This window comes from Vitis vinifera, chromosome 11, assembly GCF_030704535.1.
Source record: "Vitis vinifera cultivar Pinot Noir 40024 chromosome 11, ASM3070453v1".
NCBI lineage: Eukaryota > Viridiplantae > Streptophyta > Magnoliopsida > Vitales > Vitaceae > Vitis > Vitis vinifera.
The window spans coordinates 8,174,538-8,235,443 of NC_081815.1; the positions used below are offsets into that span (position 1 = coordinate 8,174,538).

The following is a 60,906-nucleotide window of genomic DNA, read 5'->3' on the forward strand; positions in this document are numbered from 1 at the left end:
AATCAAACATATTAAGCCTCGTATACTTTGAACTTTGTTTTCTAAGCTTAAAAATAAATAAAAAACCATTATATGGGGAAAAAATTAACATAATAATTTGAGTGACTGGACTAAGAAAATTTGATATTAATCGATCTAATTTTTGAGTTTTAAAATATTTTAAAAAAATTATTAACTCGTTAATAAATTCAACATATTAAGTTTCATTTTGCCTAATGAGAAAATTTAAAAACTTCAAGAAACTTATTAAATGGTACATATATAGAAATAAGGGATAGTATATACATAAACAAATAATAGTATATTTTTATGTATGTTTACTTATACTCAATTTCTAATTGAAAAATTAATTATGAATCAAGCAAGACCTAATACGTTGAATTTATTAATAAATATAGTAATTTATAAAAATATCTTAAACTAAAAGATTAAACAAATTAACATTCATAAGCCAAAATTGATCTCGATGAGAAACTAATATAATCATTCTTGAGGATTTTTATCCTTGGAAACTCTAGTATTAATTGACTTAATCCTTTAAGTTCCAAACTATTTTAAAATATTAATAGACTCGTTCATATATGATATATCCCACATATCAAATCTTAGCTTGATTTGGAGTCCATTACTATATTGAAATATATAACAATTATTTCTATTGTCTGTCCTCCTCTTTGTCCCTGCTGATTTACAACGGAAGCGACCATGTCATGTATCCCATAAAATTTGCATTCTCAGACGTGGTAGTTGGCTTTTTTCAAAGTTTTTGTCGGTGGGCGGATCCTGTGAGGTGTGTCCAAAACCCTTTCAATTTATAATTAATAATCAATTTCTTACTAGGCATTGGGCAATGGGCTCCAATACTTTGGGGGCAACACACAAGTACTTAAACATCATTTGTTTGGATAAGAGAATGGAATCAATGATGGATGGTGAGCTGTCGAATGTCAATTGAGGTGAGGGTGGTGGTACAGTGGTTTCTTAGCTCGGATCCAATAAATAGTGGGAGCCGCCCTTTGTTGCGAAGGACATGAATGAGTGAGGCTAAGGATGGATGTTTCGGTAGTATTATTATTAGTAGGGAATCTTAAGTTTTTGGCACGCCATTTGTAAATAAATGGCTTTTCAAAAATCAAGGTTTGGAATTCCAAGATTCCCCGGACAAAATATATTAGAGTTTTATGCGCTCGGTGTCTTGACTCTCTTTTTTGTGCCCAAATTGCATAGTAGGAAAGGTTAAAAAGACCAGAAAAAAAAAATAGTGAAAACTTGGGAGCATTTCTCTCTCTCTCTTTTGACTTCCTCACCACTCACCACCCGAACCTAGGTTTCTCTCATCTGATTAGGATGGCAATGGCGGGCCTTTTTGGATACCTGTTCCGTCCCGTCCCTAATGGGATGAGGTTTAATTTTAATAAATAGGTTTGGGACGGGTTTGATGATTTTTTTTAAAACCCAGGACAGGTTTGGATATTGTCCTGCCCCACCCCCATTATATATAAAATTAAAATTTTATTTTATTATTTTTAATATATAAGTAATCATAAAATATTTTTAATAAAATAAGTTATTAAAAAATATAATAATTTAATTATTTATAAAATATATTTATTTTAATATAATTAAAAATTTTAAAAGTAATTTTTTTAAAAAAAAATTAAAATTAAAAAAAAAAAAGTTAAACGGGGGTATGAGAATTTATCATACCCACCCGTCTCATTCCGCCCCGTTTAATTTTTTAAATGGGACAGAAATGAGAATTGTTTCAAATGAATGAGACAGAATTGGGATGGGAGCGACCCATCTCGAACCCATCCCCTTGCCATCCCTACATCTGATAACCCATTCCCCAACCCGAGACTACTTCTCTCATTTTAGTATTTTACAATAGAAAACCCTAATCCCCAAATATGAAATTTCCCGAAACCCAACCTTAAACAACCGATTCAACTAAAGAGCATTCACTTGAAATCGTCTTTGTCTCTCCCACTTGCTTTCACACCTACCACGACGAGCAAGTCAGCATGAAATGCATAAAACTCTAATATTTTTCCACATTAATAAGGGAATCTTGGAATCCCAAAACCCATTTATTTCCAAATGACCTGCCCAAAACATACTTTTCCCTTATTATTATTATTATTATCATCAATATCAGACAATCACACACCACATTCTTGGTCAGTACCATTGAATAATTGAAGGAGTGACGACTCAACACTGTCTATCTTGTTTCTGTCGTAGGTTGAGAGGCACTTCACCACACGGCACCTCTGCAGTCGGCTCCATCAAATTCAAAACATCCTTATCAACTATCACCTCCCTTCGTTTTCCAGCTACCCCCCCCCCCCACCCGGTGGGCTACCACAACTCAAACTTTTGTTCTTCATTCATTCTCATGTAATCAATCATGTTGTTGTCTTTTTAAGGAGACCCATAAAGAAGAGGTGTGTTAGATCCAAAGTTTTTTTTTTTTCCTATGAAACTGCCCTTTTAATCAATTAAGTGTCTGGGTTTCTTTTTATCTTTGGGATTTGGCAAGCAGGCTTCTGTTGACTAATAATCACAGAGGGAGTTAGTATTTGAGTTATAGAGATTCTGTCCTTTGAACCCACAACCGTCAGTTTCATTCCTAGTGTAAAATGGTCTAATTGAAACACAATGCATTCTTATTATATATCACTTTATACAGTCATCTCCAATTTTAGTAATCTTTCGAATATAAAAAGCTGAAGGCATCAGCAGCATTGGATCTACAAGTTGAAACTGGAAGGAAATGTGTGATCACATGTTGTGTTATCTAAAGAAAGCCTTAAACAAAATCTGTAGTCTTTGGGATAAAGTAAAACCTTCATGTTAAATGTTCGATGGCATAACCTCAAAATGCCTGAATTGTTACAGCAACAAAAAGATTTGTATATGATTCAGCTGGTGCAGCTTTGCACAACCTGCAAAAGGAAAAAGGAAGAAAGTATAAGCTATGCATTAAATTTATTTAAATTAGTAGTATATCCTGTGGGAGAAATGTGCTGAGAGATGGGGAAGCACATATCTAAAATGCAGGAAAACAATGGTTTAAATGTTCAATAAAGATATCAATCGAACAATCCATTTTCTCTTGTGCAACAATCACCTTCTTACAACACAAATGTTGCATTGAAGAAACAACTAACATTAAGTAGGAGAAAGCAACAGGACAAAGAGTTCGTACCTTTGGGATTATGTATCTTAATTCAATCCATGGCAAGGGAATCACCATGGAGCTGTAGAAGTAAAGGACAAAAAAGAAGGATTTATTCCTCAGCCTTTCTGATTAAGCACATCTGCAATTATGTTTCTAGCTTCATTGCAAAGTACTTCTGCATCATTTCCTTCTATAGGCTTGTGGATGACAACTTTGACAGATCCTGGATTCACTATACCCTCCATTCCTGGAGGCATGATTTTGCCTGTTCCAATGAGAACAATTGGTACAACTGGCACTCTGGTTTTTACCGCAATGCTGAACGCGCCTTTCTACATATTTTAACAGCAAGGCAAAAATGAAACAATTCAGAGCGACAGTGACAGTCTTTGAATTGCTGGAAGTTTTTTATTGGTGCGATCTTTTTCATCTTGAGTTAAGATGTAAATCAGAAAGACACAGAACTTGATGACTAATAACATAGAGGACTTCCTAATTTTTTATTTTTTATCCCTGGTTCATAGCAACCAAAAACATCAACAGTCCCATTTGGCTGTCAAGACCATAGAAGAACCAAGTTTCTTTATCCATGATTCTCATGGCTAAACATAAGATAGGATTTTTTTCTATGATAGTATCTGACCTGCAGAACAGATGTTCAAATAAGAATTTAGATGAACACCTTACCTTGAAACTACCTAATTTTCCATCTTTACTCCGAGTTCCCTCTGGGAAGAAAAAGACAGACGCTCCCTTCTTGATGAGATCCATGCACCGCTTAAGGCAGTCCTGTATTGCAAAGCCAACAGAATTTAATTCCATGGTATGACTATGACCATAGGTTGAACAAGATAGAGCAAGAAAAATTGTTATATAGTGAAAAAGCTTGTTCAATTTTTTTCCACCCTAGACACTATATAAAGAAAAAGAGAGAGAAATGGAATACCAACTGGCTTCTGCTGTCCATGCGTTTCAGAGGAATGGTACCCATCATAAACATAGCCCATCCAATAATAGGAAAAAGGAAGATCCCAGTTTTGCTAATGAACTTGAAACTTCTTCCCAGAGTGAGAAGAGTATATATGTCCAGAAAACTCTGGTGGTTGGAAACATATACAGCAGGAGTATCTGGCCCAGGCAGATTGTCCAACCCCTCAAACTCAATCTTATAGAATGGACTAACAGTTAAAGTTGCCCAAATTTTGGCAACAAGGTGATGGGCTTTTCTTTTGTATCTATCCAATAGGAGCACAAAAGGATGTGCCAGCATCATCAGCACAAACAAAAAAATGGCAGCAAAAGCCGTAACAGCATAGAAGCAAATTCCTCTAAATTTAGAGCTCAATTGAAGATCTGTAATTTAAGGAAGACAATTAAAAAACAGATTAGACACTTAAGCTTGAAGATGAGAAAGAACAAGAGCAGAATGGTTTTCTGGAGGAACCTGATAATGGATAGCCAGCATCAGGATATCCAGTTTCAGCAAGCTCAGACCTTACAACAATATTTCTGGAAAATTTATTCCAGTTCTGCAACTTATTATCAACATATGGGCTGTCAAACTCCACTTTTGGGTTGAAATAGTGCTGAGATACACCACTATATTTCTTTGGAGTACATAAGATGCTATTTAGAGCAACTGTAGAAGAAAGGAACAAAGTAAACAGATCAGAAAAAAATTCAATTTTACAAGAATAACAAAATAAATGATGGATCTTTGTAGAGGATACTGATGATCACTGCAACCCTGAAACATAGACACAGAACAAAGGCTATCCATTTACATTATTAATCAAACAGTAGACAGTTTGCTGTAGTGCAGCATGGCAACAGAGGTGGGTATCATACAACTAATAAACTAAGATGAATATAGGAATAATGGTAGCGTCCAGGGAAGAGGGACACTAGAACCATTTTGAGTATTGGAAAATAGCCATATCAGTTTTCAGTTGAAGAAGCACCCTAAGATGGCTAGCAGTTGTGTGGATGTAATGTACCTTAAGGTTTTAACCTTTTCCATGCAAAAAATATAAACCCAAATTAACCACTATGATTCAATGCAAGATATGCTGTCAGTAGTATTCTTTTGTTTTAACAGGAATTTTTGATGTGGAAGAGTCTATCATTCAGTTTGTATAATCATGGCAAAACCAGTTCACCCTCACTAAGGCCTGAAAATTATGTCAAGTTATTGACTTAAGGGAAAAGGGGACATGAATAGAACTGACATCGTTTGAAAGGTTCTAACAAAGCCAGATCTGCTAACATAGGAATGATAGCATGATTGGAATAATTCCACTATCATTCTCATTATTAAACAAACAACTCATCTTTGTATGTGGAACAAGGAAAAAATACTTGGTGCCACTCAATATGGCACATGGTTTGTTGAAGCCAGTTGGCTAACTTAATCAGAGAACAATTGCAATGGTACATGGAACAAGAATGGGTATACAGTATCCTGCTTATTTTGGAACATAATATGTTGCAGTTACAGTTGGATCACTTCATTAGAAATGATATGCTGATTTCAAGTAAAATAATATTAGCTATCTCTCAACTCTCATACAGTCTAAACTTTATCCATGAAAACAGCAGCAACTTTGGACTTAATTATTTATTTTACACCAATGTTTTGAAAACTGGACTGGACTAGCTGGCTCAATGGGGTGCCTTCCTTTCAGGAAAGAGTATGTTGCTCTATTTATCTGTTTATCTATTTATTTATTTATTTATTTATTTTGATAGGTTTATCTGTTTATCTATTTATTTTGGTTGTCTTTTGACTATTTCAGAGAACCCTTAATTGACCTTGCATGGTACTATACATGAATTGACAGCTTTGCTTTCTGAATTTTGAGCTAACACATCATGGTTATATAAATATCTTCCATGCTCAATATGTTAATGCTATTTTGCTATTTTCAGAAGCTTCAATTTGCTCTATTATATGATATAATAATAGATGGATGTAATCCCAAAAGGACAATAGAATTTTGAATCACATCCATTGTCATTGAAAGTTGAATCACAATTTTTTTCAACTTAAAAAAAATGAATTTAAGAATAACCTTCACACATAATTCAAAGTAACAAATATGAAACAGAGTATCAAACAAGATAGTATTTTGTTTGCTTCACTGTTTAAGACAAAAAAAAATATTGGTGATTTAAAAAATTTTCTTTTCTCTATGAGTTTCAACATTTTGCTTTTGAAGACAAATTGAAAAAAATTGATGCTAAGAGATTCCTTCTTCTCTTTGTTTAACATTGCCAGGAAAAAGGATGATCTGGTGGTGGATATTTGGGAGTTTGCAGGGTGGTAGCAGTCATTGGAGTCCTTGCTTTATCAGGAGCTTTAATGATTGAGAGCTGGAGAGTGAGACTCTTTTCAGTTGATAGAGGTGCATAGAGGTTTCAAGGATTGTTTGGAGCGGACTAGCACCAAGGATAAGATCTTCTGTCAAATCCCTTTTTAGGCTTTGGAATCTGTTAAGCTACCAATATTATTAAAAGTTCAAGTAGTTAAGTAGCTGGCCAATAATGTATATTAAGCTTAATTGGGCTATAGCCCTGACATCCCACTTCATGGGAAGCTTTCTTTTGGGTTTATCCATGGACTCAATAAATAGGAGAAATAAACAAGTAGTAAGGTTAAAATTCAAAAACTCTCAGAAAACAAAGCTTTAATACCATGTTATACTTTCTCAAAAACGCAAGTTGTAGGTAATGGGCCAACAATATACATCCAACTTATTTGGGATATAGCCCTACCAGAACTGTTTGCCTTTAGGAGGCATGGGTCTCATATGCTCCTTCTGAAGTGAATTTCTATGCTTGGAAGATAGTGGGAAGAAAATTCTGATGATGGATCAACTTTCAAAAAAGGATGAATATTTAATTACTGGTTGTTGCTTTGCAGAGAGTCAATCAGCAAAGGAGGTTTTACTTGGTTGGTGCAAGAGTTTTCTCAGCAAGTAGTGGAAAGGCCCTCTTGTGCTTGTTTTGGGATCATTTGGATATAGCTTCAGGTAAAATGGGCAAGGGGTCCTTTAGGGTCATCAAATCTTCTCTTAGATTTTGTCACCTGTACAGGATGGAAATAGGTTTTATTGTGTTTCTGTTTTTTCTTGCTATTTGGGGCTCTTGTATATATATCTAGCATACTAGGACCACCCACACACTCCCCAGCCCTGGTGCATCCTCAACCCTAACTTCCCCTCTTACCCCCAAAGGAATAGTTTTGATATCAGGTATTAAAACCCAAACAGAACTCTGTAAAGCAATAGATTTTGAGTTTCTGCAAATGCTATGAGAACAAAATACAATCATTTGAGGGGGTAAATAATCACATGGCAAAAAAATGCACAAAAATACCCTGTAGCAGCAGCAGAAAACAGGAAGGGAAAAGACAAACAGCAAACATGAGAGAGAGAAAGAGAGAAAGAACGAGTTAACTAGGGCAGAAAAACATCATCTTGATGGCAATTGAATAATTCAGAGTCGAATAGTGTAAAAAAAATCATCTTTACAGTCATAGAATAAAGTAGTTATTGGCATGGGTCTCTCACTTCTTATTGGTTATATTAAAAAGGCCATTTGATTGGGAATGCATCACATCTAAAACCTTAGGGCCATGTTTGGCCAGCTGAATATAGGAAGAGATAAGATAAGAGATGAAATAATATATCCTATCTCATGATTAGTTGAAGATGGAATATGATAAGTGATGTGCAACTAAACATGAAATAGGGTAAGTAGTGAGATATATCATCTCACTTCCTTTTTATATCCCCTATCCATGGGATACAATAATTCCTAGTTGAGATAGGGATATGTATAACCATGAATCCTAAATTTACACTTATCAATTTTCTTCATTTTTTTTTCTTGAAGTTTCTATATTACTCATTTTGTAAAACAAATAATTTTGAATAAAAAAAGAAAAAGATTTAAAAAATTATGTATAAAATATTTCACAAAAAATAATACTAATATATGTATTATTTAATATATACAAATTATTTCCCATATTTAACAATATAATATAGTATTTTTATTTATAAATTTTAAATATTTTAATCATAAATATTAGTAGTAAAAAATAAAAATTACTTACTAAATTATAAATTATAGAACGATTTTTTTTCAAATAATGCTAAATATGTGAGGAGTTTCATATTTTTTTAATAGTCAATATTGAGGTACAATATAATTTTTGTTTTAAACAAATATCATGCATTGAAATGCAAAATGTTTTCCATTCCACTGTTTATTCTTTTTACAAACCAAATATAAGTATGATATAACATACCTCATTGGATATAATACCTTGGAATATCATTCCATTGAATATATCATATAACATCTAAGGATATCATATTCCATCAGAAATGATATCCTATGATATAAATATCTTATCCTATGGAAAATGATATTTTAGGTTATACATATCCTATCCAGTGACATATAATATCCTACGATATACACATTTTATCCTATCCAACCAACCATTAGAAAATTTTCAGTTGAGGGATTTCACACAAATCAAAATATACAAGACTTTGCCTGATAATCTACATGCTCACCTTTGATAGAAATGAGATCAGCCAAGACATAGATGTGGGATAAACAAGAAGCTATAAGTTTTAGTATTAGTATCCTTTGATCAATGTTCTATTTTTATTTTTATTTTTTTGTGGTTTTTAAGCATAAATATTTTTCATTTTGCTCTAACTTGATCTATAACTTTTCTAATTTGAACTTTGTCCTTTTATTTAACAAAAAGAGCAAAAGAAAAAGAAAAAGATCTAATTTCACCTATACTTTGAACCTGATTTTGAACTTTTCTCATGTGAATCTCTTTATCTTGTAAATGTGTTACTTCTAGGTATTTAAGGCCTTGTGAAGACAGATCATTTGTGATTTTTGAAAAAAAATTCTTTTTTAATATAGAGGGAAACTCTAATATCCCAATTTTTCATTAGGAAAAGGACATGCGGTAGACCCCGGATACACACATTCACCTACAAACCAAATATAATTTTTGAATGCTACTGCCCCAGTATAGAAATATGTAAGTGATTCTAAAAGTCAATAAATGGTTTGTTTTCAGGTGTTCTGCAAAAGAGCAATTTGTCCTCAGACATAAATCAAGATGAAAAAGCACATGCATCAATTGTCGGGACAAATTTTGTAAGATTTTTGACAATAAGAAAACAATAATTGGTAAACTTGAATATCATTGAATTATACTGCAATTTCAATGATTACTGTATCAAAACCTTTTCTGCCATGGCATAAAAAATAACCTTATTTCAACAAAATAAGGCTACATGAAAGGTGAAGCAGTGAGACAATGGCTACCAATCTGATTCTGTGATTAAACCTCCCATAAGGACCCTGAAGCTCTCATCCCTCTTTCACTGGAAACATATTTGTTTCCGTTGAACTTCAAAATCCCCAATCCTATCTTCAACCACTTGTCATAAGCTAGGCTCTAGGGCACCAAGACTCTTATCCATAAGTACATCCTTCTCCCTCACAAAATCTAAATTAAAACCCAAGCTAAAATAGACTACCAAGGGTCATTGTGAATGCCACAACCACCAGTTCTACAAAGAGTAGATAAATGAAATATATGTTATAGAATTATATATAAAAAATCCTGACAGTAACACTGGGTTGTCAAAATAAATTTCTAATTGACAAAGGCAATTAAGCAAGCATAGTTAGGACCACATTTAGAAGTGCATACATTCTCCAATGCTGCATATTAATAATAATAATTTGAAAGTGACGTACAATACACTTATACAGTAGAGATGTATTTACTTACAGTTATTTGAATTTCTCAAACTTGGCTGTCTACATGGAGGGCACCCTATATGAAGTCCTTTATAAGTGCACGACTGCATGGATTGGAATGCTAATATCAAGAATGTGAAACCAATGAATTTATGGAACAGTTTTTTAAAAACTAAATCTTAGAATACCCATCACTCATTTAGGAACAGAAATGCAACTTATCAATATCTTAAGTAATTGGGCACAGCAGACACATTGATTGCCTCCACGAGGATGTCCAGGCAGTCATAAACATGAGATACCGTGTGCTATTTGATAAGGGAGTTGTGCATAAATTGAATCCAAATGTGGTTTTACACAGATCAAGTAAATCCAACCTAACTTAATAGTAGTCAACCTAACCATATAAGAAGACATGTAGGATACAAAGCAACTAAATATATCACAAATTACGACTTCTTATATATATAATCTCACCGCATACACATAGGTTCCATGCGTTTTTGTGCTAGAACACTTTAAATCATTTGACACAACCATCTTTGATTAAAAAAGATAAAAATAGAAAGAAAAAAAAATAGTATGTCAAATTCTTTGTGGTTTTTGTAGCCACATGAGAAAGTATATGAAAATTATCATAATTTAGTTTGCAACATAAAATCATACACAATAATGTGGACTAGAAGCATGTTTAGTTTTTCCAAGAGGTTTTTTGATGGGAACCAATCCCCAAGATCTAAGAAAGGAATAAAAGGAGTTGGGTTGTGAGGCTAGGGAAAGAGGCGGATGGAGCACTTGTGAGGCTAGGGAGGCTTATGGAGTTGGGTTGTGGAAAGCAATTAGAAAGTTGGGGTGCCTAGTGACCCCTAGATTTGACTTTGTGGTGGGTGATGGAAGGAAGGTGAGCTTTTGGAAGGATAAGTGGTGTAGAACTACTCCTTTGCGTGAGTCATTCCCCTCTTTATTTGCCCTAACAACTTCTAAAGAGGCTTGGGTGAATGAAGTTTGGACAGCTTTTGGGGAAAGGGGGGGAAGTTGGAGCCCTTGCTTCTCTAGGCCTTTCAATGATTGGGAGATGGAAGAGGTGGAAAGGTTGTTTTGTTGTTTGGGTGGGAAGAAGGTAAATGTGGATGAGGAGGATAGAGAGAGGTGGTTGGACTTGAAGGATGGCTTGTTCTCGGTTAAGTCCTTTTATAGAGCCTTGCAGCCGGACTCTCTAGTTTCTTTCCCTTCAAAGATTATATGGAAATCTTGTGTGCAGTCTAAATTAAGTTTTTTTGCTTGGGAGGCTTCATGGGGAAAAGTCCTAACCTTGGACCGATCAGAAGAGAGGTTGGGCTTTAACTAATAGATGCTTTTTTTGCCAAACGTTTGAGAAGTCTATTGATCACCTCCTTCTACATTGTGAAAAGGCAAGGGAAGTGTGGATGTTGCTCTTTCATTGTTTGGAGTGTCTTGGGTGTTTCCCTCTTCAGTAAAGGAAACCCTCTTAGGGTGGAGGGAGTCCCTGTGGGAAAAAAGCGTAAGGTTGTGTGGCAAGCGGGTCTGTTATATTTGTTTTGGTCCATTTGGAAGGCAAGGAATAGAATTGCCTTCGAAGATAGTGTGTTGTCCATCCAAAGGTTGAAAGCTTCTTTTGTGTATTTGTTGTGGTCAAAGACCAAATTGTTTATAAAAGATGGTCCTTTGACCTTAATAGATTTTATTGATTGGGTGAGCTCTCGATGAGGGAGAAGGTTTTTTTTGTTTTCTTGTTGTTTTGGGTTCAGTTGTAAGGGGGTGAGTGTCTCTATATTGTACATCTTTGGGTTGCTATTTTAGCGCCTCTTCGTAATACATTTCTTGTGCTTATTTATAAAAAAAAAAGGAATAAAAGGAAATAAAGTAATCCAAATTACTCTATCAAAGATATTTAGGTCAATTTGCAGTTTTTTAGTTTTTCTAGAGTCATAATTAATTAGTAATTGATATTTCAGTTTCATATAGAATTTGGGAAGTTTTTTATTTCAAATTTCTCCTGCAAAGACATTTTAAAATTTCAAAACTTTTTATGTTTTAAAAGGTCTTTCTTCTCTCTAAAGCTTTTAGTTGAGTCAGTTTTTTTTTTCCCTGATAAGTAAGCAAGGAAATATATAAATAAAAGAGGAAGCTATACACCAAAGTACAGCTTTTGATTTAGGAGCAATAGATCAGAAGTAAGAATTGCTGATGACCAGTCTTTCAAATTGCCGATAACCAGTCTTTCAAATTTATTCTCTTCATATATTCCATGTTTTGGTGGTTAAAAAGGAAGAATTGTTGATAGATCTTTGTCCTCGGTTGCAGGAAAGAATTCTAATGTTGAATTCGGTTCTTCATATTCCTAATCTCTCTTACACTCTTTTTTGTCAGCAAGTTTACGAAAGATTTACAATTGTGTTGTTGAATTTTTTCATACTCACAGTGAATTCCATGAGTTGGATTCAGGGAAGAGAACTAGCATTGTTAGGGGGGTGAATGGGCTGTACTACTTTGAAGATGATGCTGCTCTAGAAGGACAAGCTCAAGTAGTGAAGAAAACTTCTTCTCAATCTAGTGTGGATGAAATCATGTTATGGTATTGTAAATTAGGGCACTCTAGTTTTCTTTATTTGCAAAAAAGTCCGTTGTATAAATGCAAAATTTGTGAATCATCAAAACATCAATGATTTCATTTTTCATTACAGCCTTATGAAAAATTTGCACTATTTGTTCTTGTGCATGGTATATTTAAGGCCATTTAGGTGTGACTAACATTTTAGGAGCTAGATGCTTCATTACTTTTATTGATGATCACACACATCTTTGTTAGATTTATTTGCCTAAAGAAAAATCTGAGGCTGTGAGAACAAATTTGAGTTTTAAGAAGTGATAGTAAGAGAGTATTTTTCAAATATCTTAGGGAGTTTTTTTTTATCAAAAAATGGGATTGTTCACCAATAATCATGTGTCAATACACCCCAACAAAATGGTATTGCCAAAAAGAAAACTGACATTTGTTGGAAGTTGCATGCTCATTAATGTTCATCTCTAGGATGCTAAAACACTTTTGTGGGGAAGCTTCCTATTTCATAAGCCACATGGCTACATGTATTCTAAACTTTCAAACTCCTTTGAGTGCATTCATACAAATTTATCCTCAAACTAAACTCTTCACCTCTCTCCCACTTAAGACCTTTGGTTGTGCGGCCTTTGTTCATGTGCATAATCACCTTAGAAGCAAATTACGTTTACGGGTTGTCAAATTTGTTTTCTTGGGATATTCACCTAACAAAAAAGAGTGTAACTGTTATGATCCTGCATCTAAAAAGTTGTTTGTCACCTTTGATATCACATTTTTTGAAAACAGGTTTTTTTCCCCAAACTTCTCTTTAGGGGGAGAATTCTATGGAATATCAGTTTTGGAAATCTTTTTCTATCCCTATTATTCAAACCCGAGTGTCCAACATGAGCTACTACCTTCATCTCATCTCCCAACTCTTCAATGCCACAAACTGTGATTGAAAGACAGGTTGTAGATGAAGCCCAACACCCTAAGCTTTGTGTCTATTCTAGGCAGCTTTAACATAAAGGGGCAGAACATGCTCATCCTCCATGAGTGTAAAGTCATTCCTTGGATCTGAATGCTATAGAAATAGAAGTTACAAGTACCCCTGTCCATAATAGTGCATCCATTCCTAAAAGAACAAATGACCCTGACATGCCTATTGCTCTTAGAAAAGGAACTAGGTCATGAACTCTTTATCCCATTTCAAACTTTGTGTTTTACCACAGGTTGTCATCTTCTTACCAAGCCTTTACTTCCAACCTTTCTAGTGTAGAAATTCATAAATTTGTACAAGAAGCTCAAAAGATTCCAATATGCGGAGAGGTAGTCCTAGAGGAGGAGGGCACTATCAAAAGATGGCATTTGACAATTAATCAAAAGATTGCACTATCAAATGCAAGGATGATGGGACAGTAGATAGATACAAAGCAAGACTTACTGCAAAAGAGTATACTTAAACTTATGGGATTGACTACCAAAAAACTTTTGCTTTAGTGGCCAACATAAATACGATTGGAGTACTATTTTCACTTGCAACCAACCTAGGATGGTTGATGCATCAACTAGATGTCAAGAATGTGCTTTATGGAAGAGAAAAAGTGTGCAGACTTAGGATATCTTTATATGGCTTAAGACAATCGCCTAAGGCATAGTTTGATAGATTTTTAAACTCCATTCGAAGTTCAGGATATTCACAATGCCAATTTGACCACACTATGTTTTTCAAGCACTCAACCAAGGGTAAGATCACTAGCATTATTGTATATGCAGATCATATTATCCTGCTTAGAAATAATGAAGTTGAAATGACAAATAAGAGAAATCAAGAAAGTACCTGCTAAGAAATTTAAATTAAAGAGTTTTGGTCCTTTGAGATATTTTTTAGGCATAGAGGTAGCTCGGTCTAGCAAGGGTGTTGCAGCCTCACAAAGGAAGTATACACTTGATTTGCCAAAAGAAGTGGGCATGCTAGCCTGCTAGGATGTAAACCTGGTGATATTCCCATTGATGCCAATCACATAATTCGGTTGTCCAAGAAAGGGAAAGCAGTTAATAGAGAACACTACCAAAGGTTATTCTGTGAGTTAATCTATTTGTTACACACTAAGCCAAATATAGCTTTTTCAGTTAGTGTTGTGAACCAATATATGCACTCACCAAGTGAAGAGCACATGGAGGCAATATACAAGATCCAAAAGTACTTAAAGAGGACACCAGAGAGAGGATTGCTAATCAAAAGAAAAAACCTATTACTAGTAGAGGCCTTCATGGACGTTGCCTAGGCAGGTTCCATTGGTGACAGGAGGCCAACCTCAGGTTTTGGCACATTTCTTGGGGGAAATCTGTGACTTGGAGAAGTAAAAAAGCAAGCGGATGTTGCTAGAAGTAGTGCAAAAGCTTAGTTCAGAGTTGTGGCACATAGGATGTGTGAACTTCTTCAGCTAAAAAACCTCTTGGAAGAACAGAGGCTCCTATGAGACCATACTATGACAAGAAGGCAGTGATAAACATAGCTTATAACACAATATAATAAGACAAAGATGGGAAGACTGATCAATACTTCATAAAGGAAAAACTGGAAAATGAACTAATTACACACCTTTCATTCAAACAAAGGAGTAGTTGGCTAACATATTCATCAAAGGACTACCCTACCTAAACCAACATTTCCAACTAACATGTTAGGTTTGATTGATATCTTCAATCCAGCTTAAGGGAGAGAATAAAAATGTTCGACTGTTTTAGAAGCTATTTTCTAGGAGAACTAGAAGTGATAAATCTGGTTAATAGGCCTACAAAGCATGGATCGTTATCTCCTATTTTAAATTAGCTTCCTATTCAAATTAGGATAACTATTGTAACAAATCCTATTCCTATATGTTTGTAAAGTCTATATATATTTTGTATCAGCTGTATCCATTTCCTTTAGAATCAATAAAAATAAAATTTTTTCCCCAACCTGTTTTCACCTACCATACAAAAAATTGGAATTTCTGAAATTAAGCCCATGTTCCGAATGAAAGCAATGGTGGGTTCAAAGGTGTTCTTTCTTACCGAGGACTACAGTACTATCCTAAATAGAGACCATAAACAACACTAAACCCCACCTAGAAAAATCCCACTGAAGAAGAAGAAACACTAAACCTCACCAAGAAAAATCCCACTGCATACTCTTCCAAAAATTATTTGCCATTGCAATGGTTGCAAATGAAATTAAGAAGATAGGTGAGAAGGCAAAACAAGTAATCCTCTGTTCATACTCATGAGCCTTGGGCTCATATTTAATCTTTCTAATTAATGAATCTTGTTCAAACCAAATTTCTCATACAAACAGTTTGATCCCAAAGACATAAACCTCTAAATCTAACCGTCTCATCATGGAATCATCAAAGAAATGCATACCAGATTATCAAAAACTGAAATCTTGCATAGAAAAGGGTATAAACTTGATATTTTAGGTATTTCACAATTTTGAATCCGAAGGGAAAACATAACAAAATCAAGAGCCTGAAATCAACTGTGTACCTAATACAACTACTTGGGATGGTTGATTCAATCGGGGAATAAAATAAAATAAAAGAGACTTTCCTTTCCTTCCCTTGCTTCTCTTTTCTCAGCAACCAAACAGAGCATAATACAATAGAGAGATGAATCAAAGAGAGACAGGGAAATGAAAACTCACAGATAGAAAAGATGATGAAAAGAAAACCACTGATTCCTTGTTGCCTGAAAATCAACGTCCAATAATTACATGGTAACAAGAGAGAAAGCCAAAAACCAGGGAGCAGTAGAGAGAAACCTACCAAAACGACGGAGAGGAAGAGATGGGTGGAAGGAAAAGTGGTGGTTGGAAAAGGCTTGTGAAGAGACTTGCATTGATGAGATGCGGCGAATCAAAACACCAAAAACCAACACTCCGAGCAATCTGCAGAGGGTTTTCTTTGCGGTATAGGTGGTGGGGTTAGTGGGGTTTTAGGAATCTACAGATTCATTGGCCATTTGAAAGGGCATGTGGGTTGTACAGCGGCGACCAGTGTCCGCAAACAGCCTCTCCACTTCTCCAATTCCAAGGCAACCCCTCCTCCTTATCCTCTTCCCACTGCTTTCTGCCTTGTCGACAACTCCAAAGGACAAACAAATTAAGCCAAAAACAATACTGTTACTTTCTCATCTTATCCCCTCCCCCTATTACCCAAACAACCCCATTTCTCAAATCTCCCTTCCCTCTTCTTATGGCACCCACTTTCTGTTCTTCAACTCTGCATACAAATCAAGTGAGTGAAGGCCCGAGAAGAGAGAGACTGTGAAGTATTGAAGACAATCAGTAGATTGAATATTGTTGGATTTTGATTTCTGATGATGGGATTTTGTAGAAGTTTGAATACTTTGCGTTTGTTTCAACACTATACTCGGTTGATTCAGAAAAAGGAAGCACAGTATTTGATTAGGGCTGCCAGCACAGTTGTTGAATATTTTTGTGAATTTTTTCTACCAAATCACATCCATTTTTATTATTTCATGATTTAAATTAGTTTTAAATTAAACTATTTATAATTTATAAACTTAAAACTTATTATTTTAATTTTACTTTAATATTAATGTCATTTTATAAGCTCAACTTAAGTTTTTTAAAAACTATTAATTTAACATTTTTATTCTTATTAATTTTGATTAATATTTATCTTATTAAATTTAATTGGTATTTACATTTATTAATTTTAAGTAATAAATTTATCTGTTAAACATTCGTAATAAAAGTATTATAATCATGTAAAATAGTTAACAAATATAATATAATATAATACAAATTTTTGTTTGATGTAGATAAAGAAGGCAAAAATAAAATAAAATAAAAAATTAAGATTAAGAATAAGTTAATTATTTTAATTTAATATTAAAATAATTTTAGATAAATATTCGATAGTAATAATCATTTCTTATGTTATGTTAGGTGAGGATTTCATACCAAAATTTTCAAGATTTTGAGTGCTTCTTCAAAAATTAATATTAATTTTATAAAAGAAAATATTTTTCTTTCATATGTTATTTTGAATGATGTAAAATATTATTTTTGTTTGTTTGTATGAATCAGATACATTTGATATGAAAAATATGTTAGAATATTTACTTTTGTTTATGATTGAAAAATATGAAGATATCATGTTTTTTGTAAGTTTGAAAAAATGAAACAAAATGTTTGATTCCGATTTATTTGGCTTTAGTTAATGAGATATTTGTTGTCCTTTTCTATCCTAGTTAATGAGATATAATTATTGATCTTTACATTTCTTGATGAGGGAAATAATTGCTTTAAATTCCAACCTTTATGGGAGGTTGTTGGTACTATTAATGCTTAGTTCCATCACCTTAAAAGTGACAAGTTTGAGAGTAGACACCAATTTTCAAAGTCTCACCTAATTGGATACCATTTGTTGTTTGATAATTGGAGTAAAAATATTTTGAATTGATATGAAATTATTATTGACATAAATATGAAAATGTTTTATTGAAAAGTTTTTAATATTTTATAATGTTTGAACTCAAAAGTTTTTATAAAAAGATTTTATAATATATCTCCTATTTGTATTTATAATTGAAAATTATTAATTCATGAATTTGTATTAATATTTCTTAAGCTTTGAGTTCATTCCTTCTCATTAATATTTTTTTAGGTACTCTTAGTTTGGATGCTGAGTGGATTGGTTAGGTTGAGAATTTGTCCTTATTAGGATTTTTAGTTTAAACTTTCATTTTTGAATATTGTTTAAATATTAAAATTTAATTAGTGTTTGAATTGTTTAAATTTGATATTATTTTAACAATGTCACAATGGTTAAGTTTTGAGGATTATAATAGGTTTGAATAGAAATTTGATAATCAGTAACTTTCTAATTACAAGATGATTGTTTGAGTTATTTGCACTAGGAGTACAACTTGGTCAGGTTGACCTCACCCAACTGGAATCTAACTTGGTAGTACAGATTTGGACAAACATTTTCATTACTTGAATTGAGATTAGATTAAGTTTTTTCAACCGGGTTGAACTCAATTTGTTGTTAAGATGTTTGAAAGCTGTTCCTTTATGTTCTAGGGTCTGGTAATGAAACTCTTGGTTGAATATGTTCCAATAACAATGCTTTGCAATAACTTTGCAGGTGGTGTAACGAAATCCACGTTGGACATGTCGGGCACCCATTCAAATCATGTAGAGGCCCACAGGAAATGCATTCATTGAAGATATATTGGTGCCTGTTGATGCTTTTCACCTCTTTGACCGTCTTGGTAGGCGTATTCCTCATGAGGAGAGATTCTCAATTCCTAGAATTCCAGCTGTAGTTGAGCTCTGCATCCAAGCTGGGGCTGATTTACCTGAATTCCCCACAAAGAGTGAATTCATAGATGCAGATGAAAGTGAACTGCCGGACCCTGTCCCTGAAGTCCCCAAGACACCGCTATTAACCGAAATACCTGATTCAGAAATCGAGGCCCCATCTAGTGCAGAAGAAACAGCCTTGCTTGCTGAGGAAACACTTAAAGCATGGGAGAAAATGAAGGGAGGAGCCAAGAAGCTAATGAGAATGTACCCAGTAAGGGTTTGTGGATATTGTCCAGAGGTGCACATAGGGCCCTCCGGACACAAGGCGCAAAACTGTGGAGCTCACAAGCACTAATAACGGAACGGGCAGCATGGTTGGCGGGCAGCTGTGCTCAATGACTTGATGCCACCAAGATATGTGTGGCATGTTCCTAATGGGCAACCCTTGCAAGGGAACTTAAGAACTTCTATGGTCAAGCCCCTGTTGTGGTGGAAATGTGTGTGCAGGCTGGTGCGGCTGTGCCTGAGCAATACAAACCAACCATGAGGTTGGATGTGGGGATCCCAACATATATTAAAGAAGCTGAGATGGTAGTCTGAGGTGAATTTTGGTTAAGAGGGTATAAAGTGTGTAGAATATTGAAAATAAATACAATATTTATTTATTTATGAAACAAATATTTGGCTTTTCCTTAATGAGAGGAGTGAAAACGTGAGCGATTCAACCGGTGAGAAGGGGAAGACGAAGCCACACCAAATGTGAATGGATCCCTTTCTTTAGCTTCCATTTCCTTTTTGGGCCTCTCTCTCCTTTCTTTGTTTAGCTTCCAATTACTTTCACAAACAAACCGACAACATACAAGACGTTGAGTGTAGTGCAGATCTCTCAAGATGGCAACTCCGGCGAGCGACGGGAAGAAGGCGGGCGGAGCAGGGGCTCCAAAGATGCCAGCGGCGGGGCAGCATTCGACGGAAGTACTTCACCAGCGGAGCAAACTACCTCATAGTCCACTGAAATTGGCGATTGGGGGGTTGGCATTTGTGGCAGCTCTGAGCTACTTCACCTTGTACACTAAGAAAAAGCCGGAGGCCAGCGCCCTGGACGTTGCCAAAGTTGTGGCCGGCGTTTCCACCCCTGAGGACACCCATCCCCGCAAGTAGGTTTTGCTCTTTTTTTGTCTTCACCCATCTCCTTTCAGACCCTTTTCCTCCACTTCTTCCTCCGTACGCATGGCCCTTCATGCATTAATCTAGGACTGTTCATCATAAGCTCCCTATGCCTCCTTTCCATTTTGTGTCTTTATGCTTGTTCTTGTTGTTTTGTTCCCTGTGAACCCACCACAAATAAGTCTAATTTTATACCAATTATTTTTCTCTTTTCCATTCTGTTTGTATGGTGGCAAATTTGATACAGGAACATAGCTTCAAAGGAATTTTAGAGGGTTGGATTAGGTTTAATATTACTTATAATTGTGTCAACTCGTCTAATATTTTTATAATCGGATCGTGTTCGGGTTTGACTATACCATGCATTTAATTTATTTATTAATCATGTCAAAATGATTTGTTTATGATCCGTTTAATTTCTACAAATTTATTTATCTTATATATTTAAAAACTATAAAAATAAAAAATACTTTATAATTAAAACATTAAATAAAATAATAAACAAGTATTAAATTAAAGTTTTAATTCCTTTCTATATTCTAAATATATTATAATTAAAATTAAGTAATTAAGGTTACATTTAAACACATTTTCTATTTTTTACTTTTGAAAATAAAAACTCTACTTACAAAGTATGAATTCTTATATAAAAAATAGATACATATATTATGTATTTAAAAATGCTTTTTAAAATTTTTTAAATGAAAAAATTTCACATTCTCAAAATTTAAGATATTTAAAAATGTCTTTAAGAACACAATATAATTATTTCCACAATATATCAAAGAATAAGAAATTTTAAATTTTTTTAAAAGACAAGAAAAGAACTACTCATGGTAGAAAATTATTGTTAGAAATGAAAAAAAAAATTCATGACAAAATATTGCATTGAATTACAAAAAAAGGTTCATGGAAAAAAGGTTATGTTAAAAAATAAAATAAAAAATCCATGAGAAAATATTACCTAACATGGTCCCTTCACCATCATCCCATAGCAACCACCAAAGAAAAAAGTGATTTGTACAGTAAAATATCATTTTTGAGGATGAAAAAAGAGTTTTAAGACATAATATTATTTTCAAAAGAAAAAAAAAGTTAGTGGAGAAAAAGTACTTAAAATAATTTATAACAAAAAAGTACATAATTATTGTTTGGTTTCACAACCTTAAATTAACACGAGTTCTGGTTACAAAGCTATAGAAAAATATTTAATCTCGACAAAGACTTAGGGCCTATTTAGAAAATCTTCGTCGAGGATAATATATTTTATTCTCCACAAGAAAAAATTAGGAAAATTTAAGAATATAAAATAGAGTGTTTTAAAAAAATATCATTTAGTTATTTTTTAAATACTGTTTTAAAAAATAATTATACAAATATATAAAATGAAACATAAAATTCATTTTTAAAATATGTTTAAAAATATTAAAAATAAGTTGAAAATATTTTAGGTTTTCAAACAGACTTTTGTTTTATAAAACGTCATAGAATAATTTTCAAAAAATATTTTTCAAAATTATTTTTGAAAACAGTTATTAAAGAGACCCTTAGTCTTACTTACTTGATTCTTAAGTATCAAAATTTTCTTGCCACCATAGTTTTTTTTTTTTTAAAAAAAAAAAAATTGCAAACGTATTTGATACATAATAGCTCAATTATTTATTAATGACCAGTTGCAAGTAACAAGTGTTGCAACCTCCTCTACCTTTGGTTGAACTTAATGCCTTTTTTTCCTCCTACAGATCTGCAAAAAAATAGGATGTGAGGGGGGATGGAATGATTAGGTAAACCTCTTTCCAATGATCAAGTTAGTCATAACTCAAAACATGAGGTCCCCAAATAAGAATGAACCCATTTTTTATAGTTGTCTCATGGTGGATTTTATATGGGAAGATAATAAATGAATGCATCAATTTTGTGTTGCTTTGAATGGCATTGGTTGCATCCACCTTTAGGGCTTTGGTCATTATGTGATTAATGGGAGATCACCTTTAATGCTTTAGCCATTATGTAATAGTGTGGAACCACTTTTAAGACTTTGGTCATTGAGTAATTAATAGGGGTCACTCCTTATATGAGGTCGAACCCTATCTTTGAGTGGTTTGAGTTAGGGTTGTCCCTTAAATGGGCTCGAACCCTATCTATGATAGTTGTCTCTATAAACATTTTAAAAAAATATGTACCTATATATATCAATACCCATAAAAATTTTAAAATCTTTCCCACTATTTGAATTTGGCAAAAAATGCATATTTATCAACAATTCCTTCTAAGTTTTAAAATCTCCTTGACAAAGTATTTTCAACATAAATTGTCTTTGAGGTTAATTCAATATAATGATGCATTCTATATAATCTCCTTGCAACTTAAACAATATAATGATACATCATTAATTCATCCCTAATCCTTAAATTCATATTTCAAATGAAAATAAACAATTAAATAAGAAATTCATATTTCTAGGATGCATCATCATAGAAATATTCTCCACCTAATCCTCAAATTCATATTTCAAATTAATATAAACAATTCAATATGAAATTCATATTTTGAGGATGCATCATTATAGAAATATCCCAAAATATTTAATTCAATGCTAGCTTCTCACTTGTCAATCCTACTCCATTGAGAAAAATAAATAAATCAAACAAGCAAACATATTAAAGGAAATCACAATTAACAAAATAATATAATAAAACTACTGACCAATCATTTACATCATATAATAGTGTAACTTTCACGCCCTAAGACCCACTTTAAGGGCAAGACAGTCATGTCACACCTCAAATTCAAAGACTCAAAGTGCAAATTAGGGTTGCAACTTAGACAGGTTGATCGAATTGATGACTAACTTAAACTCAATCTAAATTAAGAAACAATCAAGTTAAACTTAGCCCAACCCAACCTTTAACCTGAAGTACTCAACCCAAACCCAACTCAACCTCATTTTTCTAAATTTGGGTTGAACTTGGGTTGATTGAATTAAACTTGAGTTGATCGGGTTAAATTTATATTGATAGGATTACACTTGAGTTGTTTGGATTCATTGGGTTGCAAGATTCCAAATTCATCCAAAATAGTTTTTTTTTTAAAAACTTTTTTTTCTATATATTTATATCAAAATTTAAATAATAAATAATAGAAAATTTCATGATAACAATAGAAAAGTAAAAATAAACTTATATATCTTTTTTAAGAAATGAAAAAGTATATGATATAATTATAACTTGATATTTTTCTTTAAAATCTAAAAAGAAAATTAATATTATCATATATGATAATAAACATTATAAATATTATAAAAATATTAAATTAGGTTTGGGTCAATTGTGCGAACTTTGGCCTGAGTCCAACCCAAATTGAATTCGGGTTGAGAAAACTTAAACCAAACTCAATCTAAGTAATGAAAATGTTTGCCCAAACCTACAGAGGCATTGGGTTAGATTCGAGTTGGGTTGGGCCAACCCGTCCAAGTTGTACCCCTAGTGCAAATGACTCAAACAACCATCTTGTAATTGAAAAATTACCAATTGCCAAATTCTTATTCAAACCTACTATAATCCTCAAAACTTAACCTTAAATTTTTTTTTTTTAAAAAAAAATAACACATCAACCATCCAAATTCATCCAAAATAGTTTTTTTTTTAAAAACTTTTTTTTTCTATATATTTATATCAAAATTTAAATAATAAATAATAGAAAATTTCAAGATAACAATAGAAAAGTAAAAATAAACTTATGTATCTTTTTTAAGAAATGAAAAAGTATATGATATAATTATAACTTGATATTTTTCTTTAAAATCTAAAAAGAAAATTAATATTATCATATATGATAATAAACATTATAAATATTAAAAAATATTAAATTAGGTTTGGGTCAATTGTGCGAACTTTGGCCTGAGTCCAACCCAAATTGAATTCGGGTTGAGAAAACTTAAACCAAACTCAATCTAAGTAATGAAAATGTTTGCCCAAACCTACAGAGGCATTGGGTTAGATTCCAGTTGGGTTGGGCCAACCCATCCAAGTTGTACCCCTAGTGCAAATGACTCAAACAACCATCTTGTAATTGAAAAATTACCAATTGCCAAATTCTTATTCAAACCTACTATAATCCTCAAAACTTAACCTTAATTTTTTTTTTTTTTAAAAATAACACATCAACCATCCAAATTCATCCAAAATAGTTTTTTTTTTAAATTTTTTTTTCTATATATTTATATCAAAATTTAAATAATAAATAATAGAAAATTTCAAGATAACAATAGAAAAGTAAAAATAAACTTATATATCTTTTTTAAGAAATGAAAAAGTATATGATATAATTATAACTTGATATTTTTCTTTAAAATCTAAAAAGAAAATTAATATTATCATATATGATAATAAACATTATAAATATTATAAAAATATTAAATTAGGTTTGGGTCAATTGTGCGAACTTTGGCCTGAGTCCAACCCAAATTGAATTCGGGTTGAGAAAACTTAAACCAAACTCAATCTAAGTAATGAAAATGTTTGCCCAAACCTACAGAGGCACTGGGTTAGATTCGAGTTGGGTTGGGCCAACCCGTCCAAGTTGTACCCCTAGTGCAAATGACTCAAACAACCATCTTGTAATTGAAAAATTACCAATTACCAAATTCTTATTCAAACCTACTATAATCCTCAAAACTTAACCTTAAATTTTTTTTTTTTTAAATAACACATTGTGGACCCCGCATTTTTGGCTCAATGCGTTTCCCACTCGATGGCGAGCTCGATTTTGATTTCGAAAAATTGATTTTTTATTGATTATTTGAAAATGACTTGGAGTCGCCACTTATTTTTGTTTTATTTTTAAAGGGTAAACAAAATAAGAAAGAAAGACCCTAAGTGCGACTCCTTATTTTGGAAAAGGTGGTCTGTGAAAAACCGGATCGGGTTCGGGGGTCAGGTTACTCATCGGGAAGGTACGGTAAAGACCGTAGCACCCCTCTAAGCCCCTAAAGTCGGGTCTCTACTAATAAAATGAAGCAATCATGGCAATTGATGAGGAAAACAATGAATACCCGGAACTATCATGCACATAAGAGAATCAAAACATGTATATGGAAATACCGGAATGGGAATAGATACGTACCTGGGTGACGAGCCACAATGCGCTTAGCAAAAAGTGAGGTTAGTGCACAATTAAAGAATAATTTCAAGCATGTCATAGGGTAGAATAAAACCAAGCACGCATGACAATTAAATCAATCAAACAATCAATCAATCAATCATGAGGAAAACACATATGTTGGGCCCCCACCAAAGCCCATTCATTTTTGCATGAATTAATATCACAGATTCCATTATTCTGGAATTATGAAAAATTCATTCATGCCTACTAAAATCAAGAGGAGCAGTAGATTGTTTTGAAAATCAGAGTAGAATTAAAACTATTTGAGAGAAGATTGGATTTTTGAAATTTATTTGAAAATTGGATGTGGATTATTTGAAAATTGGAGTTTTAGAGATTAAATATAAGAATGAGAATTTTAGAAATTAGATTCGAAAGGAATTGGAATTTCAAAGAGCTAAATTTGGGAATCTGAATTTTGAAAAATTATTTAAAGACGGAATTTTAATAAACAAAATAAGTAGATAAATAAAAGAATGGAATAATAATAATAATGATGAAATAATAAAGATTAAATAAATAATTGCGAAAATAGAAATTGAATTTATGAATTTGGCAATTATGGAAATTAATTAAGGATTGAATTTTGAGTAAATGAATGAGTGAACAAGTAAATAAATTGGATAAAAAAATAATAATGATTAAGTAAATAAATGTGGAAATTTAGAAATTGAAAATTGAGAATTGAATTTGGAAATTGAGAATTTGAAGAATTATGTAAATGAATGTAGAAATTTAGAAATTGGAAATTGAATTTAGAAATTGGGAATTTGAATAATTAATTAAGAATGAAATTTTAAATAAATGAATAAGTGAATAAATAAATAAATTGGATAAAAAATAATAATGATTAAGTAAATAAATGTGGAAATTTAGAAATTTAAAATTGAATTTAGAAATTGAGAATTTGAAGAATTATGTAAATGAATGTGGAAATTTAGAAATTGGAAATTGAATTTAGAAATTGGGAATTTGGATAATTAAATCAGGATTGAACTTTAAATAAATGAATAAGTGAACAAATAAATAATTTGGATAAAAAAATAATAATGATTAAGTAAATAAATGAAAATATCGAAATTTTTGAAATTGAAAATTAAATTCGAAAGTCGGAAAATTGGAATTGTTGGAAGAAGGAAATTTTGAAATAGAATAATAATACTGACAAAAATGATGATTAAATAAATTGATGTGAGAATTAACATTTCGGAAATTGGAATTTGATTTAGAAAATGGAATTTTGAAAGATTATTTAAAGATTGAATTTTTTTTTTTTTTAAAAATGAATGAATAAATAAATAAATGAATTAATAATGATTAACTAAATTGGTATGAGAATTAAAATTTCAAAAATTGGAATTAAAATTTATTGAGGGATTAATGTTTTTAAGAAGATAAGCCATGCAAATTGAAAACAAAAGGGCTAACTTGAGGTGGGTATGGGCTTGGAATGGGCATAGGCTAACTTAAGGTGGGTGAACAAATCAACTTGAAGTGAGCATGGGCTTGGAATGGGCATGGGACAACTTAAAATGAGAGAACAAAACAAGGGGCCCTTCACCAACACATACGGGCCTGGGCTCCAACTTAAACCCAAATGCAAGGCCAACATGGGCAAGCCCAAGGCATTTCTATCACAAACCTGGGCTTGGGCTCAAACTCAAGCACATATCCACTAGCATAATCACATGAGGCTTTTCATCATCTTATTTGGACTTGGGCTTCAACTTAAGCCCACATCTCCAACTAAAACAAACAAATGGGCATGGGCCAACTTAAAATGGGAAAACAAAACAAGGGGCCTTTCATCAATACAAACGGGTTTGGGCTCCAACTTAAGCCCACATTCATTAGCATAATGACCCCAAACCTAAACGGGCCCAAAGGACTCACAACACACAACCTGCTTTAAAGTAATCAACTCAAACCATGCCCAATTGCACCAAGGCCCAAGGGCTCAAAGCCAATATGCAAGACCCACAAACATAAAAAAAAACGTCCACTGTAGAGATTAAAATGAGCAAACTCACCAAACCTTTCCCTCTAGGATAAAGGATAAGGAAGTGGGGTGGTGTATAGAGAGAAGGGAGGTAAGAAAGGATGGGTAAGGTGGGCATAGAAGGGTGGTGGCATGCATGGTTCCATGCATGGCTTCATGCATGTGGATAGGAAGTGGGCATGAAGAGCGTGGTGTAGAGAGAGAAAGGTGGCAAGAAAGGATGGGTAAGGTGGGCATAGAAGGGTGATGGCATGCATGAGAGAGCATGGAGAGTGGAATGGATGCATGACGTGGTGTAGAGAGAGAAAAGGTGGTGAGGGGCATGTGGTGTGGTGTAGAGAGAGAAAATGTGGTGAGGGGGGTCCTATTCCGTGAGCATGGAATGTGAGAATCAGTGGGTATGAGGGCTAAGGTGGCCATGCATGGGGGGAATACGTGTCGAGCAATGAGAGAGAACGAGGGAAGCAGGCTGGTATTCTTGCTCATGGATGGCGTGGGTGATGACAGGTGGTTGGACAAATACATAATGAAATCAGGTGGGATAAATGGTTAATGGTGAGTGCAAAATATGGGCATGCATGGTGACAGGTTTGCATGGGAATGGCGGAACATGAGAGAGATGAGTGGGCATGGTGGGTACGTGGTAGGCATAGGCATAATGGAAATGTGGTACCGATGTATTTGAGCATGACGTGAATGAGAAGGGTGGAGAGTTAGAGAGAGGAGGCATGGTAGATGAAAGACGGAATGGGTTAGTGAGTTGGATGGATGGGTATGAAGAATATTAGAGAGAGAAGTGAGTTAGTGGTGTGGTTGAATAGGTCGATGCCTTGAGGCTTATGGTCTGAATTGGTTTGCACCATACCCACGGTTGTGCTTGGCTATAACTGCGCTGAAACACCACTAACAACACCATAGTGGCACGCACTTGCATTATTTTGTTACTGTTGGATTGCATCATGGGTTTTGATTGTAGTTTGTTTCATATGCAAAAATAGGCATTCTCCTAGAACTGAAATCTCGTCTCCTGGAGAGCAAAACTGCAAGCATCGTTCGAAGAATAAACTGCTTGGCACCATCGCTAACTAAAACTTCATCTGGTATGCATGAGAACTCATTCTCTTTTACCTTCAAGCCTCTTCCATTCGACTAGAAATTGCTCCTCTCCTTAGACTCTGGTACCGATTCCCCTCAGGAACATTCCGATCCAAACGGCCGACCCGGACAAGATATCCAACACTCCCGAGGGATGTCAGAAATAGAGGATAAAGTGAAGAAGAACAGAGTGCGTACAAAGGAAAATTATTCCATCAAATATAGCTTCAATTCATGAAAGCTAAAGAACTAAAACAAGGACGGGTGGAATGGCTTGAGTAGTTTCAACATATAAAGAGATAACATAAACGTCATGTAACTCTCACGGGAATAAACAAAGATCCAGCAAACAAAAACGAAGAACTAGCTTAACGTCTTAGACAGTAAAAGAAAAATGAGCATCCCAAACATCAGTAACGAGCAAAAGATGGCAGTAAAAGTGAAGAATCTAAAGTGGGGGATGATCAAACCTGAACGAATCCCTTGGAGCAAAATCCCAGTGAGCTGCAAAACCTCTCCCCTGTTTTCTCTCCAGTCCGTTTCTCCTCCTTTTCTTCCCTAGCCCCTTCTCTCCTTCTTCTGTTCGTGTCTTTCCCAACAAGCCAACCTTCCCTTCCTGTTCATCACATCAGCAAGCATGGGCTTGCAACCACTTTCTCTGCTACTGCACGTCTCATGCAGACGGCATCCCACCTCAGCTAGGGGTCCCCTACCCCTTCTAACAATATCCTGAAAATCCCAGAAGAAAAGAAAGAAAAAAAAAAACCAACCCTCCGGGTCCTCCCCACCAAAGGGGGTCTACAAATATGCCCCTCTTCGGTAGAGCTCATGAGTGTAAGGAATGTGAACACTGGAGTGAAAAGCAAGTGTGAGTAATGAGTGGGATGAAATGAGCTCTATCGAAGAACAAAGGAGGCCCCCAAAAGGACACCCAATGAAGCACAGACTTACTCAGGTCAATAGACGAACACAAAGGCTCTAATCCTAAAAGAAAACATATCTCAAAGCCCCTCTGAAGCCACACTAAGGACCCAATCTCTCTCTAAGATGTCTCCAAAAGTGACCCAAGAGATCAATGTCAAAGATGAGTAACGGTCGAACCACCCTAGAGTACGAGATGAATATGCGATAAGCACCGGGTAACGAAGTGAGGAAAGCCGAGGACGAATGCAAAACCCTGAAGGTAAGATGTGCAATGCCAGTGGATATGAACACTAGGAGCTGCGACTCTGAATGACAAGACTGACTCTAAACGCTAAACTAGAAAATAAAGCTCTGGAAGCCAAACCAAAAAGCTAACTCTAAACTGCTAAACTGAGAAAATAACGGCTTTGGAAGCCAAACCAAAAACTAGCCCTAAAAGCTAAACTAGAAAATAACAGCTCTGGAAACCACTAATTCTAAAAGCTAAACTAGAAAATAACAACTCTGGAAGCCAAACAAAAACTAACTTTAAAAGCTAAACTAGAAAATAACAGCTCTGGAAGCCTAAACAAGACGATAGTGATGGCTCTGGAAGCCTAAACAAGACGATAGTGATGGCTCTGGAAGCCTAAACGAGATGACAGTGATGGCTCTGGAAGCCTAAACGAAACGACAGTGATGGCTCTGGAAGCCTAAACGAGACGACAGTGATGGCTTTGGAAGCCTAAACGAGACGACAGTGATGGCTCTGGAAGCCTAAATGAGACGATAGAAATGGCTCTGGAAGCCTAAACAAGATGACAGTAATGGCTCTGGAAGCCTAAACGAGATGGCAGAAATGGCTCTGGAAACCTAAACAAGACGATAGTGATGGCTCTGGAAGCCTAAATGAGACGACCGTGATGGCTCTGGAAGCCTAAATGAGACGACAGTGATGGCTCTGGAAGCCCAAACAAGACGACAGTGATGGCTCTGGAAGCCCAAACAAGACGATAGTGATGGCTCTGGAAGCCCAAACAAGACGACAGTGATGGCTCTGGAAGCCCAAACAAGACGATAGTGATGGCTCTGGAAGCCCAAATGAGACGACAGTGATGGCTCTAGAAGCCTAAACAAGACGATAGTGATGGCTCTGGAAGCCTAAATGAGACGACCGTGATAGCTCGGGAAGCCTAAACGAGACGACAGTGATGGCTCTGGAAGCCTAAATGAGACGACAGTGATGGCTCTGGAAGCCCAAACAAGACGACAGTGATGGTTCTGGAAGCCCGAATGAGACGATAGGGATAGCTCGGGAAGCCCAAGGATGAAAATCCATGGTGGTGAAAACTGAAACAAATGCTCATAGATGAAAATCTATGATGGTGATGAATCTGAAACAAAGGGGGATGCCCTAAATGAACTAAAAACAGGGGAACGCCCTAAACAAGATGACGGTAGGGGGATGCCCTAAACGAAAATGACAGTGGGGGGATGCCCCAAACGAAAATGACAGTGGGGGATGCCCCAAACGAAAATGACAGTGGGGGGATGCCCCAAACGTAAATGACAGTGGGGGGATGCCCCAAACGAAAATGACAGTGGGGGGATGCCCCAAACATAAATGACAGCGGGGGGATGCCCAAACGTAAATGACAGTGGGGGATGCCCCAAACGTAAATGACAGCGGGGGGGATGCCCCAAACGTAAATGACAGTGGGGGATGCCCCAAACGAAAATGACAGTGGGGGGATGCCCCTAACGAAAATGACAACGGGGGGATGCCCCAAACGTAAATGACAGCGGGGGGATGCCCCAAACATAAATGACAGCGGGGGGATGCCCAAACGTAAATGACAGTGGGGGATGCCCCAAACGAAAATGACAGTGGGGGGATGCCCCAAACGAAAATGATAGTGGGGGGATGCCCCTAACGAAAATGACAACGGGGGGATGCCCTAAACGTAAATGACAGTGGGAGGGATGCCCCGATATGACATCGGATGTGTGATAGGTCAGAAGAACCAAATGAGCTCAGATCACCCGTCATCGAATGCGCGATCCAAATCATCCACGTGTACAACTGAATCAGACCCATAGATCAAAAGGGCGTCCCCCGGAAGGAAAGCATGATGACATCGAGGCGTCGCGAAGTGCAGCCCTAACTGGGAAACTCTTGAGAGGCTCCACGGAGGAAACATCGTGCCAACGTGTATCTCGTAAGTGGGGATGAGCATGCAACTCCATGAAGATCTGTAAATCTCAATCGAAACGGAAATATGCCCCAGTATGGCATTAAATGTATGATAGGTCGAAGATCGGGTGGCATGAAATCGTCTATCCTCGATCATGCGACATAAGTGAAGATCCATAAATCTCATCTGAAATGGAAAATATGCCTCCAGTATGGCGTCGAATGTGGGACGGGTCAGAAGAAAAGCGACAAGAAATCATCTATCGTCGAGCACGTGACCTCCGTGAAGATCCGTAGATCTCATCCGAAACGGAAATATGCCCCAGTATGACACCCGATGTACCCGATCTGTCCTGATGACCCGAGAATAACACCAATGGGACGCGTAACAGATCGTATCCCTCTGAAATGATGACGCGGGAAATCCAGGCACCAGAGACAACTCCATACGACTATATCAAAGGGTATGAATCTGGCTGAATGACTCAAGAGAGGCTCCTCGGAGTAGCCGGACAAAATGAGATCAAACATCGACCTGACATGTATCTCATAACCGTGGATGATCATGTAAACCAATGGAGATTTATAAATCTCGATCCAGATGGGGAATGTGCCCCAATGTGGCATCGAGAATGCAATACGTCGAAGAATCAGAGGAGCTCAGGTCATCCATGCCTGGCTAGACGGCTCTCGATAGGCTCCACTAAGGAATCATCGTGAGGATAGCAAATATATCATCATCTCTGCATACATCTCGCCAAATAAGGCTAAGCACGCGACTCCCTCATGATCTGTAAATCTCATCCGAACCGAAATATGCCCCTGTATGGCATCGAAATGTATGATAAGTCGGAGATCAGATAGCATGGAATCATCTATCCTCGAACATGTGACCTCTGCGAAGATCCATAAAGATCCTCCGAAACGGAATATGCCCCAATATGGCATCAGGTGCGTGATAGGTCCGAAGAACAAATGTCACGAAATCATCCATCATCGCGCATGTGACCTCCATGAAAGTCCGTAAATCTCATCCGAAACGGAAAATATGCCCCAGTATGGGCATCGGATGCATGACAGGTCAGAAATCGAGCGACACGAAATCATCTGTCATCGAACATGTAACAATGGTCGTCCGAATCCATAACTGAATCATGCACACATATCCAAAATGCACCTCCCAGATGGAGAGGCATGATGGAATCCAAGTGTCGAGAAGTGCGGACCCGGCTGGGTGGATCTCAGAGGCTCCGTAAGGTAACGATCATGTCCACGTCTCGATGAGCATCCAGTAAGTGATGATCGCGCAAGTCCGTGAGGATCCATGAACCTCTAAATGAAATGGGATATGCCCCAGTGTGGCACCAGAGGTATGATAGGTCAAAAATCAGGTGACACCAAATCAATCATCATCAAACTCACGATCCTGGTAATCCGAACACAACTGAATCAGACCTACACATCAAAGAGGCGACTCCCAGAAGAAGAAGCATGACAATATCTAAATATCAACCAGATCTCAATCACCTGTCCAAGTAGAGGCTGCTGAAGACGACATCTGATCCCATGGCCTCAGGGTGGTCTTAAGACACGGGACGTAACGTAGGCCAAGGTGATAGGGTGATAGAAATGAAAGAAAACTAGGCTCAAATACCCAATGATCAAAACTCATGCCCTCATATATGAAATGCAACATGTATAGTGAACCTCATGAGCCATGGACCTGAGGATGCCTAATGTGAATATGATATCGATAGGGAGACAAATGAAACAGGATGAAATATGTGTAATGATGATGCGAAATGAGTCTCGAACCTGAGATGGGTCGCTGTAAGGAGAGAATAAGACGCGAAGGTAATGAGATGAATCACAAGCAACGATAAAGACGATGGCGAAACAATGAATACGTGAAGAAAAGTGGTGATCGACCTAGATCAAACATGAAGTGAAGTCACATCAATAATGAACGTAATGATGGAAAGGACAATGACTCGGAGTCCTTAGGAGAAGGTCACTCATCTCTCTCACAAATAGATATGACGAAGCAATACAAAAATCATGGGATCTCAGAGAGTTCACATACGAACTCCCGATAACGAACATACTCGATAAAAATGACCCCCAAACATCAATATACATACTCAATGACCGAGAACACTATCCACATACACACATGTGCTAATAATAATAATAATGATTTTTTTTTCTTTCATTTTTTTTTTATTCTTTTTTTTTTTTTTTTTTTTTTTTTTTTTTTTTTTTTACATATATACAAATACACATACCCTGAACATGAACAAACGAACCCCGAAGATGATATGAATAACAAATGGACACACTCCCAAGTGATAAGGTAACAAACAAACTCTTTCTAACGAGATGACCTTCTCAAACCAAGGATCTCTAAACCAGTGTCCGTGAGATAGATGATGGGAATGATGTGACTATCCTCCATGTGATGAACTGAGGAGGCTCACCACTCAGGGTGGAGAGAATATGAGACAAACAAATAGTAGATAGGATAACGAAGAAGAGATGAATAACATAACCAATAAGATGAGATGAAAATGCAGAGGTGCAGTGATAGGAAAAGATAATGAGAAAAACATGCCTCTAGGTCCAAAGCTCATGAAACTACCAAACAATGCATGCATACATTAAAGGGCCCCTATCCCGGTGTGAAAATGTGAGCAAGGCGATAAGAAAGACAGGCTAAAATACGCATGTGAGGCTCAATGGGCTAGCAACGGACTATGTATCACAAAGGAAAAACAAGGTAATAGCTAACCGAAATGACGGCCACCCATCCTGCGACCATGGTCTCAAACATAGTACCTCTTTAGCTGATCCACATTGGTTGGCTCTGAGAATCGGTTTCCATCTAAATCCATCAACCATGCAGCGCCCTCTGGGGTCAACTCCCTGATGAAATAAGGTCCGCTCCAGTTGGGTCTGAACTTCCCTCTAGGATCTCTGATCAACCCCCTGATGACTTTCAAGACTAAGTCACCTACATGCAGTGGTCTGGGCTTGACCCGCTTTTTGAAAGCGCGGGCCATCTTCCTCTGATATGCACGAACATGGTCTGCTGCTCTCAATCTCCTCTCATCTAGGAGATTGAGCTGATCAAATCGAGCCTGAGCCCGATCTGCCTCGGGAATCTGTTGCTCTAGTGCTACTCTCAACGAACCCATCTCAATCTCAACGGGTAGCATCGCCTCCATGCCATATACCAAGGAGTAGGGTGTGGCGCCTGTAGAGGTGCGAAAAGAAGTCCGATAAGCCCACAATGCAAATGGGAGCTTCTCTGACCAATCCTGAGAAGTCTCGACCATCCTCCGTAATATCCTCTTGATATTCTTATTCGCGGCCTCTACTGCCCCGTTCGTCTGCGGCCTGTACGCAGACGACCTATGATGTCGGATGCTATATCTCTGTACTAAGGTGTCAACCTCTGCTCTGAAATGTACTCCTCTATCTGAAATCAACTCATGAGGGACTCCATAGCGACAGATAATGTGTGATCTGATGAAACTAGCAACTCCAGACGATGTCAATCTCGCATACGAAGCGGCCTCCACCCACTTGGTGAAGTAATCGATGGCGACCAGGATAAACTCATGACCACTGGAAGATTTCGGTGAAATCTTCCCGATGATGTCGATACCCCATACTGAAAACGGCCAAGGTGAAGTCAGTGCGTGCAACTCTGAAGGTGGCACGTGAATGAGGTCCCCATGTATCTGACACTCGGGACATCTCTGAACAAACTGGCAGCAATCCGTCTCCATGGTCAACCAGAAGTAACCGGTCCTCATGATCTTACGGGCCAACATATGTCCTCCCATATGTGGTCCGCAGACTCCCGCATGAACCTCTCTCATCACTCGATCGGCAGAGGTGCGGTCTAAACATAATAGTAGCATCCCATCAGGCGATCGTCTATACAATGTCTCACCACAGATGACGAATCGGGCAGCCAACTGTCTCAATGCTCTCTTATCCTTGGCCGTGGCGGCCTCAGGATATACGCCAAGTCTCAAAAGGTGATATATGTCATGATACCATGGCAAACCATCATCTGGCTCTGCATCATCGATCAAGCAACAGTAAGCAGGAGCAGATCTCGACTCGATCAACAAAGGTCGAACAGTGGCGTCAATGGGAATATCGATCATGGAAGCTAGAGTAGCTAAAGCATCAGCAAACTGGTTCTGCGCTCTAGGCAAATGGGTATATCTCAAATCATCAAATCTCCCAACCAGTAGCTCCAAATATGCATGATAAGGCTTAAGCTTCACATCTCTAGTCTTCCACTCACCCTGAATCTGTCTCAATACCAGATTGGAGTCACCAAACACCTCCATCTGTCTAATCCCGAGCTCAAGGGCTGTCTCTAATCCCAAGATACAAGCCTCATACTCAACAATGTTGTTCGTGGCAGGATGTCGATCCGAGAATGCCAAACGAACAGATCTGGGAATGTGATCACCATGAGGGGATATCAACAAAACACCTATCCCGTATCCAGAATGGTTAGCTGCACCATCAAAGTACATGCGCCAACCCGACAGACTAGTCACGGCAGCGACATCCTCGTCTGGGAAGTCATCATCAATGGCTCTGCCATCGGAAACTGGTAATGATGCTAGATGATCTGCGACAATGCTCCCTCTAATGGACTTCTGAGTGACATAATGGATGTCAAACTCAGTAAGAAGTACCAGCCATCTCATAAGGCGACCAACCAGAGCGGGCCTGTCAAACAAATATCTCAAAGGATCCAGACGGGATATCAAGTGCACGGAATACTCGGTCATGTAATGTCTCAATCGGCGAGTGGCCCAAACCAATGCCAAACAATAACGCTCAATCATGACATACCTCGTCTCGTAGTCTAGCATCCTCTTACTCAGATAGTAAATGGCTCGATCCTTGCCCGAATCATCGAGCTGAGCTAACATGCAACCCAAGGCCACGTCTGATACGGACAAGTATAAGAGTAGAGGACGGCCTGGTGTAGGAGGCGCCAAAACAGGAGGTGACAACAAGTACTCTCTGATCCTTTCGAAGGCACGCTGGCACTGGTCATCCCAAACAGTAGGCTGACTCTTCCTCAAGAGTCGAAATATGGGCTCGCAGATGTCTGTCAATCTGGCTATGAATCTACTGATGTACTGAAGTCTGCCCAGGAAGCCTCTGACCCCTCTCTCTGTCCTCGGCGCAGGCATGTCAAGAATGGCTCTAATCTTGTCTGGATCTACCTCTATGCCTCGCTCACTGACCATGTATCCCAAGAGTTTCCCAGAAGTCACTCCGAAAGTGCACTTCTTGGGATTCAGTCTCAATCTGAACTGTCTGATCCTCTCAAAGAACCTCTCAAGAGCTGCCAAATGATCTGATCTATCTCGGGATTTCACTATCATGTCGTCTACATAAACCTCGACATCCCGATGCATCATGTCATGGAAGAGGGTGGTCGCTGCTCTCTGATAGGTGGCTCCTGCGTTCTTCAATCCGAATGGCATGACTCTATAGCAATAAGTACCCCACTCGGTAATGAAAGACGTCTTCTCCATGTCCTCTGGAGCCATCAAAATCTGACTGTACCCGGAAAATCCGTCCATAAAGGACAACATCGAATGACCTGCCGTACTGTCAACTAGCATGTCGATGTGTGGAAGAGGAAAATCATCCTTAGGACTGGCCTTGTTGAGATCTCGGAAATCAACACAGACTCTCACCTTGCCGTCCTTCTTGGGAACAGGGACGACGTTGGCCAGCCACTCCGGGTACTCAACCACTGATAAGAATCCTACACTGAGCTGCTTCTGGATCTCCTTTTTCACCTGCAAGCTCCAACGAGGGTGCAATCGTCTCAACTTCTGCTTAACCGGTCTGGCCTGGGGCAGAAGTGGCAAACGATTCTGGACAATAGATGGATCAAGGCCTGGCATGTCCTCATAGGACCATGCGAAAACGTCCAAGTAGGATCTGAGTAGCTGGATGAGGCTATCTCTCTCATCTGTAGACAAATCCGATCCGATCCTCAACTCCCTAGGCTGATCTGCCGTGCCAAAGTCAACAATCTCAGTGTCCCCTACAATAGGTGAAACTCTCTGATCAACGGGGTCTGAATCCGAAGCAGGAGATGAGTCATCATCTGAATCATGCTGTGCAATCTCATCATCAATGTCAAAAATCTGTGATGTGGGTGAAGATGGTGTAGATAACATGAGAGACAAGCAAATACTCAAAGGTGCTCAAATCCATAGATGAAAAGTCAGAAACATAGTCATGACGGGAGACAAATCCCGATAAAACATCAAAGGTGAGAGGTGGGTCCACAAGGTCGGACGCTCCCTCAACTAGGCCAACAGGGCCATCAAACAAATCAACAGCAACTATAACATCCTCGACGACCTCTGGGGTGGGGGCAACCTGGATCTCCTCGGCGATCTCGAGGACGGACACCCCGAAGAGATCAAATGGTGAAGCGAGCTCCGGCGGGGCTATCTCCTCGGTCTGGCCCAAGCTCATCGCGAGCATCTCATCAACGTACTCGTCATGCGGCACGGCTCCATCCACTACGTCTCCAATCTCGGCAAAAGTCCCGTGATCATCGATCTCATCCGGGAAGCAAAGTGTCATAAGGCTCGTGCGATCTGGAGAGGGAGGAGCAATCAACACAGAAGCCGAAGGGCCAGGGGCTCCGTCACTCAACTGTAACTGCTGGACGAGGCGCTGAAGCTCGGCCTCTTGAGTGGTGCTGAGTCCTCCGATGATCCCATCAGATGGTGCATGTGGCTCTGATGCCCTCACAAAGTAATCGGCTAGGCTCATGGTGTATGGGCGGACAGGATAATAAAAAGGCGTATGAGTCAAGCGAGCCCTCACCCTCTCCCTGCGCAGCCGCGCCATATGACGATAGTCGGCCTCAGTGGGACTGAATCCGAGCCCGAATGGTACATCGCGGTCCGGAAAGGTCATGAACTCACTAGGCCCGTGCTGACGCCGCCCCAAACCCATACCAGGAAGATAAGACATGCTCCTCATAATATCGAGTACCACCGTGCTGCTGTGCTGGTCGAAGGACAGGGCTACAAAGTCTCGACATAAGTCCTCCATCTCCAGAGTCTGCACCTCATCAAAGGTGAATCCGGTCAGAAAAAGATCATCATCAGCGTGACTGATCTCAAGTACGGGCTCGGCCGAAATGAACATATCCCCTACAGACTGTACCACGACGACCCGGCCATCATGAATAAACTTCACCTTCTGATGAAGGGAAGAAGGAATAGCTCCGGCTCTATGGATCCTTGGTCGGCCTAGAAGCAGGTTAAAGGATGTAGGAATCCTCAAAACCTGAAACACGGCGACAAAAGTGGCTGGACCAATCAGTAGCTCAATCTCTAGTGTACCCATGACCTCCCTCCGAGTACTATCATACGCGCGAACGGTCTGAGTGGATGGGCCGAAATCAGATGGTGCGTATCCAAGAGCGATGGCGGTGGCCAGAGGACATACATTCAGGGCCGAGCCATTGTCCAGAAGGACAGATGGAACTCGACGACCTGAACAGCCAACAGATATATAGAGAGGACGCGTGTGGCCAGAACCCTCTGGTGGCAAGTCGTCATCGGAAAAGACGATACAAGTGGCTCTGCCAGCCGTCATCATATGAATGAGTCCCTCAGGAGTGGTCGTGGTATCAACTCTGATCTGGCTCAGAGCTCGAGTCAGTGCATCCCGATGAGTACTGGAGGACGCTAAAAGGCTCCAGATAGAAATACGAGCCTGAGTGCTCTGCAACTGCCTCAAAATCTCGTCATCCTCTGCTCTGACCTCCTCCTGGGATGACGTACCCCCTAAGGGTCTAGCGGCAGCGGCTGGAGGTGGCTGTCTCATCACTCTACCTCCTCGGAGAACATACTGAATGTCCAGAGTCTGAGAATCATCAACGTACGGAGCCTGAACCCCCGCAACATCCGGGATCAAGATGAAAGACGTCCGGACACTGTAATGCGGCAAAATCAATGGCTCAACGGTGGCAGCCTGCACGGACGCCGCCTCGGGAACTAATCGGAATGGAGCAGGCATCCGAGGACCCAGAGTCACCCCACTCGTCTCATAAATCACATCTGGCATGATAGGCTCTGGGTCTGAATCATCATCACTCAGCATGTGGATGTGGTCATCGATCACATCAAACTCTAAGAAATGAATGTCATCGGCTGGTGGAGGGACTGCATGTGTGGTGTGAGTAGGTAACAGGTTCGTGGTCACACTCGGCTGACCCAAGTGTACCAAACCCTGGTCGATCAAATCCTGAATGGCATGCCTCAAAGTAGTGCATCGATCGGTCTCATGTCCAGGCCCCTGATGGTATGCACAGTGTAGATCCATCCTGAACTGAGGTGGAATCGGCTGAGGCGGTGGCCGAGGGGTGAGAGTAGTCAATAACCCAGCCTCTGTAAGCTTCCGAAGAGCCTGGCTCAACGGCATGCCTATCTGTGAAAACTGTCTCTGCGTCCTCAAAGCAAAAGGTGCAGAGGTCTGCTGAGCTCGAGGCCTAGGGTATGAAGGTGCGGGCCTCGGAGTGAACTGTGCAGCGTAACATGGCTGTCCAGTGGCCGTGTATGAAATAGGAGGCCTCTCAATGCCCTGAGTGGCATAGTAAGGTAGAGCCAATGGCTGAGCCTGATATGTCTGATCAAAAGCCGGGCAAGGTGCCCGTGGCCTGAACTGCTGAGGTGTGTAAGATGGATGAGTCTCTAGGAGCTGTGGGACCGGCTGATGACGCCTAGGAGGCCTCTGACTGGAAGAACCGATAGCGCTCACATCTACTGGCCTCGGTCCTACGAAGGGCTTCTTCCCCTTAATATCACTAGGGGAAGAATCTGTCCATAATCCTCTCGAGATGCCGTCCTCGACATCATACAGAGCCATAACCAGAGACCCAAAATCTGTGAACGGGGCCCCTACCACATGTCTGGCGATCCGCGGCTGTAGGCTCCTCAAAACCATCTGAATCTAGTCCCTCTCTGATGGTCTATCGATAATCTCAGCTATCTTCCCGCGCCAGCGGGAAATGAAAGAAGAAACAGACTCCTCTGCCCTCTGTCTCAAAGCCTCGAGCTCCCTCCTCGATACATCTACAACAGTGTTAAACGAAAACTGTCGTAGGAACTCCTGGGCCAAGTCGTCCCATGTGCGGCGCCTCGAGGCCTCCAGAGATGCAAACCAACGCTGGGCCGCCCCACTCAAAGATAGTGGGAAAAGAGTAATCATCTGAGGCTCGTCCAGTCCATGAGCCCTCATCACAGTGATGTATAATCGGAGATGGAGGCGTGGGCAACCAATGCCAGTATACCTCTCAATGTCAGGCATCCTGAACTTAGCCGGCAAGCTGGCTACCGGCACTCCATCAAAACCCTCCCAAGTAATGGCTCTGTCGGAAGTCCTCAACTGCCTCAACCCCTGCTCAAGCCTATCCATGCGAGCATGTGGGTCCTCTGAGGTCGGGGTAGGCACGGTGACGGGAGGCGGAGCAACCTCGGTCTGGCTATGTAGGGTGAACGGCATGGCCTGTGGTACTGACTGACTGGGTGGAGGGGGTGGTGGCACTGTATGGTCATACTGGGCACCATCCGGGGGCGGGACCTGCTGGGCCTGCTGCCCATCTATCCTCCGGCCAAGGCTAGCTATAGCCTCCTGAATCGAAGCCATGGCCTCAGCGAACTGATCGACAGTAACTATCTGTGAATCCATATCCCTCTGATCCGATCTCTGGTCTAACTGGTCCGATACCCTGATCAATCTACCCCCAACTCTGATCCAAGAAGTCGAGCCCAGACTGAACGTATCGGTACTCCTGAAATAGTGGAAATACTAGATAAGGTGCGGGGTAAAGGAAACTTCACAAAGAATATCTATCAAATGTGTCAAAAGGTAGCCTGGAAGCAAACAAACTGATATCCAATCTTGAGCAGATATATAAGAGACTACTGCGAAGGTAACCAAACCTGTTACTACTGAACCGGCTCTGAAGGCCCACAGATGCACCCACGTGTAAGGAGGGAGTCCTAATCGGAGGATCTACGGCTCAACCTACAAGGTGAAGGGTGGCTCTAAATGGATATGGGTGGACTTTAAAAGATCCCTAGCAGAAGCGATCGTACCCTCCGGCGGTACGCAACCATCTGCACGCCTCAAAAAGAGACGGGACGCTTCCATGTAAGGTGGTCATTACCTCCACACATGCACTACCTCGACATCCCAGGGGGTTTCCTATGGTGAAACTCTCAACGCTCAATGGTCAACTAAAGTGCACAGTGAATGGTGTGGGTGCATCCGAAAACCCTAAGAATCTAGAGCAGAAGAGGAAACACACTGGTCGCACGACTATCCATGAAACCTAGCTCGGGGCTATACAGGTCTTCAATGATCGGACTCCAATCGACATCAAAGTGTCGCTCTCCTCCAGAATACTCCCGTGCATCGATATAGCCCGTCGCTAGACCCTACTCCTAATCTCTGGCTCGGTCAGCGAGCAAGCACACAGAAGGTCTCACACTTGCAATAATGAGAACCGAGATGAAAGGAACGACCGAGACTAAGAGATTTGGAAGTAAGAGGATAGAAGTGAGACCCACATAGACAAGCGACATGCAATCATGCAGAGGGAGGGCAGTCATGCATCATACAGTCAGGCAGAGCAGGATATATCACCCATGTACACACAAGGTAAGTGAGAATATGACAATCAAGACGAATAGTGATACAAACATCATGCTCAAAGACGATCAAAATAGTATACAAGTCAGAGAATCAACATGTCAAGCTGAGTGGTATACAATGGTGAGTGTATACATGTGAAGTGATCAAAACAATCATGCCAAAATCAGAATCAATACGCTAAGCAATGCAATAGGATCAATCATCAATAATCCAACATGTCGAAATCTCAAAGGAATACGACATCTAAGCATGCATCAAGAAATCCTCAATGTACAATCAAGAGATGAGCATCCACTGATCGTCCAATCAAATGCCACGTTTGCTTCACTCTAAGTTCAAGCTTGACCCTTTAAAAAAAAAAATCCCCAGTGGAGTCGCCATTTTGTGGACCCCGCATTTTTGGCTCAATGCGTTTCCCACTCGATGGCGAGCTCGATTTTGATTTCGAAAAATTGATTTTTTATTGATTATTTGAAAATGACTTGGAGTCGCCACTTATTTTTGTTTTATTTTTAAAGGGTAAACAAAATAAGAAAGAAAGACCCTAAGTGCGACTCCTTATTTTGGAAAAGGTGGTCTGTGAAAAACCGGATCGGGTTCGGGGGTCAGGTTACTCATCGGGAAGGTACGGTAAAGACCGTAGCACCCCTCTAAGCCCCTAAAGTCGGGTCTCTACTAATAAAATGAAGCAATCATGGCAATTGATGAGGAAAACAATGAATACCCGGAACTATCATGCACATAAGAGAATCAAAACATGTATATGGAAATACCGGAATGGGAATAGATACGTACCTGGGTGACGAGCCACAATGCGCTTAGCAAAAAGTGAGGTTAGTGCACAATTAAAGAATAATTTCAAGCATGTCATAGGGTAGAATAAAACCAAGCACGCATGACAATTAAATCAATCAAACAATCAATCAATCAATCATGAGGAAAACACATATGTTGGGCCCCCACCAAAGCCCATTCATTTTTGCATGAATTAATATCACAGATTCCATTATTCTGGAATTATGAAAAATTCATTCATGCCTACTAAAATCAAGAGAAGCAGTAGATTGTTTTGAAAATCAGAGTAGAATTAAAACTATTTGAGAGAAGATTGGATTTTTGAAATTTATTTGAAAATTGGATGTGGATTATTTGAAAATTGGAGTTTTAGAGATTAAATATAAGAATGAGAATTTTAGAAATTAGATTCGAAAGGAATTGGAATTTCAAAGAGCTAAATTTGGGAATCTGAATTTTGAAAAATTATTTAAAGACGGAATTTTAATAAACAAAATAAGTAGATAAATAAAAGAATGGAATAATAATAATAATGATGAAATAATAAAGATTAAATAAATAATTGCGAAAATAGAAATTGAATTTATGAATTTGGCAATTATGGAAATTAATTAAGGATTGAATTTTGAGTAAATGAATGAGTGAACAAGTAAATAAATTGGATAAAAAAATAATAATGATTAAGTAAATAAATGTGGAAATTTAGAAATTGAAAATTGAGAATTGAATTTGGAAATTGAGAATTTGAAGAATTATGTAAATGAATGTAGAAATTTAGAAATTGGAAATTGAATTTAGAAATTGGGAATTTGAATAATTAATTAAGAATGAAATTTTAAATAAATGAATAAGTGAATAAATAAATAAATTGGATAAAAAATAATAATGATTAAGTAAATAAATGTGGAAATTTAGAAATTTAAAATTGAATTTAGAAATTGAGAATTTGAAGAATTATGTAAATGAATGTGGAAATTTAGAAATTGGAAATTGAATTTAGAAATTGGGAATTTGGATAATTAAATCAGGATTGAACTTTAAATAAATGAATAAGTGAACAAATAAATAAATTGGATAAAAAAATAATAATGATTAAGTAAATAAATGAAAATATCGAAATTTCTGAAATTGAAAATTAAATTCGAAAGTCGGAAAATTGGAATTGTTGGAAGAAGGAATTTTTGAAATAGAATAATAATACTGACAAAAATGATGATTAAATAAATTGATGTGAGAATTAACATTTCGGAAATTGGAATTTGATTTAGAAAATGGAATTTTGAAAGATTATTTAAAGATTGAATTTTTTTTTTTTTAAAAAAATGAATGAATAAATAAATAAATGAATTAATAATGATTAACTAAATTGGTATGAGAATTAAAATTTCAAAAATTGGAATTAAAATTTATTGAGGGATTAATGTTTTTAAGAAGATAAGCTATGCAAATTGAAAACAAAAGGGCTAACTTGAGGTGGGTATGGGCTTGGAATGGGCATAGGCTAACTTAAGGTGGGTGAACAAATCAACTTGAAGTGAGCATGGGCTTGGAATGGGCATGGGACAACTTAAAATGAGAGAACAAAACAAGGGGCCCTTCACCAACACATACGGGCCTGGGCTCCAACTTAAACCCAAATGCAAGGCCAACATGGGCAAGCCCAAGGCATTTCTATCACAAACCTGGGCTTGGGCTCAAACTCAAGCACATATCCACTAGCATAATCACATGAGGCTTTTCATCATCTTATTTGGACTTGGGCTTCAACTTAAGCCCACATCTCCAACTAAAACAAACAAATGGGCATGGGCCAACTTAAAATGGGAAAACAAAACAAGGGGCCTTTCATCAATACAAACGGGTTTGGGCTCCAACTTAAGCCCACATTCATTAGCATAATGACCCCAAACCTAAACGGGCCCAAAGGACTCACAACACACAACCTGCTTTAAAGTAATCAACTCAAACCATGCCCAATTGCACCAAGGCCCAAGGGCTCAAAGCCAATATGCAAGACCCACAAACATAAAAAAAAACGTCCACTGTAGAGATTAAAATGAGCAAACTCACCAAACCTTTCCCTCTAGGATAAAGGATAAGGAAGTGGGGTGGTGTATAGAGAGAAGGGAGGTAAGAAAGGATGGGTAAGGTGGGCATAGAAGGGTGGTGGCATGCATGGTTCCATGCATGGCTTCATGCATGTGGATAGGAAGTGGGCATGAAGAGCGTGGTGTAGAGAGAGAAAGGTGGCAAGAAAGGATGGGTAAGGTGGGCATAGAAGGGTGATGGCATGCATGAGAGAGCATGGAGAGTGGAATGGATGCATGGCGTGGTGTAGAGAGAGAAAAGGTGGTGAGGGGCATGTGGTGTGGTGTAGAGAGAGAAAATGTGGTGAGGGGGGTCCTATTCCGTGAGCATGGAATGTGAGAATCAGTGGGTATGAGGGCTAAGGTGGCCATGCATGGGGGGAATACGTGTCGAGCAATGAGAGAGAACGAGGGAAGCAGGCTGGTATTCTTGCTCATGGATGGCGTGGGTGATGACAGGTGGTTGGACAAATACATAATGAAATCAGGTGGGATAAATGGTTAATGGTGAGTGCAAAATATGGGCATGCATGGTGACAGGTTTGCATGGGAATGGCGGAACATGAGAGAGATGAGTGGGCATGGTGGGTACGTGGTAGGCATAGGCATAATGGAAATGTGGTACCGATGTATTTGAGCATGACGTGAATGAGAAGGGTGGAGAGTTAGAGAGAGGAGGCATGGTAGATGAAAAACGGAATGGGTTAGTGAGTTGGATGGATGGGTATGAAGAATATTAGAGAGAGAAGTGAGTTAGTGGTGTGGTTGAATAGGTCGATGCCTTGAGGCTTATGGTCTGAATTGGTTTGCACCATACCCACGGTTGTGCTTGGCTATAACTGCGCTGAAACACCACTAACAACACCATAGTGGCACGCACTTGCATTATTTTGTTACTGTTGGATTGCATCATGGGTTTTGATTGTAGTTTGTTTCATATGCAAAAATAGGCATTCTCCTAGAACTGAAATCTCATCTCCTGGAGAGCAAAACTGCAAGCATCGTTCGAAGAATAAACTGCTTGGCACCATCGCTAACTAAAACTTCATCTGGTATGCATGAGAACTCATTCTCTTTTACCTTCAAGCCTCTTCCATTCGACTAGAAATTGCTCCTCTCCTTAGACTCTGGTACCGATTCCCCTCAGGAACATTCCGATCCAAACGGCCGACCCGGACAAGATATCCAACACTCCCGAGGGATGTCAGAAATAGAGGATAAAGTGAAGAAGAACAGAGTGCGTACAAGGGAAAATTATTCCATCAAATATAGCTTCAATTCATGAAAGCTAAAGAACTAAAACAAAGACGGGTGGAACGGCTTGAGTAGTTTCAACATATAAAGAGATAACATAAACGTCATGTAACTCTCACGGGAATAAACAAAGATCCAGCAAACAAAAACGAAGAACTAGCCTAACGTCTTAGACAGTAAAAGAAAAATGAGCATCCCAAACATCAGTAACGAGCAAAAGATGGCAGTAAAAGTGAAGAATCTCAAGTGGGGGATGATCAAACCTGAACGAATCCCTTGGAGCAAAATCCCAGTGAGTTGCAAAACCTCTCCCCTGTTTTCTCTCCAGTCCGTTTCTCCTCCTTTTCTTCCCTAGCCCCTTCTCTCCTTCTTCTGTTCGTGTCTTTCCCAACAAGCCAACCTTCCCTTCCTGTTCATCACATCAGCAAGCATGGGCTTGCAACCACTTTCTCTGCTGCTGCACGTCTCATGCAGACGGCATCCCACCTCAGCTAGGGGTCCCCTACCCCTTCTAACAATATTCTGAAAATCCCAAAAGAAAAGAAAGAAAAAAAAAAACCAACCCTCCGGGTCCTCCCCACCAAAGGGGGTCTACACACATCAACCATCATGACATTGTTTAAACAACATCGAACTTAAACAATTCGAATACTAATTAAATTTTAATATTTAAACAATGTTCAAAAATGAAAGTTTAAACTAAAAATCATAATAAGGACAAATTCCCAACCTAGCCAATCTACTCATTACCCAAGCCAAGAGTACCTAAAAAAAATATTAATGAAAGGGAATGAACTCAAAGCCTAAGAAATATTAATACAATTTCATGAATTAATCATTTTCAATTATGAATACAAATAGGAGATATATTATAAAATCTTTTTATTAAAACTTTTGAGTTCAAACATTCTAAAATATTAAAAACTTTTCAATAAAACATTTTCATATTTATGTCAATAATTTCTTATTAATTCAAATAAAATATATTCAAAATATTTTTACTCCAATTATCAAATAACAAATAATATTCAATTAGGTGAGACTTTAAAAATGGGTGACTACCCTCAAATTTGTCACTTTTAAGGTGGATGGAATCAAACATTATTAGTACTAGCAACCTCCTATAAGGTTGGAATACAAATATCTCATTAACTAAGGCCAAATAAACCAAAATCAAACATTTTGTTTCATTTATTCAAACTTACAAAAAAAAATGTTCTAATATATTTTTCATATCAAATATATTTGATTCATACAAAGAAACAAAAAATAATATTTTACATCATTCAAAATAACATATATAAAAAAAATTCTTTTATAAAATTAATATTAATTTCTCTTACCTTGAAGAAGCACTCAAAATCTTGAAAAATTTGATGTGAAATCCTCACCTAACTTAATTAAACAACTATTACTATTGAATATTGATCTAAAATTATAGATTCAATGGTTCTAATAATTTTATGCATTAATATTAATTTATTCTTTATTCAATAAAAATTAATAAATTTCTAACTTATATAAAACTCTTTTCCAAATTTGTTTTTAAGAATATATAATTAATATGATTTAATTAAACTAAAATTTTATTTCCTTTATTAACTTCAAACTAAATATTATTATTTTAATTATTTTATCATACCTTTGCATTACTCCTTCACCTCATTTACTAAATATTCATCAACAATAGCAAAATTTCCACTAAGCATTCAAACATCATTCAAACTTTCTTTTATTTATTTCTTATGGTAGGATTATATAATTATTATATATTTCCACCCTATTGCCTCATCATAGCCAATGCATTACAATTTTTTTTTTTCACTTTGCAATCTCACACTCACATACACAACATCATCTCCATTTTTCTTTCCCTGTTCCTTATTTTTCTCTTTCTCTCTTGTGGTTGCCACTCTCTAACCTTTTTTTTTTTTTTTTTTTTTCTTTTGGGCAATTTGTGCATGTATTCTCATTTGATTCCTTTTATATATTTTTTTTTCATGTAGCAAATCTTACACTCTACCACAATTATCATAGTTATGTGATTTTTTTTTCTTTCCAAAATCATCATTTACAACAACAAAACCTTTTTTTTTCCACATCAAAGATCTAAAATTTATTTTCTTTTTATTTTATTTTATTTTATTTTTTACATCAACTTATGTTCATATACTTTTAATCTTTTTTATCAAAATAATTAATTGAATCAAATAGTCTAAATAGAGTTCTTCCAAAGAAAATTTAAAGTGTTTAGAACCATTTAACGAATCTAAAATACTAATATAAAGGGTTAAAAACTTACTTGAAAAAAATTGATATTTAAATCTTAAACATCTAACTCTTCAACTCTATGTATAAGGAGGTATACAAGAACATAATCATGAATGCAAAAGAAATTACACATGAGACATGACCATTTGGGAACAAATCTTAGAATTACAAAATTGACTAACAAATTTAAGGACATCAATAAAGGAATATTCCATGACTAATAAAAATTCTCTTTAATAAAAATCCTCGAATCCTAATCATTAGCTAAGAAAAGTGAACCATGGTTATAAGGGAATTGATCTCAGGGTTACCTATTTGTACAAGAAAATCTATTTTGCCTATGATTTCTTGATGCGGAGGAAATCAATTGTCTCCAACAATTAAAAAACAAACAAATAAACAAACGACTTTCACTATTCTAATAGCCTTTCCTCTTCATTAAACCTTCAATCTTCAATTTTCGCCAGTTCTAATGGAATAGTTTGAGGATGATATAGTTTCCAAAAGAAAAAAGTTTAGCAACTAAATTAAAACACAAGTAAAAGTACAAAAGTATATTTTGTAATTTTATCCAATATTTAAATAAATTAAGAATAATATTATGCTTCTATCGTATTTTTCTATACATCCATCCATTTTTTTTAATAAAAAAGTATTATATGTGAAATTGTCAAAATACTCTTTTCTTTAACTTCTCAACATTCACTCATCCCAAACCATAACCCCATTTCTTCTCAATTTTCTCTTCTCCTCTTTCCTTAGTTTTCTTCTTTCTTTTTGTTTTTTTAAAAATACCAAACCCTAACTTCATTTCTTCTCCATTTTCTCCTCTTTCCTTCATTTCTTCCTTTCTTTCCTTCTCTTTCCTTTCATCTTATTCCTCATTATTTTTAAACACCAAAATAAAAAAGAAAAGGAAAAAAAAACCGAGGATGCAATAATAGCCGATAGCTTGATCGAATACCATGATTTTTTTTTTCTTTTCCTCTCCATTTGGTGTCAAAGAAAAGAAAGTTCAAAAGAAAATGGAAAAGAATAAAGTTGAGGCTTTGGATGGGTGCATGAACAAAGATTGAAGAAAATGATATTTTAATCATTTCATATGTAAAACTTATATTTATTATATATATATATATAGTAGATGTATAAATAGATTGGGTTAATGCATTTAATTTTCTTCTAAAATCAAGATATGATAAGGATGTCAAATGGTATGTTTGGGTTGAATCACCCTCATCTCAAGTATGCTTTGATTATCTAAATCTATTTTCATCATTTTCTAGTTTGGAACCATTTTTTTTATTAAAATAATTACAATTTATGAATAAATAAATATATTTATTTATAAATTTATATTTAATTTTATGAAAATAAAACTTTATTTTTTATATTTTTTTGTATGTTCACAAAATAAAAAATAAAAGGAAATAAAATGATTTTTATTTAATTTTATGTATAATTGAATTAGGATGCAATACAAAAGGAAAATTTCTCAAACTCACTCTTAATTTATTTATATCTTTTATAATGTTGAAAGTTTGATAAATTGCACATAATTTAATTATGAAGAGAATATATAGAAGAAATTTAAAAAATTTTTCAACTAAGTTCAATTAAACAAAGAGGGTGTTTAGTAAAACTTCTTATTTATTACTTAATGACTTAAGTTGACTTTAAGTTAAATTATTTTTAAGGTTTTAACTTAAAATCAGTATTGTCAAAGGCGATCACTTGGTTCTCCTAGGCTATCAGGTGAGGCAAGAAAAATAAAAACAACTTTTGAAGACCTAAACAATGTGGCTTTGAAGAGGCGATGCCTAGATGGTTACCCTGGGATAAAGTTTAAGGTGTAACAATGAATGTCTTCCTTCACAAAGTTGAAAACTTAAGGAAAAAAATAAAGTAAAATATTTAAAATAAAATTTAGAAATGTGAGATATGAAGAATTTGAAAGGTTAAAAACAAAGTTTTAATAAGAAGGGGAAAAAAACAAGAAAATTTATAACTTAAGAAAAAGACACGATGGAAAGTAAGAAGAAAAGTTTTCAGTTGTTACCTTTTAACAAGAAAAAGACGCGTAAAGAGAAGAAGATTTCAATAACCCGTGATTCACTTTAGTAAGGCTTTCTCCCCTTTCTCTATAATTCTTTTATAGTTTTTGTTTTTTTATTTTTACTGTTTGAATTTAAAGCCAACTTTTCTAAAAGAAACATGGTATTTCTACTTGTGTTGTGACTATTGTCATAGATTCACCTCATAGTTGACCTTTTTTTAATTTTATTTTGTACGAAGAAAAAATTAATTTTTGCTTGTGTTGTGGCTACTATCATAGACTCACAATTGATTTTTTTTTTTCTCTATTTGTATTATCATTGGCACATTGCAGAGTTGCCTTCCCCACCCACCACTCATCCCCACTTTTTTTTTTTTTTTTTGGGCTTTTTTCTATGTTTGTGTTGTCATTGCACATTGTAGAGAGTTTGATCCTTTATTTATTTATTTTTTTTGCCTATCACTACACATGGTAGATAACTGACTTTTTTTTTCACACTACAAAGAGTTTTTCTCTACTTTTCTAAGATCAATCTATTCAATGGTCTTACCACTTCTCACCACTCAATAGTTTTTATTTTTGAAAAGCCCTACACACTTCATTTAATGAACCACCAAGCACAACCAAAACTTATATTGTCTTGCAAGAGCAGTTTATAATTTTTTTATAAAAAATAAAAACATTTTTTTTTATTTTATAACTTTTTTACATTGTTACCTTGTTTTTCTTATATTTTAAATTTAAATTCTTTCTTCTTCTTTTTTTTTTTTTTTAAAACTAAATTTTAGATTTTGGTAATGGCACCAGAGATGGCACCCCATCAAAAAGTTAAAAAAAAAATGGTTTGAAAATATAATTATTTGAAATATTCTAATGATATAAATTCAATTACAATTTTATCATGTAGGAAGGAAACAAAAGGTGTAATTTTTAGAGCAAAACAACATCAAATAGGAAAAAAAGAAACTGCCGAAAGGTGTTTAAAATTATTTGGAGGACATAAGAAAAGAGTTTGAGTAATACACAACTAATAAAAAGAATGAAAAGACAACTATAGTTCTTTTCCTAAGTTTGATAGCTCAGAAAACATTGTTAGTATTGACAAGGAAGAGGAACTTGAAGAAGTCAATTTGGAAAGGAAAAAAATGATTAATAATGAAAGAAGTGACATGGGAAGTAATAAGAAGATGAAGTCAACAACAAAAGGTCCCTCGATTCTTTTGTTTCTCAAAGTAGTTCAACTTTGGAAATAGGAAAAATTGAATCAAAGTTCTATAGATGGTGTATTTGATAAATAAATAAAAAAGTTTATGTCAATATATTAGTTTATTCTTCTATCAAGCAGGATATCATTTAGTTATGTAGATTTAGATAGTTTTAAATGGATGGTTGAAGCTATTAAGTAATTTGGTCCAAATATCAAACCTCTAAGTTATCAGAATTAATAGTTTCAATCCTTAAAAAAGAAGTAGAGTATACAAATTTTTTATTAAAAGATCATAATATTGCATGAATGAAGTATAGAGTTTCTATTATATCTTAAGAGTGGATAAATAAAAGAGATCGAACCTTGATGATTTTTTTTGGTAAAGTGCCTAGTTGGAACAATGTTTATGGAGTCTATTGATGTTAGTTCATTTATAAAAATTGAAGACATTTGAATTATTGGACAAGTTTGTGGAGCACATTGAAAATGGGTGAAGGAAGGGAAAACAATTCTAAAAAATTGTTTTGATTCCTTCATTTTAGAATTATGTTGTCTATATTCTTCAGGGGATGAGTCTTTTTATTAAAGTTTTTCAACTTATTGACAATGAAAGAAAACTAGCTACAAGCTACATATATGAAGTTATGATAGATGTAAAAAGACGATGAAAAAGTCAGTTAACGAGAATAAAGATAAATACAAAGAGATTTTCTCTATCACTGATGAGATATGAGAATGTTAACTTCACCGTCATTTGCATGTAGCAAGTCACTTCTTAAACTTGGATTTTTTTTTTTTTTTGTAACAACCTTCATGTAAAGTTTGTCGAAGAAGTGAAGAAGTGACATTATGTTTATATTCTTGCATAAATGGATTAGTTTTTAACATTGATGTGCAAGATACAATCATTCATGAATCGTCAACTTATAAGAATGCAGCCCAAATTTGGCGTAACATAGGGGATATATTCAATTTTCATTCAGATATCCAATTGGGCCCAAAGGATTCTAAATAACTGGGCCCAAATGATTCTACAAATAGGGCCACTGCAGTTAAAATCTGGCAAGACCCAACTGTGGGTTGAGTTTGACTGGGTAGGCCCATAATTGCCCAACCTAAAACCATGCATGGCTGCCCACAATATTGAGATTCTTATGATAAATGGGCTTTAGCCCATCAACTGGCTGATGGTTTGTTTGAAGCTTATGATAAATCTCCTATCATTGGAGTTAAAATGTTACTGAACTAACTGCCTTTATAGTAGCAAAAAAAAAAAAAAAAAATCAAATCAAATCAAATCAAATATAAGAAATAACTAAAAAGGAAAGAAAAAATGGTGCAAAATATGTTAAAATATTCATCTTATGATGAATATTTTAGAACCTATTTGATACAATTTTAGAAAAATAATTTTTTAAAAAATAATCATTTTTAAGAACAAAATTTTAAAACAATTTTGAATTATTCCGGATAATTCCCTAAAAACACAACAAATATATTTTAAAAACAACTTATATTCAAAATAAATTCTCAAAAGTTAGATAAAATTTTGTTAAACGTTTTTTTAAAATTAAAATTGATTTTCTATTTTAAACAATTTTTTTCTAAAAGACTCTTAATATCTTATACGGAGAAAATGAGTATGATGCTCATGAAAACTTACTGAGTTATGTTAGACTTGGATTAAACAACGAAAGATTAGTTGGACTGGGACATGGGTAGACAAATGCAAATTACGATCACATGATGCATGTGGTACATGCCAAAAACCATGACTCCATTACCACGTAAGCAGACCAAGTTTCTGAAGATTACTATAATGATTGCACCTATGACGACATTCCACCTCATGGGTACCAAAATTTCTAACGTTGACCAAGTCTATGTTCACATTTTGATAAGTGTAATGATATTTTGATTGAAATGGATGGTAGTTTTAAATTCTAAAAAAAATATTAAATATGTAAGCCCTCAAGACTTTAGAACTTTCTCCTCTATCCGATGTAGGACATTACAAACACCCCCTACAGACGAACATCCCTATGGGGCCTAACAAACCCCCACACTGGGATTGGAGATTGGTTCTAATACCATTTATAATGATCCACTCCAAATTGTGTAGATATTGTCCATTTGGACCAAAAGGGGTCCTCACGACTTTAAAACGCGTCTACTTGATTAAGAGGAGTCTTTATATATGTATCAACAAAAACTTTATCCCCTATCCGATGTGGGACATCACAAAATATGACTTCATTTTCACAGAAATGACATTTATTATTATTATTATTATTATTTTAAGCTTCCAATTACTTTCACAAACAAATCTACAACAAACAAGACATTGAGTGTAGTGCAGATCTTTCCAGATGTAATTGTTTTAAATTCCAACCTTTACGAGAGGTTGCTTGTACTAATAATGTTTGGTTCCATCCACTTTAAAAGTGACAAGTTTGAGGGTAGTCACTCATTTTCAAAGTCTCACCTAGTCGGATAACTTTTGTTATTTGATAATTGGAGTAAAAATATTTTGAATATATTTGATTTGAATTGATATGAAATTATTATTAACATAAATATGAAAATGTTTTATTGAAAAGTTTTAAATATTTTAGAATATTTAAACTCAAAAGTTTTTATAAAAAGATTCTATAATATATCTCCTATTTGTATTCATAATTGAAAATTATTAATTTATGAATTTGTATTAATATTTCTTAGGCTTTAAGTTCATTCCGGCAATGAGTGGATTGGTTAAGTTGAGAATTTGTCCTTAGGAATTTTAGTTTAAACTTTTATTTTTGAACATTGTTTAAATATTAAAATTTAATTAGTGTTTGAATGGTTTAAGTTTGATGTTTGGACAATGTCACGATGGTTGATGTGTTATTTATTTATTTTTTAAATTAGGTTAAATTTTGAGGATTATAGTAAGTTTGAATAGGAATCTGATAATTTGTAACTTTCCAATTACAAGATGATTATTTGAGTCATTTGCACTAAGGGTACAACTTGGATGGGTTGGCCAAACCCAACTTGAATCTAACCTGATGCTTGTGTACGTTTAGGCAAACATTTTCATTACTTGGGTTGAGTTTGGATTAAGTTTGCTCAACTTGACCTCAATTTGGGTTAGGCACAGGCCGAGGTTTGGACAATTTGAGTTTTAACCTGAACCTAATTTAATATTTTTATAATGTTTATTATCATATATGATAATATTAATTTTCTTTTTAGATTTTAAAGAAAAATATCAAGTTATAATTATATCATATTGTGGACCCCGCATTTCGGCTCAATGCGTTTCCCACTCGATGGCGAGCTCGATTTTTGGTTTTGAAAAATGATTTAATTGGTTAAAAAAAATGACTTGGAGTCGCCACTTATTTTTGTTTTATTTTTGAAGGGTAAACAAAATAAGAAAGAAAAACCCTAAGTGTGACTCCTTATTTTGGAAAAGGTGGTCTGCGAAAAACCGGATCGGGTTCGGGGGTCAGGTTACTTATCGGGAAGGTACAGTAAAGACCGTAGCACCCCTCTAAGTCCCTAAAGTCGGGTCTCTACTAATAAAATGAAGCAATCATGGCAATTGATGAGAAAATCAATGAATACCCGGAACTATCATGCACATATGAGAATCAAAGCATGCATATAGAAATACCAGAATGGGAATAGATGCGTACCTGGGCGACGAGCCACAATAAGCTTATAAAAAAAAATGAGGTTAGTGCACAATTAAGGAATAATTTCGAGCATATCAAGGAACAGAATAAATCAATCATACATGGCAAATGAATCAGTCAAACAATCAATCAGTCGTGAAGTCGCGTATGTAGGGCCCCACCAAAGCCCAGTTCATTTTTGCATGAACTAATTCCATGAATTCCATCACTTGAAATTACGGAATTTAATTCTTTGCTTATTTCAAAACATTTTTTAAAACAGAGAAGGTGTGAAAATGGCTTGCTAGATAGAAAGTGGCAACCAATTTTTATTAAAAATGTGATTTTTAGGACCTGAAACCCTAAGGATGAGAATTTAAAATGTGAGACATCCGGAGAAAGGAACGCCGGCGGGGCAGGATTCCGGATGTGAGACATCCGGAGAAGGTGGAATGGCGGCGGGACAGGATTCCGGATGTGGGACATCCGGAGAAAGTGGAATGGCGGCGGTACAGGATTCCGGATGTGGGACATCCGGAGATGTGGAATGGTGGCGGACAGGATTCCGGATGTGAGATGTCCGGGTGGAATGAGGGGGGAAGAATTCCGGGTGTGAGACATCCGGATGGAATGGCGGCGGAGAAGGATTCCGGGTGTGAGACACCCTGATAGAATGGCGGCGGGAGAAGGATTCTGGGTGTCAGACACCAGGATGGAATGGTGGCGGAGAAGGATTCCGGGTGTGAGACATCCGGATGGAATGGCGGCGGAGAAGGATTCCGAGTGTGAGACACCCTGATAGAATGGCGGCGAGAGAAGGATTCTGGGTGTCAGACACCCGGATGGAATGGCGGCGGAGAAGGATTCCGGGTATGAGACATCCGGATAGAATAACGGCGGAGAAGGATTCCGAGTGTGAGACACCCTGATAGAATGGCGGCGGGAGAAGGATTCCGGGTGTCAAACACCCGGATGGAATGGCGGCAGAGAAGGATTCCGGGTGTGAGACATCCGGATGGAATGACGGCGGAGAAGGATTCCGGGTGTGAGACACCCGAATGGAATGGTGGCGGAGAAGGATTCTGGGTGTGAGGCATCCGAATAGAATGGCGGCGGAGAAGGATTCCGGATGTGCGGCATCCGGATAAGGTAGAACGTTGTCATGAGTAGCATGAAGGATAGGTATGGGTTGTATGGATATGGGGGCTTGGGTGAGTGGTTTTAATGGGTATGTGAAGGAGTGAAGGATGGCATGCACCTGTGAGACTCCATGTAAGCGAGGGAGTGAGATGGAGAATGAATGAGAGGAAAATGGGTGTGGTGGAGGATGCTTGATTCCTGCAAGCTTGAGTGAGGAAATGGGTATGACGATCTAGAGAGAGAGGTGGATAAATGAACGATGGATATGGGGATGCTGATGAGGTGAGCTTTGCTGCCATGACAACTACTCCAAATTTTCTAGGATCTCCTTCAAGCAAGGATCAAAGAAACAACCCATTTCATGAACAGGCGCCAGAAACAGAGGAAGATGGAAAAAAACAGAGCACCAAAGAAAATGAATAAATAGATAAAACTGCAGAGACTTCACTTCATGAATCATCAGTGAGTCCTCCGAGCAGGTGGGAAAATCATATCAAAAGCTACCATGGGCATGATTCTCGGGTTTTTCATAATCACAATAGAGGCAAACCGAATTTATATTCACAGTAGCAAGCACAAACACATGGTTATATCCCAACAAACAAACAAGTGGCCTTTAACATCCACCCCAAACAAATCACTGAGCGTTCAAATGTCGATAAAAGATATAGAGGATTGATAAACATACCTGGAAATCCCTTTCTCTGCTGAATATTTGAGGCTTCCAACTCACTGTTTCATATTTCGTGGGTGCTCTGCTCAAATCCTTCTCAAATGACCATGGAAACCCCTCTCACTCTTTCTACCGCTTCTCCAATATCCCCCCTCTCCCTTCCACAGAGTCTCTCACTTTTTTCTTTTCCTCCTTCAACAACCCCCCGACACCTCTACTGCAGCTGTCTCCCTTCTCAAAGCCAAAACTCTCATTTTCTTCTTTTTCTTTTTCACCTCGGATTTGCCTTTCCAACGATCTTTGCCGCAATCACCTTTTTCTACAGCCACATTTTCTTGCAGCCACCTTTTGTAGCCACCCAACGGCCTGCGGGACCCCTTTCAGAAAGTTCCTCCACTTGTCAAAGTCCTACTGCAGCTTCAAAAAGCGAGGTTGATTTCTTATGGCCACTAAGGATGTGACACGTGGCCCGCTGTGATAGTGACACTTGGCTAAAAATGTGATCTGCAAAAACAAATAGAGAAAAAGTGACCCATGCCTAAATGGGGGTCTACACATATACTTTTTCATTTTTTTTAAATATAAGTTTATTTTTACTTTTTTATTGTTATCTTGAAATTTTATATTATTTATTATTTAAATTTTGTTATAAATATATAGAAAAAAAGTTTTTTTAAAAACCATTATGAATGAATTTTGAATCTTGCAACCCAATGAATCCAAACAACCTAAGTGTAATCTTATCAATGTGAATTTAACCTAATCAACTCAAGTTTAATTCAATCAACCCAAGTTCAACCCAAATTTAGAAAAATGGGGTTGGGTTGGGTTGAGTTTGGCTTGATTGTTTCTTAATTCAGATTAAGTTTGAGTTAGCCATCAACCCGCCCAAGTTGTAACCCTAATTTGCACTTTGAGTCTTCGAGCTTGAAGTGCGAGATGATTGTCATGCCCTTAGAGTGGGTCTTGAGGCGTGAAAGTTACACTATTATATGATGTTAGTGATTGGATAGTAGTTTTATTATGTTGTTTTGCTAATTTTGATTTCCTTTAATATGTTTGCTTGTTTGATTGTTTTTTTTCCCAATGGAGTAGGATTGACAAGTGAGAAGCTAGCATTGAATTAAATATTTTGGGATATTTCTATAATGATGCATCCTAGAAATATGAATTTCATATTGAATTGTTTATTTTAATTTGAAATATGAATTTGAGGATTAGGAGGAGAATATTTCTATGATAATGCATCCTAGAAATATGAATTTCTTATTTAATTGTTTATTTTCATTTGAAATATGAATTTAAGGATTAGGGATGAATTAATGATGTATCATTATGTTGTTTAAGTTGTGAGGAGATTATATAGAATGCATCATTATATTGAATTAACCACAAAGATGAATTATGTTGAAAATGCTTTGTGAAGAAGATTTTGAAACTTAGAAGGAATTGTTGATAAATATGCATTTTTGCCAAATTCAAATAGTTAGAAAGATTTTAAAATTTTTATGGGTATATGGGTACATATTTTTTTAAAATGTTTATAGAGACAACTATCATAGATAGGGTTCGAGCCCATTTAAGGGACAACCCTAACTCAAACCACTCAAAGGTAGGGTTCGACCTCATGTAAGGAGTGACCCCTATTAATTACTCAATGACCAAAGTCTTAAAAGTGGTTTCATAGTGATTATATAATGGTGGCTAAAGCCTTAAAGGTGATCTCCCATTAATCACATAATGACCAAAGCCCTATAGGTGGATGCAACCAATACCACTCAAAGCAACACAAAATTGATGCATTCATTTATTATCTTCCCATATAAAATCCACCATGAGACAACTATAAAAAAAAAAAAAAAGGGGGGGAGGGGGAGGAGGTTTGAACTCTAGAATTAGGCGCGCACACCAGTTCATTCTTATTTGGGGACCTGATGTTTTGAGTCATGACTAACTTAATCATTGGAGAGAGGTTTACCTAATCATTTCCAAGGAGGAAAATGTCAGGATATATCGGCGATATATCGTGTATCAGGAGACGTTGACACGATATTTTGTGGAGAAAAATCGGAGTGGAGAAAAATCGGAGAGGAGAAAAATCGCTTGAAATCGGCAAAAAATCGCCGATGTATCAGCATCAGGCGATAAATCGCCGATAAAATGGAAAAAAAATGCCTCTTTTTTGCGCCGTTGAAGGGATTTGAACCCCAAACAAAAGGTTTGAGGTTCAGCTCATCAGACCACCAGAGCAAGCTTGGCCTTTTTTAAATGTGTTGCACTTAAAATATAATTCAAAGTCATCATATAAATAAAATTTTAAAAGAATATTTTAGAGAACAAATTAATTATAATTATTTTATAATTAAATACAAAAATTTCTTTTTATTGATTACCAAAAATATAAAAATTGTCACAATAATTTTCTTCATAGTGTTTTTAGTATCATTAATAAATTGATTAAATATTAAAAAAATTATACATATATCATAATTTATTTTATATCATTTAATACAATTGAATTAAATGGATCATAATTTTAATATTAATATATATTTTTAAGTTAGACTTATTATAATCAAATATCATAATATTATTATGAAATAATATTTGATGTAATTTAATAATAAATGCACACTTATAAAATTCATATTTTTATCGATGCATACGATATTATTATCAAATATAATAAATCATATTATACATATATCAAATTCTTTAATAAAATAACTTTAAAATATCTATTATACTTCTAATTACATTTTTATGAAATTTTTCTTGTATTTTTATAAATTTTGATCAATTTTAGGCTTATCGATATTTTTTTTCAAAATATTCATCGATATATCTCCAATATATCCCCGATATATCTATAAAATCGAAGTACCAATATATCCGTGATTATCGATATTTTCATCCTTGATCATTCCATCCCCTTCACATTCTATTTTTTTTTTTTTTTTTTGCAAATCCGTAGGAGGAAAAAAAGGCGTTAAGTTCAACCAAAGGTAGAAGAGGTTGCAACACCTATTCCTTGCATTGTCCTATGAGCCAAGATGAACAAAAGCTTGTTTCCTTCACAACTGGTCATTAATAAGTAATTGAGCTATTATGTATCAAATACATTTGCAATCTTTTTTTTAAAACTATAGTGACAAGAAAAATTCGATATACTTAAGAATCAAGTAAGGCTAAGGGTTTGTTTGATAATTGTTTTTAAAAATAATTTTGATTTTTTTAAAAAAAAAATTATTCTATGATGTTTTACAAAACAAAAGTTTATTTGAGAACCTAAAATATTTTCAAAATGTTTTTAATATTTTTAAATATATTTTAAAAATAAATTTTATGTTTAATATTTTATTTTTAATCATTCTATATAATTGTATAATTATTTTTTTAAAACCATATTTAGAAAATAATTAAAAGATATTTTCTAAAAACACGCTATTTTATATTCTTAAGTTTTCATAGTTTTTTTTTTTTTTTCTGTTATGGAGAATAAAATATATTGTTCTCCACAAAGATTTTCTAAATAAGCACTAAGTCTTTATCGAGATGGAGATTAAATATTTTTCTATAGTTGTGCAAACCAGAACTCTTGTTAATTTAAGGTTGTGAAACCATACAAAA

General features: G+C 36.5%; 1 protein-coding gene and 1 pseudogene across 2 annotated transcripts; one reads left to right on the top strand and one right to left on the bottom strand.

Moving 5' to 3' along the window:
- Positions 1-2,648: 2,648 nt before the first annotated feature.
- Positions 2,649-17,058, bottom strand: LOC100248458 (1-acyl-sn-glycerol-3-phosphate acyltransferase BAT2, chloroplastic). 2 transcript variants are annotated; one of them, XR_009466878.1, is made up of 8 exons: positions 16,361-17,058; positions 16,240-16,283; positions 10,023-10,095; positions 4,629-4,823; positions 4,131-4,537; positions 3,872-3,973; positions 3,212-3,516; positions 2,649-2,948 (listed from the first exon to the last, which is right to left on the bottom strand). XR_009466878.1 is itself a non-coding variant. In XM_059740639.1 (7 exons), the coding sequence occupies exons 1-7, from the start codon at positions 16,431-16,433 to the stop codon at positions 3,301-3,303; spliced, it is 1,110 nt and encodes a 369-aa protein (XP_059596622.1). In that variant the 5' UTR covers positions 16,434-17,032; the 3' UTR covers positions 2,649-3,300. The 2 variants fall into 2 exon arrangements, 1 of the variants encoding a protein (XP_059596622.1); XM_059740639.1 differs by having other exon boundaries at positions 2,649-3,516; positions 16,361-17,032.
- On the top strand, positions 16,567-19,538 carry LOC100253565 (APO protein 2, chloroplastic-like; annotated as a pseudogene).
- The last annotated feature ends 41,368 nt before the right edge of the window (positions 19,539-60,906 follow it).

Coding starts and splice junctions, on each gene's coding strand:
- LOC100248458 (XM_059740639.1), bottom strand. CDS start 16,433: ATGCAAGTCTCTTCACAAGCCTTTTCCAACCACCACTTTTCCTTCCAC. Junction 10,096..16,239: donor TTTCATCATCTTTTCTATCT/GTGAGTTTTCAT, acceptor CAATCCATGCAG/TCGTGCACTTATAAAGGACT. Junction 3,974..4,130: donor TGGACAGCAGAAGCCAGTTG/GTATTCCATTTC, acceptor TTTGCAATACAG/GACTGCCTTAAGCGGTGCAT.